General features: G+C 36.2%; 4 protein-coding genes across 4 annotated transcripts; 1 reads left to right on the top strand and 3 right to left on the bottom strand.

Annotated features, from left to right (window-relative positions):
• Positions 1–8644: 8644 nt before the first annotated feature.
• LOC136230553 (oleoyl-acyl carrier protein thioesterase 2, chloroplastic) lies at positions 8645–12984 on the top strand. Its single transcript, XM_066019657.1, has 7 exons — positions 8645–9070; positions 9622–9755; positions 9849–9962; positions 10375–10470; positions 12068–12155; positions 12264–12332; positions 12411–12984. The coding sequence occupies exons 1-7, from the start codon at positions 8732–8734 to the stop codon at positions 12687–12689; spliced, it is 1119 nt and encodes a 372-aa protein (XP_065875729.1). The 5' UTR covers positions 8645–8731; the 3' UTR covers positions 12690–12984.
• Positions 12985–33941: 20957 nt separating this feature from the next.
• On the bottom strand, positions 33942–36613 carry LOC136231286 (uncharacterized). The gene is made up of 6 exons (XM_066020620.1): positions 36411–36613; positions 35514–35799; positions 35347–35434; positions 34898–35013; positions 34261–34520; positions 33942–34112 (listed from the first exon to the last, which is right to left on the bottom strand). The coding sequence occupies exons 2-5, from the start codon at positions 35754–35756 to the stop codon at positions 34278–34280; spliced, it is 690 nt and encodes a 229-aa protein (XP_065876692.1). The 5' UTR covers positions 35757–35799; positions 36411–36613; the 3' UTR covers positions 33942–34112; positions 34261–34277.
• A 2881-nt stretch (positions 36614–39494) lies between these two features.
• On the bottom strand, positions 39495–42003 carry LOC136228853 (uncharacterized). The gene has a single exon (XM_066017342.1). It carries the CDS (start codon positions 41453–41455, stop codon positions 39668–39670), a length of 1788 nt encoding a protein of 595 aa, XP_065873414.1. The 5' UTR covers positions 41456–42003; the 3' UTR covers positions 39495–39667.
• A 4646-nt stretch (positions 42004–46649) lies between these two features.
• LOC136228935 (RPM1-interacting protein 4) lies at positions 46650–52283 on the bottom strand. The gene is made up of 4 exons (XM_066017440.1): positions 51879–52283; positions 47827–48405; positions 47306–47497; positions 46650–47144 (listed from the first exon to the last, which is right to left on the bottom strand). Exons 1-4 carry the CDS (start codon positions 51882–51884, stop codon positions 47115–47117), a joined length of 807 nt encoding a protein of 268 aa, XP_065873512.1. The 5' UTR covers positions 51885–52283; the 3' UTR covers positions 46650–47114.
• Between the last annotated feature and the right edge of the window lie 19806 nt (positions 52284–72089).

The raw sequence follows: 72089 nt of genomic DNA, 5'->3' as shown, positions 1-72089 counted from the left end.
AAATATATATATATGTGCTTGTGTTGATTGTTATATTTACTCAGCATATAAACTGTTAGAAGCTGACACTGAGTAAATTGGAGTGCTGAGTTGGAAACTGACCATGCGACTGTCAATTCCCAACTCTCAAGTAAAACAGTCTTAGTCAGTATCTGACTAAAGCTGTCTTACGCTAAGTCCAGCCAAGCTGACCAAAGCTGAGTTAATCAACTTATTGAAATAATTAAGTCAGCAAGATTAATTAGCAAAAAAGTTATATTAGTTCCTAACCCCCCCTTTGGAACTAATCACACAGGACTTCTCCTAACAGCTTTTCTACCCTTTAGCAGATCAACCAGTTCCCAAACATGGTTGGATTTCATAGAATCTAGTTCCTCTTGCATTGCTATAGTCCATTTGTCTTTTTCCGGAGAAGTGAAAGCTTCTTTAGCATTTCTAGGTTCCGCGTCATCATTTGGAGTTACTAAAAGAGATGTGCCTTTGATATCAAATCGTCGATTATCAACTCTTTGCCTTTTAGTACGGCGCGGTTCCGAGTTTTGATAAACTTCTCTCATGTATTCATCATAACCCGAAATCCTATCTCTTAGACTTTGTCCCAAATTCTCACAAGAATCAGGAATCAAACTCCCACTTAAATAAGGACCTGTCACATTCGAAACGTTTTGAGGTTCGAAACTTTGACTTTGTTCTTGTTCCTGGTAGTGATCGGTATCATTATCTTGATCCTCAAAATTCCTCCCACTCGAATGGAGAGGTCCGTTTGAATCTATTTCCTCAAACAGAGTGAGATCAGTGTCAACTTCTCCTAGCTTAGGAAACTAATTCTCTAAGAAGATGATGTCTCGTGATTCGAATTCTGTCACTCGGCCTTCACTATTTTCTCCCACTAGGATATATCCCTTTGATACGTCAGGGTATCTTATAAAGACACACTTTCCACCTCTTGGGCCTAATTTCCCAAATGTGCTAGAGGTATTATGGGCAAAAACAGTACAACCCCAAGGTCTGAGCATACTCAAATCAGGTTTTCTACTAGTCCACAGCTCATAAAGAGTGGAAGTGACAGTCTTGGAGGGCACTCAATTTAGAACATATGTAGATGTTAGCAAAGCATCTCCCCAATAGGAAATAGGCAAGTTTGCTTCAGCCATCATAGATCGAACCATATCAAGGAGAGTTCTATTTCTCCTCTCGGCAACACCATTTTGCTACGGAGTGTATGGGATAGACAACTGATGTTCTATCCCTTTCTCATCACATAAAGCTTTGAATTCATCTGAAAGATATTCTCGACCTTGGTCAGTTCTCAAGACTTTGATCTTCTTATCTAATTGATTTTCAACAAGGTTCATAAACTTTCTGAAACAACTCAAAGCTTCAGACTTGTGAGACATCAAGTAGATGTGACCATACCTTGTATAGTCATCTATGAAGGTGATGAAGTAGTAGTCCCCATGCCTAGCCCTCACATTCATTGGACCACAGACATCAGAATGAATTAATTGCAGAGGAAATTCTGCCCTAGTACCCTTCCCGAATGGTTTTCTATGCATTTTTCCTTTAAGACATGGTTCGCATGGAGGTAATTCAACTTTTCTTAAACTACCTAGTAAGCCCTCTTTGGCTAAACGATTCATGCGATCTTGGCCAATGTGATTTAACCTAGCATGCCATAAACTAACATCTTTATCCACAAAAGAAGAAGTAGTAACAGAAAAATTATTGGAGTCATATAATTCAACATCCAAAATAGTCAAATCATTCAGTACATATCATGAACCATAGAATTCATTATCCAAACTTAAATGCAAACTATCATTAGAAAAAAGAAAGGCAAATCCAATTCTTAACAAAGAGTTCACAGAAATACGGTTTCTCCGAATATTCGGAGCATAGAGAACATCTTGTAGGAGGAGAGTTTGACCGCCATGTAGACTCAATCTACATGTGCCAATCCCTTCGACTGCAACTCTCGAGTTGTCTCCCATATAGATCCATCTTGAACCGACTGGAATTCGTCGGAACTCGACAAAGGTCTCTCTTTCCTTCGTCACATGGTCCATTGCACCTGAATCAACAACCCACAAAAGATCATGTTCAGCTATGAGAACAGTGCTAGATACATTTCACTCACACATGAGTTAGTGTAGTGTACCTTAGGAACTTTGAAATCATTTGCATAGTGTCCTTTTTCTTGGCAGTTGAAACATTTCACACGTGAAAGCTTCGGTTTCTTTCTGTTCTTTGTTCTCTTTCCCTTTCTATTTTCTGTATTCATAGGCTCTTTGGCTTGCTCTTTGCCCTGGCCATAGAAGCGCTTACGCTTTTACCTTGGAGGATTGGAACGCCTCCCACTTAAGTGGGCTCCCACATAATGGGCTTCAGCATTAATCTTAATCGATGCCAGGCAATCCTCCTCTAGCTCAAGGTGGTGACAAACAGCATCAAAGGTTTGAATTGCTTCGGTGTGGGTTAGGTGCACCTTCATGTGCTCCCAACTGTTTGGCAAAGAGCGGATAACAGCTTGCTCTTTCTGCTCATTGGTCAACTGATGACCTGCTTCATTCAGCTCACTGATTATGTTGGACATTTCTCTTAAATGCTTTTTCATTGTATGATCAGGCCTCTTCTTGTAAGTGTCAAACTTAATTGTCAATGAGCGGAGCCTAGTCAGAGACACACCTCCGAATTTCTCCTTCAAGGCATCCCATAGGCCCTTGGCTGACACAATCTTACAGAATTGCCTAGTGAACTCATCATCCATGGCACTCAGCATGATGATGCGGGCAGTGGAATCCTTTTTCTTCCATGCCGTATAATCTCGGCGAAGCTGAGCAGTTGCACCATCCTCAGGTTCGGTCATAACCGTATCCAATTGAGCAAGCACATCTTGCTCTTCAAGCACATACTTTATTTTTATTGACCAAACCTCATAGTTATCCCCATTTAATTTCAGGTCTTTGTTGAGTTCAACAACTATAGATTTTCTAGCTGCTGCCATTGATGACTGATCTACAATGGTATTGCACGACTTAGTAAGAAGTTATTAAAGGTTCAATACACACATTAATTCTCTAGACAACTTATATCTAATCAATCAAATTTTCATTCTAAATTTTGATTCGAAAATGAGACCGAAGTGGCTCAAATTACCCTTTACACTTTAGTATTAGATCCAACAAATTAGATACATTAATGCTTAGAGAATTTTGTTACTCACAAGTAACGATTTTGCAACTTATTACAAAAATATAGTTGTTATAAAGACTTAAGATGAATTTTGATTTATTATTTCGATCTTAATGTTGACTAATCTTAACTACTAAGGTCGAAGATAATCATTAAATCAATAATAACTAATCACTGATTTAATAAATCGCAATTAAATGCTCACATAAAATTATTCAAGCTCATCAATTCCAATCCAACATACCAAAAATTATCCAATCAAAATCGAATAATAATTAAATTAGGATCCCAATAGTTATCCAAACATATTTGAATAATCACACCATAAATAAAAAATTATCCAAACATATTTGAATTTTTTTTAAATCCATTAAAAACAAAGATTCCAATAGAAATCCTAACAAAAATTATAACACTGGAATAAGAAAACCCCAAAGAAAAAATTTGTTCTAAAAATTAAATCCACAACCACACCAAAAACAAAAATGGTTCATTTAACCAACATAAAAATCTTCCATCTCTTCCATGTAGGAAATTTCTCTTACACGGAACGGGCGAGGGAAGGAACGAAGCACAGATCTCCTTAAATCTGATTTAAAATCATTTATAACACAAACAATTTTATAAAATATTTTTAGAGAGTTTATAAAACATTTATAACACAGTAAAAACATTTAATATACCCTAATTAAAAGAGATTTTATAAACTGCTCATCCAAATTTTTTGAAAAAATACCCAAAAAATCAGAAAAATTCAGAAACGCGTTTCTGTAAAAAACGGGAAAAAAATTGGTCACTAGAAGAGGCCTCACGCGCCCACACGCACCTGGCGTGTGTGGAGGGGCCTCTGCCATGTGGCGCGCGCTGGTTGGTCCAGCTGGCACCAGTGCAGCACTGGCTGGCCAACCAGCGCCTGCCGCGTGGCGGGCGGGGGGGAGACATGCGTTTTCTCCCCCCTAGGTGGCGTGTGAAGGCCACACGCCGCCTTCCTGGTCGATTCCGGCGACGAAAAATATATAAAACCTAGGGTTTTCGGGGTCTCTGGACTCGATGGTGTGGTCGGTTTTTCGATTTGACGAGCGAAACGAAAAATCAGAAGGTAACATAAACCTAAAACGGGTTTAATTGTGTAAAAAACATTTAAATCGAACCCTAATTCAATTTAATCACGCAATCAATCAATTACAGTGTATAATCATAAAAAAAATAATAACAATGAATTATTTTTAATCTTTCAAAAAAGATTCAAACGCAAACGGATTCGCGGTAAAGACGGAATACTAGATCCAATGGCTCTGATACCAATGTTGGGATAAGCATATATTCACAACATATATATTTATCCGAATAAGTAAACGGGTTTACGGGTTACCTCTTGTAGCGCGGATCTCGTTCTTGATTTGCAGCGGAATGATTCAGATCAATCACCCGATCTAGTATCACCGGTCAAGCCTTCAACCACGCCAATAGAATTGGGAGAGGAAGACAATTGGTTCACGAACTAAAGCGACGACGAATCCCAAAGAGAGAGAGGGGGCGGCGGCCAAAAGGAGGAAGCAGGAGAGAAAAATTCTCTACTTTGTGTTTTTGAGATACTGTATCTCTAAAACCTAATTTATTATTCTCTTAGAATTAGTATTGGTTAGAGTTTCTATTTTCTGAATAAATAGATAACCTAACCCTAATTCTTATTGGGTTTGGGCCCATTCCATTTCGGGCGGGCCTAATTGGATCCATATCCAATTAATTCCAACATCTAACAAAAAGGTATATTTAATAACATTTAAAATATATGAAAATTCAACTAAAAAACAAAGGTTTTTTTTTTGTAAAAGAAATTTAAATGATTTTCTATTAAAAACAGTTATTTTGAATTCTTTTTAAATACTTTTTGTTTGCTGTTTAGAATTAAAAAGCAAAAAATAATTCTGAAAAATGGAAACAAACAAATATTTAGATAGAATTATTCAATTTACGACGTAAAAGGATGGATGGTAAATAGGCAAATGTATATATGAAAATATATTTTTCTTCAAATAGGAGTTTCCAAAATTTAAAAAAGTGATCTTAAATGAATATATATAGATATATTTTCTTAAATTGTGAAGATAGAATTACTTTGATAAATCATCCTCTCTTATTAATCACATGCATTTATGAAATACGTTTACGGTTAGACAAGTGGAGCTAATTGTGACTTGTTGTGTGTGAGTATCTTAATAAGAATATTTTTGATACGTAATTCATAAATTTTTATAAAATGGAGGTATTATGCAATTTAATTTCTCACTAAAAATATTATGGTAAATGTTATGTTTACTTTGTTTTTAACAAAGTAAACATTACTTTGTGTGTTTTCACCATTGGATTAATTTTCTAATCCATCATCCAATGATGAAAACACACCAAGTAATGGTACTTTGTCAAAAACAAAGTAACCATAGAAGGCACCAAAATATTATACCTTCTATTCATATTAATTATTTTCTAACAAAAAAATATTCATTTCTAATTTATGTGATTTCAAAACAGTGGTGTATTATTTTATTTATAGGAATATTTTAGCAAGTATAACACTATAATTATAATATCATAATTATTTTTTTTCTTCAAAAATATCATAATGATATTTTATTCATGTATTATAATTTTAAAAATATCTATTGTGAAATTGAAGAAATTGTTTTTACCATATTTTAATTTTTGTATTTGGCGCGGGTTATTCATGTTGAGTTAATGAGTTTTAGGTTAAGATTTAATGAGAAAGGTATATTGATAAGTGATATATACACTAAAAAGTTAGTTTAGAAAGGAAAGAATAAACAAGTGATACACACAATTTTAATTGAAACTAACCTATTAATAATTATAAATAATAGGTTAATTATCTTAGAGATGATTATGAGGTAATTATCTCGCAAGATGATGGTAGGATTGAACAGTGAGTCATATGCGAAACTGTTGAACTTAGCGCTAGCCAGATGCTTGGTGGGAACATTTGTCACTTAATCATCTGTAGGAATAAACTGCACATTGAGGAATCCTACAGCCACCCGTTCCCTAACAAAGTGATAATCTAGTTCTATGTGTTTTGTCTGGGCACGAAAAACATGATTAACAGTGAGGTAAATAACACTAATATTATCACACCATAGCTAAACTGGACGTGGGATAGAGAAACCAAAATCACGTAGGAGTGACTAAAGCTATAACAACTCAACCGTTGTAGTTGCAACAACCTTATACTCGCTCTTTATGGATGATCGAGCAAGGGTCGGTTGTTTACAAGTATGCCAAGATATCATATTACTCCCAAGATACACACAGAAGGCACCAGTTGATCTCCGATCATCCGGACATCCACCCAAATCACTATTAGGGGGCGTTTGGTTTAAATTCCAGAATCGGAAACAGAATCGGAATGTAATGGAATCGGAATAGGAATGACTATATTATTTTATTTGGTTCAGTCTGGAAATGGAATCAGATTTCATTAATGTCCTTTGGTTCTATAATAATTGGAATCAAAATCAATACTAAACTTATTAAATATATTTTTTAATGATATTAAAAAAATTTAACACAAAACTAATTATTTATTATCAATATTTGAATTATCAAATTGAAATTTGCATGGAAATATAAAAATTTGGATTCATATGTAATTTTGAATTTAAATTGTAATATAGCATTGCAAATTATATCTGTTTAGATAATTCAACCAATAATCCTATAGTTAATTCATTACCTTTTTTTTCTGAAGAATATAGTTAATTCATTACTAACATTTTTTTTCAGTTTAGAAATTATGTTTACAATTATGTAGGAAAGATGAAACGTGTAAAAATGAATTAGTAAAAATAATAGTTCATGGGGGTTTGAGGGGAATCAATATTGATTAATGGGGGGAGAGGTGGGAATAATGATTCCCAAAAGTAAGGGAATGTGATTCCCATTTAACGTTATTTTTTATTAAGGTATGCAATCTTTCCATTCCTCACTCTCTTGATTGGGATGTGGAGCTCCTAGATGAATTATTCGTGCAAAGGGATGTTACTGAAACATCAAAGCTTCTAGCTCGGTATAGTAAAAAGGCGAATATGGTGATTTGGCAAGTGAACCCTACATGATCTTACTTGCTAAATAGTGCATACAAGCTTGGTGTTTCCTTTGATGCAACTGGTCAATTCCATGTGTTTGGCGATTGAATGTTAATTTGGAAAGCATAGGTCCCTTACAAGGTACCGATACTTCTCATGGAATCTGGTGCGGAATTGTCTCCCTACTCGGATGAATTTAATCAATTAAGGAATGGAGGGCCCTAGTCACTGTGTGTATTGCGGGGAAGACATTAAAGACTGATGGCATTTATTTATAGAATTCCCAATGACAAAATAAGCGTGAAGAATCACTGGGCTTTTAGACGGGGTAGCGGTTGCAGCAGCTAACACCACAAGTTTCAGCCAATTCTTCTTATCCATTCGATCCAGATTGAATAGAGTGCAGATTAGCAAATTCCTTATGACAACATGGAGCATCTCGCGGTCCAGGAACGAAAAGCTTTGGTAGCGCATTATCACACCCCGAGCACATATATTTTTTTATGGTGCTGGATACGTTGTGCTCTTGGGCCCGAGCTAAACAGATGAAAAATGCAGTAGCTCTTCAGCAAAATCCTACAACCTTCATGTTATGGCATCCACCACTTGTCGAAATCGAAATAGGAGCAGTGATACGAGATGCCACTTTCTTCCATTCCCCTCCCAGAATCGAAATAGGAGCAATGATACGAGATGCGAATGGAAGCTTCCTAAGCTCGGGGACCTCGGTACTGTAGCTTCCATTGCGAGTTAAGGAGAGTGAGATCCTTGCAATTATCCAGGGTATGGAATGGCGCGACAAATCAAAGGTTGCAATATGTAATCTTTGAAACTGACAGTAAAGTAGTGGTAGATGCAATCTATTCGAAGCTTGAAGCTTTTATAGAATTCGATGACATAGTCAGACGATGCCGAGCCTTATTACAACAACATGATTTTTACCCAGTCAATTTTTTTGATCGGTTGGCCAACGAGATAGCTCATGCTTTAGTCAACTCTTGTCGTGGTTATTCTTGTGCCATGTTTCTTACTATTCTATTAGTTTGATTTAGATTGACTCAATTTTAGATCGGATTAGAATTTGATTAAATGGCTAATGAAGAAATATTTACACAAAAACACACACGTGGTTTGGTTGGCGCCCTTTGTTCCCCACTTGTCCTCAACAATTGTGTCCCTCCCTCTCCCTTTTCTACTGCAATGCAAGTTGCAACAACTGCTTTGAGAGCTCTCGCACAGTCACAGTGTCACACGCGACACTGGCAATTTCGTTATTTCTGTCAAAATCAATGTCTTTTTTATTCACTCCCGATTTCCTCGGTCCCATCGCCAATCTTCTATAAATCCACTGAACCCCATTAGAGAGAGAAAGAGATAGAAACTGAAAGCTCAAGAATTTACTGCTCTTGAGCTTTTAATCAGACGACGAGGTCAAAGAGATGTTGAAGATACCCTTTAATGCTACCGATCAATTCCAATCCCTAGCTGTCCAATGCAGATTCCTATCACATCCCCTTAATCACCCGCATTTTACTACCCGACATTCCAAAGCCCTCGTTTTCTCTTCCCCTGTTGCTAAGAATTCTTCCCTTCACTCTCTTGTTTCCGATGGTGGCGCCACTCGTCTTGATTCTCCCTCTGAAAGCTTAGCCGATCGTCTCCGCTTGGGCTGTTTGGCGGAGGATGGTTTTTCTTATAAGGAGAAATTCATTGTTAGGAGCTATGAGGTTGGGATTAATAAAACTGCCACCGTTGAGACCATTGCTAATTTTTTGCAGGTATACTTCAATTTCATCTTTCACTTCCTTCGCTGTTTATCTGGTCTTTTGGGAAATTGGGAATCTTCTAGCTTTAGCATTGAGCATTCATGTATTATTCCGATTGAATTATGGAATTTGGGGAAAGTTTTAGATCTTTGGACTCTGGTATCTTTGTTCAAATTAATTGCATAATTTTGAGTACTGTGTTGTTGCATATGCTTAACAGTCTCCTTTGATTCAGAAATTGTTGTTTTCTATGTCTTTCTGCATATTTATTCGATTCCACACCCATTGTGAATCAGCCTCTTTCTCTGCTTTCATGTAAATTTACTTATTCTGCTAGAGGAGGAACACTACAGAATTGAAAATTCTGATGTATGCAGATTTTGCACGAATTAAGGGTCTTTCCATTTTCTATAGTATGTTTTGATGATGGATTGCAATTGATTGTGTTTCCATATCATTGCTGCTTAATTTGTGCTATTAATAGAATCATGCTAGACCTGAGTAATTGCGGTTCAAAGTTTCAATTGTTTTCTCCACTTAATTTTGTTTTCTATGTTCTGCAGGAGGTTGGGTGTAATCATGCTCAGAGTGTTGGATTTTCAACTGATGGATTTGCTACAACAACCACCATGAGGAAAATGCATCTCATTTGGGTAACTAATCGTATGCACATCGAGATATACAAGTATCCTGCTTGGTGGGTTTTTAATTTCTATTCATAAATGATGTTAATTAAAGTTCTGGTTGTTATAATTTTGCTTAGTGGTTGAAATGTGGTGTTGTGGAGCAGGAGTGATGTAGTGGAAGTAGAAACATGGTGTCAAAGTGAAGGAAGAATTGGAACTAGACGTGATTGGATTCTCAAGGATTATGCCACTGGTCAAGTTATAGGGAGAGCTACAAGGTGCAACTTTTTAATATTCTTAAATTTTCATGGCTGGAGATTGAGTTTGTTCGATGACTTGACTTCTCCCATGTTTCAAGCTACATGTTTTATATTTTAATTTTTCACTATATAAGCTGCAATTCAAATAAAAATTCAGTTATGTATACCCTTTAGATTTCTGTTAAGTGTTAACAGGATTTATTTTTTTCTTTGTATGATAAGATTATCTGGTCCAGCGTAAAACTTAGCCACATCTTATGACATGAACCATAATATAAATATTGTTGTTGTTGTTGTTGTATGATAAGATTATCTGGTTTGGTTGCCCGAAAATATGCCTCGACGCTTCTCCTCTCTAGCTTTGTATATTTTGTTTCAGGAAGTCTTTGTATCAAGATGTGTTGTGTTTAACTTAATTGTATGATTTCAGCAAGTGGGTGATGATGAACCAAGACACTAGGCGGCTTCAGAAAGTGACTGATGAGGTTCGAGATGAGTACTTAGTTTTCTGCCCCCCTGAACTCAGGTGACTTTTCATTCTTTGTCACCCAAGGCTTGGTTATAACTGACATATATAAGTTAATTTTACTTAACTAGCTACCTTGCTGAATTTGATTCCTTGTATTGTTAGATAGCCTAGAAAGTCCTGTAGATATCCAGAAAATATGTATTCTTTTATCTGCATGTGAATGTATTGAATTAGAAAATTGTGGCGACTGTTGCGTTTTTTATGCTTTGTTTGGAATTACACTGGCATCTCCCCTTGTCTAATTTTTGCTGATTACAAATCAATGATGACCTTTTACAAAATCACATTGAGAATGGCACAGACACGATCATCAATACAAACTTTTTCTGTGGGAATTTTTATCTTATTTTACACACTCAAATCAACATGTTGTTTTAGGTTCCAATAGTACACCTAAAATCATATTAAGGGTGAAAGGCCGTGAAGAAGTATGAAAATTAAGAAATGTTCATAACACGGGTTACTTAGTTTTAACCCAGCAATGTTTGCTGGGAAACTTTGCACCTAAGGCTGTGTAAGATCACTTGTCATCATAGTTCTGATATACCATAGAATGAAGCTTCAACTTCTTCCCTGCCACACTTTGTTTTCCCCATCTTACAAGATCCACTATAACCTATTTAGTGATGTTATAGTCATAGTTGTTAGTGGCACACACGTAAGGCTTAAGGCGCACAAGGCACTAAGCCGAGCGCTGTAACACCCCAAAGGCAGGCACTGTCACACAGGAGACCGCCAAGGCACGCCTTTCTGCGCCTAGCCATGGTTATAAGAGGCACGCCTATTTGTCACATGGGTTTTTTAGGGTTTTAAAAGAGTTAGATACATGTCTATTCTCCACTGTTAGATTTAGGCTCATTACAATCATATGGCTCAGATTTACACATTCTAAATCTAACGGTGACTAGCCAAATTCACTTGGTCAGTCACTGACCAGGTGAAAACCACCATGTCCAAAATAAACAACAAAAAAAGAAAGAAGAGAGACTATGAAGAAACGCACACTACAATGGGAAAAATAAAGAGAGAAGCCGATAACGGGAGAAAAAAGAGAAAGGACAACGTCAGAAGAACTTGAATTTGAAGCTATTAGTCAAGTTAGGATTTACTATTTAGTTAAACACTTGGACTTCAGAATATGGGGGTTATCACATGTTAGAATTTATGATTAAGAATATTGTCATGTATTTATTGAATTTTGATTTTAGAATTTATCATTTCTTATATTTTACATATTATCATTTGTGGTTTTATATATTTTTATTGTTTTTATTGAGCCTTGCGCCTTCAATAACTGTAGTTTTAGTTTATTTCAACTGAAAAGAAAAGAAGAAAGTTCTGAAATATAAATCCTCAAGGGCAGTGGAGCAAGTACAATATGAACTGGGTGCTTCTTCTTTCTTAAGAATTTTATTTTGCCTGGTTCATGTCTTATTTTGAGATGTGAGAGATATGGCGGATCTCAGTGATTCATCTTTTTTTTTTCTTCTTCTTCTGGCCATCTTCATTTTATTTGCTAATGTCACATTTTAGATGATGATAATCTTCAAAGCTTATAGCATCTGCCTATTTCTTATATTGCTGTAATTTACAGATTGGCATTCCCAGAGGAGAACAGTCTTAGCTTGAAGAGGATAACAAAGCTGGAAGATCCCGGTCATTATTCCAAACTAGGACTTGTGGTAATTCATCTTAATTCGTCAACTCTATCCCTCCCAACATATGCGTACAAGTTTGTTTCAATTCTTTTAATTTTATTCGGTTGAGTAAGTTTGCTTTCAAATCTGCAGCCAAGAAGAGCAGATCTAGACATGAATCAACATGTTAATAACGTCACCTATATTGGATGGGTTCTCGAGGTATGCCAAGGCAACTGAAAATATATCCAATTTTTTCCAGCCATCATTACTTAAAACTCGTATCTCTCTTAATGACAGAGCATACCTCAAGAAATCATCGATACCCACGAACTTCAAACAATCACCTTAGATTACAGGAGAGAATGCCAACATGATGATGTTGTTGATTCACTCACAAGTGTAGAACCTAGTGAGGATACAGAAGCTATTTCCCTGCTTCAAAGAACAAATGGGTCTCCTTATACAACTGCCGGAAACCACCATGATAACCGAAACTTTCTACATCTGCTTAGATTATCAGGTGGGCTTGAAATAAACCGTGGCCGAACCGAGTGGAGAAAGAAACCCACCAGATGAATGGAAGTTGGAAATGAATTGATTTGGATTTTATTATCTACTTGTTTGCATCTATGAGAGTTTTACCAAAGAAAAAAAAATAGGCTGTTCCTGGTTTCTGCTGGTTTTTTGTGCTTGTTTTTCCCCACTTACCCAGGAATGGTGTTCTAGTTTTGTTGTGTTAGGTTACAGATTGTGTTAGGGAGTGTGAATGGAAACTCTTTTGTAATTGTTACAACCACCTCACCAGCTCAATGGTTCTATTGTTGTACTTTATTAAGATGACTCCTGGATTATAGGAAGTTGAGCCACTCAATACTTGGCTTTGTTTTCATCAAAAGCTTCAACCTTTATTCACTCAAAATCGAATATGAAATTTCCATAATCTCCAGGTGGACCAATGAATGCTGTGAAACCTCTGATTGGCCCCTTTACATGAGCAAAAAGAGGGGTTCCTTTCAAGTACGGCTGAAGATTAAAAATCAAATTATGTTCTCTCATTATTGAGATATGATATGAGCAGTGGTTGAGATATTGTCGCATGTTTCTTGGAGATTGAAACCTGAAAAACACCTTTATTTCATATAATTAGTACCAAAACCCAATTATTTACTTGGGATAAGGTTTAAATTTACTACTAACGTTTTCGGAGAAAAATGGGTGAAATTTTGATCTTTAACATTTTTAATTTGGAAAAAATAATTGGGCTCTGAAAAGTATCTGGAGTGGTGACAAATGTGAGTATTTAGAACTCGGTCTCCAATATGGAGATTCGGTTTATCTGGCCACTATCGGATGTTTGGTTCGTCTTTCTAGAAGTGTGATTCTTGTGATTCTTTCTGACTAGAGAAACTCAATCATATTCTAATTAGGAGTCTATGGGATGCGCAATTATCTTCTGAATTCACGGAATCTGTTTGTTTCCATTCTGAACATGACTTTCCATTCCTATTATAAAGTGTCTTACTCCTAGAAAAGATACAGTTTTATTTTGATTGCAATATGACTTTTGATATTGATATTTTACTCTTAAGATATCACTAACTTGAGCATCAGAGAGTATATTGCTAAGATCTGATCAATCTATAGTTTGTCTAGCAAGAACATCAAAGGAATGTAGAATCGAATCTTCTAAGGAGCTATTCGGATCCACATAAGGAAATTTTCTCAAATGTTATAATTGGTGAGGTGAACATGGACCTACAAAATCATTATGAGTTCATCAAGTCTTTTTTTCAAAGAAGGACATTATCATTCCAGAGAGTTAGAGAATGATCTTCTCGTCATTGGTAAGGTGAAGGATGGGGTAGAGCAGAATCAAGTTCATATCACTTTTGAATCCCAGCACCCAACTAAGAGAGCTAGATTGTCAAGGGTACAAAAATTATTCAAGAACAATATGATTCTCTAAACCATCCTTTTTCATCTTGTAATCACATGATAGAATTACATGCAAATCTTTTGGCCATCAAAGAAAGGATGGAAGGATATCTTGCCGAGAGAATCTTGGTGGACACAAACAACTTAGCCAAATTGATTATCAAGAATGTCATTCGAAAGATGAAAATGGAACCTAGCATGATAGATACTCTATGAATACTTGTGGTGGGTTTAGGCGAACCGAGAGTGCATGTAAAAGGTCGTGTTAACCTAATATGTGAATTTGGCGATGGAGATCATAAGTGGGGCGCAAATTGCTAGTTCATTGTAGCGGGCGTGGCCCCGATTTATAATGTTATAATGAGTAGACCATTCTTATTAGGTCATTGTCTCAATGCGACATCTGACCTTAAAAATCTCAGTAGAGGGAGGGGCGGCGGTGTCCATAGGGGATTAATAGCTGATCCTAGAGCCTGATGCACTGGTCACACATATGGAAGGTAAAAAGGTAGAGGAAGAAGAGCCCCCAACTCTGAACCTGTGGGTGAGATTGAAATTGTTGCTGTGGGAGAAGAATGAGTTCTCCAAGTAGTCGAAAACTTATAGAAAATTGTGAAAGGAAAAATCATTGAGCTCTTGAGAAATGAATTCACCTGGAAGATGGAGGATATAAAAGGGGTGGATCCTAAGATCAGTATCACAAACTTAACATAGATCCCTCTATTAAGCGGTGGTATAGAAGAAAAGAAACCAAGCTCCAAATCGACAACATGTGTTAGAGAAAAAGGTGGTAGAGTTGTTTGAAGAAAACTCCATTCGTAGTACATTATCTAGAGTGGCTGGAAAATATGGTCTTGGTAAAAAAACACAATGGATTATACCAGATGTGTGTTAACTTCACCGATCTGAAGAGAGCCTATCACAAAGATTAGTACTCGCTCCCTAATATCGACCAATTGGTAAACTCCATTGCAACACATGAAGCATATTCCTATATGTATGAAAAACTCGAATACCACCAGATCCTAATGGAGCCTTCATATGGATAAAAAAACAACCTTCATCATAACAAAGCCACATGTTGCTATCGGGTGATGCTTTTGGTCTGAAAAATGCAGGTGAAATATATCAAATGCTTATGAACACCATCTTTAAAGACCAAATTTGGAAGAATTTGGTGGTTTAAACTTAAATTCAATCGTGAAGAATGTACATTCAGATTAAGGAAGTTCCTAGGTTTTATGATCTCCTAAAGGAGAATCGAAGCAAATCCAAAAAAGATCTAGGCGGCGTTAGACATAACATCTCTAAAGAGTCTCAATAAGGTTTAAAATCTCAATGGAAAGATCAATGTAATGGGAGATTTGTATCCTGCTTATCCAGGAGATGTCTTCCTTTCTACAAGGCCATAAAAACAAAGCATTCAAGTGTACGAAGGAATTCCAAAGGTCCTTCGAGGAGATCAAAATGTTATTGTCATCACCTCCTATGTTCAGCCAACTTAAGAAAGGAACAACATTATACTTCTACTTGGAAGCAATTGATGAAACAGTATGCTCTATCATGGTACGAGAAATGGAGGGCCAACAACACCCGGTCTATTATACTAGTAATGTGTTGAAGGATGTGAAATTAAGATGCCCTAAGATCAAGAAGATGTCTTTGGTGGTGTTATCAAGTTCGGCACCTCTAAGATCGTATTTTTAGACTTACACCACAGTGATTAGAAAAACCTTTCCTCATTGGAAGGTATTATTGAGATTCGAGACATATGGCAGACTGGTTGAGTGGGATGTCAGACTAGGAGGGTTCGATATCACATATGAATCGAGGACAACTCTGAAAATTCAAGTTTTAGTTGACTTTGTGGTAGAAATTTCATAAAAAGTGGGGAGATTCCCTAAACAAATGAGGGATGAGAGATGTACATAGATGGAGCCTCCTCATCGGAAGGAACCAGGGTAGGAATCTAGATTAATGGTTTGGACAAAATAATAATTTCCTACACCATCAAGCTATATTTCCAAACAATGAACAACGCAGTTGAGTACGAGGCCCTTATCTAGGGAACATAGATCCTCGAAGAGATAACACCAGAAAGGTACAAATCCTTAGTACTCTAGGTGCATCTTGAACTAGATAAATAAAAGATGTCTCTATGATTCAATAAATTTTTTATTGGGGTTGGAGGGTGTAAGATATTAATATGAATTGGATCTTTAACTATCAACTTAAGCCTTTAGTTCAATTGGTTCCATGACATGGTATGAGAGTCTCTTTGACCAAGTGATCAAGGGTTTGATTCTTGGCAACCTTATTTATTGATTAAATTGTTGGATATGGTAATACGGGCATGTGTTATGCATGCTTCAAGCCTAGTGGGATTCGCGTGCGGGGGTGTGTTAGATATTAATATGAATTGGACTTTTAACTATCGACTTAAGCTTTTAGTTAAGTTGGTTCCATGACAGAGGGAAAAGGCACCAATTGGCATATTATGAAACTTGCTAGAGATTATAATATGGAAGTAGACAATTTAGACTAGTTGGCATCCAGTAAACATGGATGGAAACATTTATTATTTCCGTTTGAGGTCTAAAAGGAACCAACATCGAGAAGCATTAGTGTCCGAACATATGGAAGATGACTAGAGAGTTCCTATATTCAGGAATATCCAGTCAAGTGTACCTTACCTAAAGATATGGTAGAAGCAGGTCAAATGGCGAGGAAAGCAGGCAAATATTCGGTTTTGGGAGGCTAGATTTGTAAGAGATTTTTTAGTCACCCTTAGCTAAACTGTATCACCTTAGAAGAATGAACCTATGTCTTGATGGTGTTGGGGTTTAGTGTCCTATAGACAATTGTTCCAGGATATAAACCTAATGTAAATGAATTGTTCTTTATATCATTTGTTTTAATAAGATATGGTTTCATAACTGTATAAAGGCAACCTCCTTTAAAGAACTAAATAAGTCTAATAAAAGGAAATCCCTGAGTTTATTTAAAGTGATTATAAAGTGTTCATACAAGCATGAAGTGAGACGAAACATTATAATAAACTAATAAACTTAAAAGCACCCCAAGCCAAGTGATATGTTTTGAATAGGGATTGACATAACACTGTTGAGACTTGCATGTAACAATGTTTTCTGTCGAGACAGAGAGCTGATCTCACAAGCTTCAGATATGCAGATATCTGGACAATTACATGGATCCAATGAATGGAGTTCATTAGGATTGGGGACCCGACTTGAGATAACAGGATGGGTAGATTTATCCTTGTCACATGTTCATCTCATTGGTATTAATAAGTATAAGTAATCCTAAGACTCAAAGGAATGTTAATTAGTGATTCTGGATTATGGAATGTGATACTTTGATCCTGTTGTAACACGATCCATAACAGGGATGACTCTGGGGTGTGTATGGAAGACGTTGGGTATCACAGGAAGTAATTGCAGGATAGTTATACATTGGATTGAGCATTTGTTACTCCTGATAAATGGGAGACACGTCCAAGGATCGCTTGTGGAAGACTTAACTCTAAATCCTTACAAGGTGATAGCTTAAGACTTGAAATGCAGATTTCACTTAACCTATCTAACTGGAGTTAACTCGGCCTGTACAAGTAAAATGAACGTCTCACTATATATGACTTGACATTGCCCATAGTCATAAGATTCAGTTCAAGGATGTATTTGACAAAGGATCGAATTATACTGTAACTAATACGGAAAGGTCAAACGACAGAATCAACCTGTCTTCTTATAGCTCTGGGGGAATGTTTCGGATCTGCCAAGCACAGTTCGCATACTCATTCCGTTATGCAAAGATTAAATATAATTCTGAGAAAATTAATTTAATAGTTGCATATGGCTAGAAGCAATAAGAACCTAATGGGTCACACATAAGACTTGGAACCCAAAAGAGAAACAGATGTTAATTAATTAACGGAAGCCCAACTGAGTCCACCAAGGCCCAGTAGTATAGGGGGGGGGGGGGCGAATTGTGTATTAAAATACACAAAGGAATTAATTCAATTTAACAATTATAATTAGATTATGATTATGAATTAAATTAATTATAGGATAAATAAGTTAGGAGGTTTAATGAGATTAAATTGCTCCTATTATTATCCTATCAATAGGTTATTATTATCTTTGTAATTAAATATAATTATGGATAATAACAATAAGAATTTTATTCCGAATTAAATTCTTATTCAGTAACCTAATTCTATCTGACTAGAGTTTAGATGGAAGAGGATATATATATACCCCCCCCCCCCCCTCATAAGAATTTCGGCCAAGCATAGTAATCCCGGGAGAGAGAAAATTCGGCCCCCTACCGTAGAGGATCGATTCTTCACCGCTTGCTTCCGTTCAATCAATTTTTCATCTCTTTCTCTTTATCCTTGATTTTGTGTTGATTTATTAGAGGCAATCTGTTTTGGTTGCTTTTCATACGGTTGAGTTCTAATCATCTTTTGAATTGTGTTTTTATTTTGTGCTCGGGAACTCGGAGTAAGAGTTGTGGGCACTACGATTGCAACAGTGGATAGAACTTCGAAAGGTATTTCCTTCTATCCCTCTTTATATGAAATAACGATTAACGGATCTTGGTTAAAGGAAAAAAGTTAAAATTTTATATTTCCGCTGCCAAACGTTTGCCTATTTTCCTTCAGATGGAACTATATAAGGGAATTTTTGGATCTCGTGAAGGAGCACAAGTGTTGGTGCAAAAATCTAGACTCACCAAATATTTCTGGGCAAACATGAAGCAAGATGCTAAAGAATGGTTCAGTAATGCCACAACTTCCACTTTTATGCCAGTGTGTCGCACCTACCAACGTCCAACCAAAAGCCCATCCTCACCAGATGATCTTTCTCCACATGGAGAATAGACTTGGTAGGACCTTTTCCTAAAGCAATAAGATAACAGAAGTTCCTGATAGTGGTAGTCGGTCATTTCACCAAGTGGGTGAAGCTGAACCCTAAACAAAAGAACACCATAGAAGATCATAGATTTCGTGAATAACAATATCATAACTAGATTCATTGTGCCCTAGGACATAATGTTTAATAACGACACACAACTTAACTACGAGAAATTCAAGAATTATAGTGCCAATTTTCATTTCACCAATCGGCTCTCTACAGTTTCCAACATCTAGAAGAATGGTATGACATAAGTCACCAATCACAATATAGTGGTCGGATTGAAAATGAGATTGAAGAAGGGTTTGTCCCTAATAAGGCGAAATAGTTCTAAGAGGGGGGGGGGGGTTGAATAGAACTATTGAATAATTTTAGGCCTTTAAAACTTTTTACTTAAGTCAATATAGCACAGAGGGTAATTTCAGTATCAGAGGCAATTTCAGTCTACTGAGGTTTTTAGAAATTCAGTTTACTAAGCTTTTTAGCAATTCAGTCTACTAAGGTTGTTCAACTTCTTATAGTTCCCAATTCAGAGGATGACTCTTTATCGGAGGTTCTGAAGAATGTAAAGCAAGTGATATGTAAAATATGCACAGTTTCAAGAATATTCAGAGTGTTCAAACGTGAGATAATGTTCATAGCATATATAATTCAGTGGAAGTAGAAGGAAATAATAGAGAAACAGATTTATATTGATTCAGCATCTCTCCTACGTCCAGTCCTTAAGATACCTTCTTTTGAGCTTTAATCCACTAACGATCTCTTTCACAGGTAGAGAACAAACCTTTTACAGCAAAGCCTAAGCTTGAATGAAGTACCGCCCTTCATTCAACACTCACACTATTTCACACTTTGCTACTTATAACCAAAGTAACAAACGTCTACTGGGAATGATGGAAAGAAAACAACTTTTCAGATAGAAAATGAATTGAACTAATCTCTCTCTCAAATTGTTACACAGATATGAAGTTTGATTGTGTTTAGCAATTTGCTCTATTTCGCACTTTTCAAAATATATCTGTTATATATCTATTGGCGCTTAAAAATGTCTTGGTTAAACTTGAGCTGGAGCTTGCTTTATATACGCAACAATTCAAACTAGTTGTTTGAATGTAGAAGATGTTCGTTGAGAAGATTTGGATTTTGTTCTTCTCTGGGATTCTGATCTTTCTAGCGTATTGCTATAACTGGAAACTAGCCGTTGACTCGGAGGACCGTTGAGAAGTTTCATCCAATGTTCTTCTCTGAAATTCTGGTCAGGCTAGAGTGTTTCTATTATTGTGTACGCATAGAGAGATGGGTTGATACGGATCGGTTTCGGGACGTGTTAGTTTTAATCGTAAACTAACAAAGATGTTCTTCTCTAGCTAAACTAGAAGGAGTGAATCCCGGGTTTCATGGACTAAATCCATAGGAATAGTGAAATCCTCATTGTTGAAGGTAAAAACCTTAACAAAGCTTCAATGAAGAAGATGATTAATTTTGTATTGATAAAAGTTAAAGATTACAATAGAAAGAGATGTATTTATATCATCTCAAAAACCTAATTGCCAAATTACATAAAAGGGCAAATTACATAACTAATTAACATATAAAGATAAAGGGTAAATTGGGTTAGTGGTAAAGGGGTGGCATGATTGTAAATAGGGAGTGGTCCATAGCATGAAGAACTTGGGGAGGAAGTATTCTTCGGATGAGGCACGCCCCACGTATATCTTCTCACGCTCCGCATGAGTGCATCTCTGGACTTGAAGGTTCTTGAAGGTGATCTTCACGCTTCGCGCCCTTGGAAGTACGCCCCGCGTATATGCCCTCCTGGAAATGGTTCTCCCTGAAGGTTCGATCCACGCTCCGCATGAAATGCCCTAGTGATCCCCCTTCCACGTGGTTTTCGTCCTTTCTCTCGGCTCCGGATTCACGCTCCGCGTGTTCTATCTTACGCCCCGCGTCTGAGTGCAAGATGCCCTCATCATACTCCTCTTCTTCAAAAGAGTTGGTCCCGAACTCAACTATAGAACAAGAATGGTGCTTGGTAGGTGCTATCCACTCCACATGTTGTTGGTTTCTCCTTCTCTTTATGAACTCTTCCCACACCTCAACTTGTGTCTTGCCCCCGGTGCTCATCCCCCGTAATGCTCACCTCAATATCCGACCGACATCGAATGGAATATCTCGACGAAGTTGATCAAACCAATCCTCCATAATGTCTTGGAAGCTCCCCCACACTCCCACGACATGTTGAACCGACCAACCTCGGACCTCCTTGATCTCCACTTCATGAACATAGACATTGGTCACAACGTCATTCCGTTCATAGCCGACATCAAATGGGATGTCCCGACGACACTTGTCAACCCACTTCGTAGTGATCCCAAGAACACTTGTATCAACTCCTTCTTTGTCTTGGGTTAACAATCTCGTGGCTTCTTGAGTCGCCTCTTCACTAACTTGGCCACTATCCCACCATTCTTGAGTTTTGCCCATTTTCTCTACATCACCCGGACGACCATTCCCATTCACCAAATACTCTATGAAGCTCACTCTCTCCACCATAAAATCACCCCTCATTGACTCCTCATAGGATTGATGTCCCCTCAACAAACAACACAACATATATCCCAACATATACATCTCAATCAAGAACAAAATAACAAGTTCCGAATTTACCAAGTGGGAGACTCGATTCATTCCTAATGTGCATGTGCTAGGAATCTCATTTCCTCCTAGAGGCGTCACAAAGTACTCCTTATCCGTTTCCTTGAAGCTTAAGAGACTATGAGGAAGACATAGCATACGACCTCCCGGATCCCATACAATGTCACGTGGTATCTTCCCCAAAGGTAGAATGCCCCGTGGTTGTCCTTTGAAGAACACATACTTCCCATCTTTGGATGTTGGTCCCACATCACCACTTTCCTCAATTCCCTTCCAGAACTCTCGCTCATAATAGTCAAGTTCATCATCGTTAACTAGCTCAATGTCGAAGTTCCCTTCCCTATCAATCCCCTCTCATAGCTCATCTTCTTCTTCTTGACCATTTGCCATTTCGCTTCCCTCTTCGTCCTCAATCCGTTCTCTTCCATGACCTATCGTTCCTATTGGCTTCTCTCCATAGTTCAAACCGGCTAAACCTTTTGACAAGTTATCCGACTCGAAAGACACACTATACCCCAACATGGTAGAACCACCAACATCTCTCCCATCCCCATAGCCATCAATCTCCACACATAATGGAATTTCATCATTCTTCCCAAAGAGATTAATAAGCCCAAGGTCATTCTCCCCTTCCTCAAGAGTAATACCCCCACTTTCCTCTCACACACAAGTAATGCTTAAGGGGTATTTTATCAAACACATGGGGAGCATCCTTTGCAACATGGGTTTCCCCAACATCCTCACCTACAAGAACTCCATCCTCCTCATCCACACATGAATCCACATTCTCATTCACAACATCATTATCAAATAACCCACAATGAGAATCTAAATCCACTTCAACACTACAAACATCCAATCTCTTCCTAGTAATAGGACTATCCACAACTTCAATATAAGAATTTGAAAGTTTAGGATTTACCTCTTTAATGTGTAAAGGAGAAAAGATTTGTGATGGATCTTTAGGAGGAACTTCTATGGTGGGTTGGGAATCATTTCGGTATCCTTGCTTGCGACTCTCCGAAGATGCCACAAACTTCCTCGTTAACTCATTTATCACCCAAAAATCCTCCTTGCAACTCGCGTGATACCTTCTCACGATGGCTTCGAGATTTTCCAACGCCTTGTTGAAGGTGTCTTCGGATCTATGAGACGGATTTGGTTGAACCATAGTCGAAAGAAGTCTCCGTTAAGGAAAATAGTCGGCTCTGATACCAACTGATACGGATCGGTTTCGGGACGTGTTAGTTTTAATCGTAAACTAACAAAGATGTTCTTCTTTAGCTAAACTAGAAGGAGTGAATCCCGGGTTTCATGGACTAAATCCATAGGAATAGTGAAATCCCCATTGTTAAAGGTAAAAACCTTAACAAAGCTTCAATGAAGAAGATGATTAATTTTGTATTGATAAAAGTTAAAGATTACAATAGAAATAGATGTATTTATATCATCTCAAAAACCTAATTGCCAAATTACATAAAAGGGCAAATTACATAACTAATTAACATATAAAGATAAAGGGTAAATTGGGTTAGTGGTAAAGGGGTGGCATGATTGTAAATAGGGAGTGGTCCATAGCATGAAGAACTTGGGGAGGAAGTATTCTTCGCATGAGGCACACCCCGCGTATATCTTCTCACGCTCCGCGTGAGTGCATCTCTGGACTTGAAGGTTCTCGAAGGTGATCTTCACGCTCCGCGCCCTTGGAAGTACGCCCCATGTATATGCCCTCCTGGAACTGGTTCTCCCCGAAGGTTTGATCCACGCTCCGCGTACTAGAAAATACGCTCCGCGTGGAATGCCCTAGTGATCCCCCTTCCGCGTGGTTTTCGTCCTTTCTCTCGGCTCCGGATTCACGCTCCGCGTGTTCTATCTTACGCCCCACGTATGATCGCAAGATGCCCTCATCATGGGTTGTTTGCAAAGATGAATGTCTTCTGCGAAGAACCAGATATGGCAAACTTTGGGGGAAACAACACAATTGTCTCTTCTGAATGCGAACTTGGGCTTATCTTCTGTCTAGGCCTTTATTTGTAAAAGGCCTTTTGCTTCTAAGATAGAGGCAACCTATTGCTTTAAATAATATCATTTGATAGTTAACAAACTTGTTAGTACATAAAGCAATTAATTAATTCTGAATTTTAATCTATAGAGGGATCTTATTCCTTTAATGTTATTTTTGTCATAATCAAATCTTAATCAAAATTGAATTAAAAAAAAGCACAAGACATGACAGGTTAATGAGTTATATAATGTGTTATGGGCTTACCAAACCACCCCTAGAACAACAACTGGAGGAATTTCCTTTGCACTAGCCTATTATAATACCTGTAGAGATTATAACAGCACTCGATATGGTGGTTTATTATAGTAAAGCATAAAATGAGATTAATATGTAGGAAAATCAACTGGTACGAGTTTCATGGGCACCTAATACTATCTAACCCTAATGGGACTATCCAAACGCTATTTAAAAGGGTTTGGGACGGGGTGATATTTAAAAAAAATATACTCGTGATGTGTATGGGACGGGAATGAGAATACCCCTAGGATACATGTTTCCTGCCATATATTTGCTAATTTGTATTTACTCTCTTGAAGGTTAATGGATGTGTACTAAAAAAAATGAAGGGAACAAATGGATGTTGGCCAATATAACTATATAAATGCTAGAGGGGGTGAATAATATTTATTTCCCTTTTAAAATTATATCTTTTGCTTATTAAAAAATATGCTCAATAGTATTAACTTGCACCTTTATGAACATATTTACAGGATTAAATGACTGTGCAAATTAAGTACTTTTTAATAAAAGATATTAGTTATTGTCTTTTTCAAAAGTGTTTTCAAGCAAATATAACATATATTATCACAAAGATATATTTGCATAAAAAGTAAAGACAATAAATAAAAGAGTAGGGATAAAAAAATTTAGCCACACGATTTATATAGGTTTGGCAACTACGGTCTACGTCTTGTCCCTAGGATCACCTCTCGAGGTTTTCTACTGTGATTCTTTTAACGGACAAGAATCAAGTCTGAGATCGTTTTACAACCCAAAAGCTACACAAGTCATCTTTCTGATATCTACTTCTCTCAAAACTTCTCAAGTGTTTGAGAAACCCACTCGTCAATTTTTCTCGAGCTTAATTGAGAAACTCTTACAACCTTAAGCTTATGGGTGCTTAAGAACCTACACTTTTCTAGGAGCTAGTGAGAGCCTAAAAGATCAAACTGCACACTTGATCTTTCTTACAAAAAATGGTAGAATGATAAATATAAATCTAACCACTCACTTCTCTTTTATCTCACTAGGAAGAAAAGAAGAATTGAAGAAATGAAAAATGAAGAACACAAATAAAGTTTTCCACAACAATGGAGGATTATTTCTTCAATACAATTTTAGCTCTTTTTCCTTAATCTTTCAAATGAGAATGCATAAAAAGGATTTTGAGTGTTCTCACATAACAAAGTGTCCTCACCTAAAAAATGGTTCTCACAAGAGCCCTCTCCTATATATATATATATATGAAAGAAATAACATAACTCTTTTAATAATAAAACTATGTGTATGATTATTTTTTAGTGAAGAATACTTTAAACTTTGTTTGTAGACTCAAAAATAATTTATTTATAATAAGTCTTTTAGTTGTATATATTTGTGGAACAATATTATCTAATGATTAATTTGATTAACTAAAATGTAACTGCCTGTCTGAAAATATGATCGTCTAATTATCAAAACCGGGTATTTAACATTCTCACCTTTTTTTATGATTAGCAAAATTTACAAGTTTCTATATTCTGATTAATCAAATACATAAAGCATAAGCTCCCCCTGCAACTGTTTTTCAGAAATAGTTTTTGAATGTATACTTTTAAGTACATTTGGAAAATAGTTAAGTAAGCTCCCCCTGAACTGATCATTATTTTCAAAACATTTAAAATAAATATTTTTGCACATTTTGAAAGATATTTGCATATGCTCCCCTTGAATTGTAGCATAGTTTCAAATTTGGTTTGGGGAAACCATTTTTCACAGAACATTGATAATCTGAATACGAGAGATGATATTTTACTTGTTTTGAGCAATTCAGATTTTTGTAAATACAGAGGGATTAAAAAGAATCTTTGCATAATGTTGCAAAAGAAATTTGTATTTCTAAAAACTTGTTAAAATGCCACAAAACTAGAAATGCATTTTTTTTTATCAACAGTTCTCATTAACACAAGTTTGATCCTCCCAATTTGAAAACAACAGATTATCCATATCAGAGAAATGCATTTTACATTTTTGTTTTTTATCAACCAATTTTTCATCATTTTTTAAAAAACAAGAGAAGCATCTGATAAACACTTGTATAAACATAAGTTTGTTCATTTTGGAGGTAACTGACTTAAGCGTGCATCAATTGCATTTGCTATAAGTCTGGCAAACATTAGGCTTTATTTTAGCATAGTTATATACCTTAAGCACATCATAGTTATATACCTTAAGCACATCAGTAAATCATTTTAGCTACTATAGATATGTTTTGAAATGTTATTGACCAAACTCAAGACACAACTTATGACATTTTAGCTACATCAGTCCAATATCAGAGCTATAACTGATACTTGAAGTAATATTGATCTTAACTTCTAAATTTTTTGCTTGCTTAGCTAAAAGGTCCATTGTGAGTATTCTTAAACAACATTTCCTAAATATTCAATGCAGTAACCAATACAACCTTGATATCTTCTAAAGTAGTGTTAGGATCACAAAATATTTGCCAGAATCCTGGATGAAGATTAGAGGTCAAAAACCGACGTAAGAGAATAGCTAAAGACTCAAAAAAGACTATTCTCGCAGAATGGTTAATACAGTTGATGTCTATCTAACAAAATATATAAAGTGCAACTATCAACTCCTTTAGGTGTAAGTAAGCAAATATATATATAACATACCAGTTTTATCAAGGTCTAGAGATAGAAACAAGGAAGAGCGAATGTCGATGCATCTTCAACCGTCTGAAAACTATTTTTTAATAGAATTTTCACCCTTATCTTTATTGCATAGTGTTAATTGCATTCTACCAAATGAAGCATATTGTATCTTTTTTTTTCCCAGCTCAAATCAAAATAACAACATTTTAACTTGGATAAGAAAGACGAAGAGTCTGTTTAGCTTACCTATTGTTTATTATTACTATTTACTATTATGGTTTAGCGTTGGAAAAGCAGGATTCACTGTTATTGAAAAAAATTATTTTTCATGTATACAATGACAACAATAATTCAATAACCAAATACCTAAAACTCTCATTTTTCATATGAAAAGGCAAAAAAATAGAATAAACAAACATCCACTAAATTCACTACTGATTCAAATCTTAATAATATAATCAAATATTTTTTAATTTATTAGAGGTATTCATGTATAAAAAAAAAAAGAGCATTAAACCCATATTCCATTCATTTTTACCTTTTTTTTTTTTTTTTGGAGAAAAAATAGACTTTATTAAAGATCAATGTTGTCGTTACATAGCACTAACTGTAAATAATTAGGAATAAAAGAATCACTAAAATAATTAACATTGGAACGAGCTTGTCGTGCCATGGCATGAGCTGCGCCGTTCGCTTATCTAGAGACAAAAGCCACGGAAAAATCCTGACGTATAGAAAGAAAAAGTCGGATATCCTCAATAACTCCTCCAATTTCCGATCGGTTGGCAACTTCATTTTTATCAAATCTGTGACACTCTTCGCATCCGATTCGATTATTACCCTTTGAAGCGCCAAGCTTTCACACCACTATAGTGCCTCCCATATTGCTACAGCTTCCGCCAGTTGCACAGTTGGGGCTCCTTACCTAAAACAGCTGAAACATCTCACAAATCCACCTGAGATGTTCCATATCACATCCCATACACTAAATTCTGCAGTTTCAGCGAAAAATGATGCATCCACGTTGCACTTAAGTCTGCCGCTGGGTGGTAGCTTCCATCTGCTTTCCATAACCTCAGTAGCAGCCGCCTATGTGGTTTTCAGTACCAAATTTGTAGCTTTCCATTCCGTTACATACTGAGTTGCTCGATCTACTACCACATTTGTCGTATCCTCAGACCCCGTCCATAGCCTAGCATTTCGATGAGTCCATATTGCCCACAAGACCACCACCTTCCGGCTAGCCATCTCAATCGAATCAGTCTCCAACATATGCATAACCCAATCTTCGATCTGATCCCACTCCTCGCCCGGGGCAATAAAATCTGCTTTTTGCCAACACAATGCTGCAAAATGACACCTAGAAAATAAATGCCAGCTGTGTTCCGCGTCCGTCCCATATACTACGCACGTAATAGGCATTGATATTCTTCTTTGCATCAACCGAATCCGCAATGGCAGCAACTTTGCACATAACCTCCAAGCAAACATTTTAATTTTCTGAGGAATATCAAGCAGCCATATTTGAAGCCACCCTTTGCCCGTGTTACATCCATTCCTCAGGTCCTCCAAACGCCTGTATCCTGACTTGACAATATATTCACCCGATTTTGAGTAATGCCACAGTAAAGCGTCATTCCTATTTGACCATGTCACTACCATCTTACGGATAGTCTCGCCTTCCTCCTGGGAAAACCATCTCTCGATTTTTTTCCCCAATCCCATAGGCGTGTTCCTGTGATAAACAGATCCGACACCACTGCCTTTTCGATTTTCGTCCGTGCAAGCCGAGGTTACATAACAATTCGCATCTTTTATCCCCACAACCAATTCTCCATCGTATTCCTTTACTGAGAACCTGAATCGAACTCCAAACACTCCTCCAAATGAAGCTAGGATTGGAACCTAGTTTAGAGGAAAGGAAAGTGCCTTGTGCGAAATATTTTGCTTTGAACATACGACTAACCAAAGTGTTCGGGTTAACGATGAATTTCCACCCTAGTTTTCCCAGTAAGGCAAAATTAAACTCATGGAGATTTCAAAATCCCAATCTTCCATATTCTTTGCATGCATTTAAGCTCTCCCAACCACACTAGTGAATGCGTCGCTCCCCGTTTTCCTTCGTACCCCACCAGAACGAGTTCATCATTTTTTGGAGTTCATCACAAATAGATTTGGGGAGAAGAAATGTACTCATACAGAAAGTGGGTAGTGCCTAAGCAACTGGTTTTAATAGTACTTCCTTTCCCGCACTCGAGAGAAAACAATAGGTCCAACTTCTAAACCTTTTCATAAGCCTTTCCTTGAGGAAACCAAAAATTTCCTTCTTAGACCTTCCAATCAGTGATGGTAACCCCAGGTATCTGCGCGTGTTGAGATTTTCATAGACTCCAAGTAGGTTTTTGATTTCAGTTCTGGCCTCTTCATTGACATTTGCGCTGAAATAAATACCAGATTTAGCATAGTTCACCGCCTGCCCTGCCATTCTTTCATAATCTTGTAAAATAAGTCGAACCTGTCTGCTTTCAGCTTCTGAGGCTCCGAAGAACAAGAAACTATTGTCTGCAAAGAACAAGTGGGACACACTAGGGGACCTCGTGCATATCTTACATCCTATTATCAACCCATCAGATTCGGCTTTAGAAATAAGTCGGGATAGGACCTCTACGCATATGATAAATAGGTACGGTGAGAGGGGATCCCTTTACCTGAGATCCCTTCTAGGAACCACTGGCACCATAAGATTAGCATTCACATTAACCTTATATCTTACAGTTGTCACACATAGCATCATCCATTCCACCCATTCACCAGCGAATCCTATTTGGTGTAAGACTACCTTCAGAAAACCCCAGTCAACTCTATCATAGGCTTTGCTGATATCAATTTTTAACGTAACTTCACCTCTCCCTCCTCTCTGCTTTCTTTTCATATGATGCAAGGATTCAAATGCAATTTGAACAATATCAATTAATGATCTACCCGGCACGAAGGCTGATTGACTCTCAGAGATGATGTTAGGCAGAATATTCTTCAATCTATCAGCCAAAACTTTAGCAATTAACTTGTAAAGAACATTGCATAAAGATATAGGCCTGAGATCAGTCATGTGCACTGGATTATCTTTTTTGGGTGTTAACGTGATTATGGTATTATTGAGCTGTGCCGGGAATTCTTTGCGTTGTAGCCAATTTGAACTTGCCAGAAAAATGTCTTGTCCAAAAGTGTTGATAGAAAGTTGGATTGAACCCGTCAGGGCCTGGTGACTTATCTAGGTGCATTTGAAATAAAGCAGATGTAAATTCTTTCAGCCTTAAGGGTTCAGTTAACATACCATTCATCTCTGCAGATACAAGTCGAGGGACGCCCTGAGTTCCAGCGTAGTCGGGCATAGGAGCCTCTGTAAACAGGTGTTGAAAATATTCGAGTGCGATCCTATGCTTATCTGGTTCCGATTTTGTGCATCACGCCCCCTTCATCAGTAAGCTGGTTTATAAAATTTGTCTTTCGTTTTGCTATGACACACGAGTGAAAATAACCCATATTCTTGTCGCCATCCCGAAGCCAAAATGCTTTAGCTCTTTGTCTCCAATAAACTTACTTTTGTTCCAGCGCTAAGATTAGTTTATCTCTAAACCGAACATAGTTCTGAACTGATTCCATGTCCGTCTTGTCTCTCAACTTCTCCATCATCAGCTTGCATCACCTAATTTAGTCGCAAATTTGTTTTTGAAATTCCACCCCCATCTCGCCATGACCATGCTATATACAGCGAGTCTGTTTGTTACTGAAGCGGGAGAATTGCCTTGCCAGCAACTTTTAACTAATTCGTTGAATCCCTCCTCCAACGTCCACACTGCTTCGTATTTAAAATTTTGCTTCTGTCCTTGGATGACCACATGTTCAAGTTCCAGTATTAATACCGCATGATCAGAGTAAGAGGCAATAATATTGGACACTAGATGATTCGGAAATCTCGCCATCCATCCACCGGATCCAAAGGCTCTGTCCAAACATTCGCCAACCCAATTGTCTGTTTCTCGCCCCCGATCCCATGTGAATGGGCTACCCGTCATACAAAGCTCATGTAAGTCATTAGACCTGACAGTTTCCACAAACTGTTGAATTAAGTGTGGGGGGGGTTCTGTCCGCGAAGCCGTAGATCCAATTAGTCTCCAATCCCCTTCCCCAGGGTCCTGAACTGCCACTTCTATATGGTGATCTGAGTAGCTGCTTATCTCAAACTTTCCTTCCTCTTTCCACAACATAGCCAAACCTCCGCTATGCCCTCGAGCATTAACCGTAAAGCATCTCGTGAACTGAAATTTTCTCTTCAAGCCTTCAATTCTGCTATTATCAACAAAAGTCTCCATTAAGAAGACTAACTTCAGTTTGTGAACTTTTAAAAGATCACCCAGAACCGAACTGCCCGGGGGTTACCGAAACCCCGACGGTTCCAACTTAAGCATATCATTGCCCTCGACGGGTCTGATCCCCAGACCTCGCCATGTTAGTTGTCATAGAAGCAGTAGAATCCTGATTGGGTAAAGAAACCAGCTGCTTTGAATGCTTTTCTGTCATTGATAGGGACGTTTTCCCCCTATCTTTTAACGTGATTTACGATTTATTTTGAGCTAATAATTAAATTTAATTACAAAAATAAGTATGTTTTCGAATAAATAATAAAATAAATATAAAACTTGTACTTTTAATAAATTTTCTTTACTTTTGACTAATTTCAGAAAAATAAAACATCGAGTAACTTCGATGTTCATAGTCGTATTTTGCAGGTACGGGATTATCTCACGAACAAAGGAAGAATTGGAAATCCAAGCACGCGGGGCGTAGAACACCTCACGCGTGGCGTGCCACGTAATTGTACAATTCTCACTAATTCACGGCAGTCAACCTGTTCATTCCCACAAGGTCAACAAAGTCCACGCGGGGCGTAACTCAAAGCACGCGGGGCGTGCAAGGTGTGAAACAGTTGACAAAGTTCCAGAGACTTAGCCACGCGGGGCGTACCATGGTCTACGCGTGGCGTGGCTGAGTCAACTCTTCTACATCCAGTCCACGCGCAAGAGAAATCTTCAACGGGATAGGGAATTGCCAGACACGCAGGGCGTACCCTCTAGCACGCGGGGCGTGCCATGTGAAACCTGCATTTACAATGTGAAATCCTACAAGTGACTTGTGTATTTACGATTTTACCCCCGAACTTGATGTGTATAAATAAGAGTGATTAGCACTCATTTCATTCATTCAGATTTTGTATACTAAAACTCTACCACCTTGAGCGCTTATACATTTATTCCGTCACTCTATCGAAGTTCTGTTCTATCCTCTTCCACTAAGCTCGAGAGTTCCACCTCCAAGTCCTACGAGACGACTTTGAGTTCGGTTAGCTAGTTCCAAGGGTCGATTCTTCTTCCCTTCCTACTTGCTAATTAGCTTGCACTCTTCCTATGTACTAAGCTTGGTTGTATTCCACATTTACGCGTTCCACATTTATAATATATGATTTGCAATTTCCGTTTCTTTATGCGTGTTGATATTTACTGCTTGTTTTGATATTCGTAATTGATTATTGTGTAGGGAGATGTGAATCCCGAAATCTTTTGGGAGCCATATAGGAGTTGCCTTACCGGAATCGACAACCCGAAAATCGTAGGAATTGACAAGCCACGGAACTTACGGGCCCTAATTTCTGATCCCTCGCATTAGATACGCCTTTAGGAGGAACCACGTAATCTAAGCACTTCACGGGTCGATCGGTCCACACATAGTCGTCTTTGGAAGAGTAAATTATCATTCGTATATATGTTCAGAATTATTGTTTCTTATATATTATACCTTATCATCACCCGTATCACTTCTTTATAGTTTGAGTTATATAAATCTGTTTCGCCTTAGTTTAGGAGTAGTTTGTAGTTGTCAAACAAACCAAACTAAAGTATCCATCACTTAGATAACGAATAGAACCGAGTAGTTTAATACTTGTAGATATAAATCTCGCGGATTCGATACCTGGACTTAAACCATATTTATTACTTGATGCGACGGGGTAAACTTACCCCCTACATAGCGTCTAGTAGAGTTAAAGCACGTAAAAAGACCTTAATCGTAACACACACAATAGCTATTTACCGCTCTACTAGATCCACTCATCAGTCATCGTGTTTGGATTGCTTTCGCGTATTGTTACTGAATTCCCGTTGTTAGCCTCCCCTTCCCGCTTGCGTTTCCGCACTTCCTGTAATTCTAGCTCCTCCTCTTCTCCTATCTCCCAGTTACCATCCCCTCTACCTGCATTATTATTCCTTCCCTAAGTGTTAGCTCTCGAGTTCTGACCAATTGGGAGAGCTGCTCCCGTAGCAACTCACCATGAGCCTTCATCAACCATGCTTGGTTCCCGCAACCATCGAGATACAGGGGGTGTGTACCCCCTGCGTGTCGACGCAACAAGCCATGCTCCCCATTCTCTTTTAAACTCTCTTATATCTTCAATAGACAGGTTGTCGCAGAAGCGTTCTGCGTGCCCCAAGAAGCCACATAAATAACAAAAGTTGCACATCCTTTCATATTTGAATTGTAAAAAGAAACATCAGCTTCAGATCTTTTAATGCGCTTGCATCGTTTTAATGTTTTCCGAATCTTTTAATGCGCTTGCATCGTTTTAATGTTTTCCGAATGTCCACCAGGACTCTAATCCTCAGATATTCCAACCTACACAAGTTGCACTAGAGAACTCGAAAGGTACATCTTCCTCATCTAGCGTCAATCGATTAAAAACAAGTTACATGCTTCCAGACATAATTACATGAATCCTATCTCCATAGTTAGGAGCTCATAACTTGACTCCCACGTAACAATAATAAATTTTCAAAATTAGCGTAGCCTCCCAATCAGATGTCGAGAGCCTAATGTGTGTTATCAGCGTTAGACACACGACTTAGAGTTACCACAAAACAAAAACGGAGAAAAAACGACAAACCCTAGCTCCCACGAGAAGGAGAAAAAAACCCTAGATACTTCTATAACCTAATTTACAGATTCTAAACTCCAATTCATAAAATTCTAAAGCCTAATATATTAAAGCTTAAACTAATAATTTTCTTGATTTTACATAATTAAAATTATTATTTGACATTTTAAAGTGTTACAACCTAACACTGGATTCCAAGTAACTTCTAAATCATGCTTACCTATATACCTAAGCATTGTCATATATATTTGACCCAAAGTTCAAATAAGGCAGTTGCAAGTGATCAAGATTACTTAATTTCAAGAACTGTTATAATACCTAATTAATTACCATTTATGATATACTTAAAAAGAGTCAACAATAAACTCAAGAGACTATCAATCCAGCCAGTCAACCATTTAACTGTAGTTTCATCCAAAAAAAGCACCACTATTGCCCTACAGGCACATCAATTTGAACTACGCATGTTAAATTTGCATTCCAAATTTCGGGTTACAAGAAAGAATACAGCAACATTTTACATCCAATACTATCATCTCCATCCCTCTTTCAATGTTGCTCCTGTTGCAAATATGGATGAAACAAACTTAAGAGTGAGAACCGCACGTCACTTAACATTCATTACATGTAAATCCACCATTGCACAAATTCTTAAACTACAAGCTAATAAAATATTTGGACAACAATAGAGCACGCAGGAAGAACTTACCAATTGATTTATGGACATCATAATGAACTGGTTGCTGGAAGGAACACCCTAATAAGTTCTTTTGCAGTCACTTTTTTCCTACATGTTGGACATTTGGGCTGTACTTTTATTGCAGACTTGATGCAATTCTTACAGAAAATGTGTCCACATTTAGTCGATGTTTCCTCAGTGAAGGGACTCATGCAAATTGGACAGTTGAAGGTTGGCTCTTTTGGAGGTGGAGGTGGTGGAGGTGGCAGCGGTGCCCGTACCTCATCTCTCTGTCAATAAGTGATAAAAGTAAGCCAGGCGTAGCTCACATATTACATCTCAATCATTAAAGTCATCGTCTATTTATTTAAAATAGAAACGTATTTTCAGCTTAGTTAAAACAACCAAAACATAAAGGAACAACAACAAAAAAATCATCATGTGTATAACTAGTTTGGTTAGCCCAAACAAATCCACCTTGCAGCATTAAACCTATACCTTAAAACCTCTATAAATGAATATCCTTGGGACTTATAAACATCACATCACCATGCTGATATAAAATCTCACAATTAAGAAGAGAATAAAAATAATAGGACAGAGATAGAAAAGAAACAAAGGAAAGGAAAGGAAAGGCATAAAGGGAGTAAAGGGTTTCTGCTACTACCGTAGAGCTGCTACTGCTTTCCAAATTTACATATTGATCACAATTGATAACTGTTTGGTTTGATGAAATTCTTCTACGCTTGTTTTGGTTATTATAAGCTAACCTAGTTGTTCGCCCTGCAATGCACAATATGGACAATTCAGTAGCCAAAGAAAGTGAAACAATAGTACTGCTAATCAATGTCATAAGATCTCAACACAATAACATTTTTTAATGTGCACCAGATGTAACCTCTTTGAGGCAATTCTGCTCAAGGCTAGTCACAATTATGGTTCCTCAACCTATGGATATGTTTAGTGGGGATTGAAACCAAGAGCTCTTTCCACAAACTCAGTTTGAGTTGCCAACTGAGCCACAACCCATAGCCCACAGGTATCTAAATGCAAAGTGTGATATGCATACTAGGACTTGATCAGAATTTAAAAGATGTTAAGGAAACATTAAACTACCTGAATCAACATCAACTACAACAGAACTCCCCTGAGCTCTCTGAACGTGATTCCTTTGCCCATTGTTTCTTCGAGCATTGCTCTTAGCCTAGAATGAAACTAAACAAAATCAAGAATTTTCATTTGAAATAAGGACTATATTAAAGCATGAGAGAAAGAGAGCATACTTCAGCAAAAGCCCTTGGCGATGATTCAATAACATCATCATCATCAAAAGCTTCAACATCAATCATCGGTGGTGGTACAGACTGTCCTAGTTGGCTAGGTTGCATACCCGGAGGCACATTCGGAGCAGAACTTCCTTCCTGATCTCTAGTTTCACTTGGTGGCACATTTAAGTCTAGCATTGTCTTCCTCCTCCTATATCCCCTCAAAGGAGGGCTCCTCACACCCTGAGTCTGAGTACTCATGCTCTACTTACTTTTATCTTTTACAGTTGCTGCGTAAATCAACCTGAAATACAGAAATCATGATTCAGTAATTAAAACTTAGGACACTGCATTACCAGAAATAAAAAAAATAAAATAAAACATAAATCTCTGACTGATACTATAAAACAGAACACTAACGAGTAACAGAGTGTCTCAATTAACATATCAATCCTAGTGCCTCTATCACGCATTTCACTGACATTCAAAGAGACATCACTTGTTCGATGAAAAAAATAGCAATTAAAAAAAGGTGAAAATTAAACAAAAAAAAGGATAAGTACCAAAATAGCACAAATATAGGCCTATTTTAGTAGCTTTATCTCAAAAAAAAATTAAGCGCAGAAGTCAAGCACTAAGCCTTTAGCGCTTTATACTTCCAGAATGCACAAAATTCCACCATCGGCCAACAAAAAATTATAAATGACAATCGAAAATTCCCAAATCGAGCGATTGATCCGCTGTAAGCCCTAAAAACATAATTTTTCGAAACTAGAACAAAATCAAGCCTAAATACAATCATCATCACCAAAAACTGGAATTTATAAATGAAAAAACGATCAAATCGGAAAGCCGATAAGAGTATGAACTGAATTATGTGAAAATTCGAAAATGAAGCAAGAGGAAAAAACAAACCTTCAATAGGGCAACCTGGAAATCGAATGAAAACTAAAACATGGAGGAATTCGACGATCAGAGAGATAAAATCGAAATGTGATGAAATTCTAGGGTTTAAAAAGGAGAAGGGAATTGGAAGAGTAAACAGGGAGACAAGGAGAAGACTGGCAAAGGATAGAAAAGGAAAAGAAAGAAAAACCGCTAGTTTGGGCTTTTGGGGGATGTCTCTCCGACACGTAGTTCAGTGCGCATTATCGCCGTCCACTTGGCACGTTATATAAGGCGTTACATACCCCTCTATATACACCACGTGCCTCGCACGAGGACTGCTGGGATCCATACCCGGAACTCGATTAATTTTGTGGGTCGAATATATGTTTTCATGGCCCTGGTCGGTCCAGGTTAGACCTGGCAATTATCGTGTTCGAGTCGTGTTCGTGTCGTGTCATTTCGGGTTCGTGTCAAAAAGAGTAAACCCAAACCCAACCCAAAAACTTTCGTGTCAAAGTCGTGTTAACCTGTTCGGGTTAGTGTCGATTTCGTGTCGTGTTTTCAGGTTACATGTAATTTTTTTATGCATATATATTAATAATAACTCTTAAAAATATAAGAAGATATGATACTGTTTTTAAACATTTTATATCATTTTTAGATTAGTATGTAAACAATAATTATCGAAAAGTTCGATAATATCATATTAGAAGGTCATGTAATGTGTTTATAACAATTTAGGAAATTCAAATTAATATTTGCAATTAATAATTATAATTTTATTATCTTTATTAATAAAGTGACATAAAAAACATGAGAGAATATAACAATAATTTTCAATATCCGTGTCATTTCGTGTCATTTTCGGGTTCACATATCAACACTAACCCAACCCAAAAATTAGCGTGTCAGTTTCGTGTCAACCCAAAAATGACCCATTACCTATTAAGCTCAACACTAACACTAAAAATCCGTGTCGTGTTCGTGTCGTGTAATCGGGTCGTGTGTCATTTTGCCACCTCTAGTCCAGGTTCAGCCTAACCATTATAAAATTTTAGGAAATTATATGAAAGATTAGGTAATTAGTATTGGCGGTGATTAAAGATGGACAATATCTTACAAGATTAGAAAATTTTAATTTGTCTTTATCTCAATAAAATCACTTTACACGTTTTTCGATTGCTGACGTGGTATTTCAACTGTATATCTACGCCATCTGACATATTCAAAAATTATAATTACACATTTTAATTAACAATAGATATATTACGTGGGTTAATTAGTAGTTAAAGTTTTAATTAGCAATCCTTATTTAAATTACTTAATTTATGGTTAATTTTTTTATTATATCACATGGCATTGAGACACGTGATTAAATGTCACGTAATCAATTTCAATGAAAAAATAATCAGAAAACGTTGAAAGTGATTTTATTAGGACAAAAATAAAATAAGTAATTTTATTAAGATAAATTAAACTTGTGTAAGATTTTAAAGACGGTATTCAAACTTTTATGACTACCGGTACTAATTTATCCCGTTTATTGAAGTGGTATATATTTTATCAATTAATTATTTTTTTTTATAAAGTTAATTAATTTCTTTTACTAGTTATATCAAAACCAACTTTATATTTTATTTTTGTCAAATTTTTAGAGTTAAGAGGATGAATTAAATAGTTTAAAAGAATTATTATTTTTTAAAATTATTAAATTCATATTTCCACTATTTTTTTTCCTTGTGTGTTAAACAAAATGTGGAAATATGTAATTAGGAAATCACTTTATTATTAGGGTCCTGATATTCACCGCTCTAAGGATTGTACATAAAAATCTACAAATTCTTATTATTAGTGTTAATTTAGTTTTTAATATATAAAATTTGTTGATCCTTAAATATTTATAATACTAAAATGCATTTGTCATAATATATTATTATATTTTCAATAAAAATAAATGTTTATTTTAAAATTAAAATTTTAATTTTTATTAAAAATATAAAAAAAAAAACATATAAATAATTAATATTTATTTACAATCCTTGAAGTTGTATATATCCTTTGCTGATAGGTTTTTTTGAGTTATTATAACGGTTAATTATCAATATTTATCCAACATTGAAAATTGATAAATCACACTAACATTTATAAAATAAAACATTATTTATAAAATAAAATTAATGTTTTTGATATATTAAGGATTGAATTGTTGGACAATAAAATTATATAATTAATTTAAATACCAACAAACACCTCATTTCTTGAATAGCCGTATTCGTTTGTGAACAGTCGTGTCCGTTGTGAACAGTTGTGTTCGTTCGTCAATGCTCGTGTCTATCCATGAACAATCGTGTTCATTCGTGAACATACGTATCCTTTTGAGTTCTATTTATACATAATGAAATTGTCAAATTCACAGACTGTTGTTTAAAAAATTATTCTCTGAATAATTTCTATTTTCTGTATGTTATGTTGTCTGTTTTCTTACTCCAATGAGAATGAATCTACACACGGTAAGAATCCGCTTGCATAATCTGTTGTATCATGTGAGACGATCGTCAATGGCCACGAAATCTGTCTTAAAGAGACTAATAATACAGCCCTCAGATTTGTCTAATGAATGAAGGTTCTTCAGATTGAACCACTGACCCTGGTGGCGTGAAATTGAATATGGAATAGCAGCATGAACGAACTGTGTTGATCGAATATTTTTGTGTAATCCTTACTTCTAGTGTGCAAGCAAAATTATCTTTTGGACATGGATTACAAAGTAAGCTTTATTTTGTTTTTCCTACTATTGGATGAACTTTCTTTGTCAAAATTCATCACCATCCAATGATGGAAAAAACAAAGTAATGCTTACTTTGTTAGCATCGCCTAACCTGGCAAAATGATTACCATTTCTGTATTTTGTTTCATAGTAATCAGGAGAAAGAAATAAAAAGTAAGAACACACCATGGGACCTGCACATTTAAATCAAAATCATCAAATTTCTCACATTTATCTACTAGGATCATTAGCTGCACCAAGTGTATCTGGCAACTGAACTAATAAAAGTACCCTGTCAGATTTTAATGCATAAAAAGAAAGTCTTAAGAGAATTTATTCAAATTTGGTTTTGCATTAACGAAATTATTCAAACATGCTAAGAACAATGAAAACACATACAGATGCTCTTCATTGAGAACAACAGAACTAATTCCGTAAGAAAATGAAAGGAAATTTAAAATCTATAAGCAACAATAAAAGAGTTATATCTAGAGAACAAACAAAGTTGTGTTGTGTGTCATAGCTTCTCAGTTAATCTGATCATAAAATTATTAACTGCACCTTTGTCTAAAACAATCCATGAAGATTCAAACAGCTCATGAAAGAAGTCAGCTCCAATCTCCTCAGCAGCATTTCTGAAAGCAATTCCAAAGGCATTTCCTTGAGGTGCTCCAAACCTTGGCTTTCCACAAACCCCAACAATCAACACCTTATCTGGCTCTTGTGACAAGCATGCACAAAGCAAGGGTTTTGCTCTGGCTCCTTTCTCTCTCAAGGCATCCATTACAAAATAGCAGAATTTGGTCAATGCCTGTGGGTATCCCAGAAACACTGTGTCCACCGAATCCTCAATCTTTACCCATCTGAATTTTCTTCCACTTCTGATAGAACCACTCTTTGTAATTGCTGTACTTCCTTGTCTAAGAATTGCTCGTTGGACCTTGATAGCTTGTTGCATTCCTTCTTTTAACTTGTCAAGATTATTCAAGGACAGTGCATCATATGCTAACCCAAACTGCTTAGAAGCACAAGAGCCATCAGAGGTCACAAATGACTCAAGTAAAGCAGTAACACCATAGACTACATCTGCTGCAGAAACCCTGGAGCTATACCCATGCAATCTCAAGAAGCTTCGATAGTAGAAATCAGTAAGTCCATACTCAGGTAAAAACCGTTGAAATTCATCTTTCATCTTTCTCTTCACTTCGAGATTCATGTACTGAAACTTCTGTTGGCAATCCACAAGTGCAAAACCCATTCTAGCAAGCAGAAGCTTTAGCTTCTTCATTCCATTGTCGCTCCATGTCTTCAACTTTGTGGCAATGTATGAAGAACACAGCATGGAATCAAACAAATTCCATTCTCTTAACAACATTAGTCTTGGTTCATCTTCATACGCAATCCTTGATGACTCAGGAGCTCGTATCTTTGTCCCATCTTTGAGAGTCACCATAGTGACAGCCTCCAAAGTCCCTGAACTGTTGATATGCTGCTCAAGCTCCATAACTCCATCATGATACCTCTCATCTGTTAACCTCTCATGAACAAACTGATCAGTAAGTGAAACACAAGCCAACCAAAGCAACTCAGTTGTGTTCTTCCTCAGAGAATGCGACAGCTCATACATCAAACAACCTGAGGGTTTTCCATGGAAAGTACCCATGTGATAATATTCCCTTTTCAATTTCCGAAAAAGCTGAACCGGGTCATTTTTGTCTTCTTTTGAAACCCGTCTTCGCTTTCTTGACCCACCACTTGCATCTTCTTCTACCTCGCTTTCACTGTCATCTTCCTCTTCACTCTCTGAACTATCATCACCCTCATCATCACTATTCAACTCGCCCGCATTAGCCAAAGCCGAAACATCAAAATCATAAGTTAAATCAGCTTGATTCTCATCATCAAGCGAGTAAAGCACAATCACGCTATCATTTTTCTCGCTCAGGTTATGCAAATGGATGGGGCGGTGACTATCAATGACGAAAACACGAGCCCTGGAACCTAAATTGAGTAAGCGTCGTAAATCACGCTGGCAACCCCAATTTATTAAGAGGATAGAAATGGGTTCACTTGAAGATGAACTCAGATCAGGACCTGCATATTTATGAATTTCTTGAAAGGAGGACACGGGATAGCAGGAGTAGCGAACAGAATCAGATTCGAGGATGTGGAAAATGATTTTAAGGGTACATAGTGAATCTACATCAGAGGTTGAAGGGAATATAAGTAGAGGAGATAGAGATGAAGCGGTAACTGATTCACGAAGGCGGGAATAGAAATTCCCTACCTTTTGCTCTCTCACCATACTTGCCCAAGCGACGCCACAAACACAGTGTGCAGAGATACAGAAGCAACAATTGAACTGATCTCAAACTTGCATACTATTCAAGAGAGCTAATACCAGCAATGGTAGCTCTCAAATTACTCCCTCTTCTCAAAACCCATGCTTATTTTTATCAATTAACCATATGTATACTCCAGCGAGAATTGAATTGGACAATAAGAACAAAATTATGAGATTGTATATGGTACAAGAGAGTGACCTAAATTGAGAACGACTGATTCAAAAGGTTAATCTCCCAATTTCATGAAGGTTCCTAGAAAGCTAAGATTAGCGAACTCTACCGACAGCTTAGCTGAATCAATTAAGAAGAACCTCAACAAAGAAAGTAAGAACTATAGGCAGAGATTGGTATTCGTCAAAGTACTAGAGTGAAGAGGAAGAACCGGAGTACCTGAGATTTGATGAGAAGATAAGTGTCCTGCTTTCAATGGAAACATCCAGAACCAGATCTCAGAAGTGAGAAAGAGAGAAAGAGAGAGAAGGAAAGGAAAAAGAGAGGGACTTTTGAAGGTTTTGGGAATTTCTGGATTTGAATTCGCCGTTATGTTTAATTTATGAAATTTTAAAATTTTCAACTGACCGCCAAATTTTGGCGCTGGCTTTATGTCGTGCTCAGATTGAAATAAGTATCCTGTGTACTCGGTCTCAGTGTAACTGCATGAGGTCTCCTTTTAGGTGTGAATCTGTAATTATCGTGATCCAATGGACGACTAGGATGTCTTGTGTAATTTAAATTTTAAAATGAGACTTTTCTTTTAAAAAGACTTAATGAGACTAAAGAATTCTGATAGTTAAGTCTCATTAAGTCTAAGTAGACATCCCAACCGCAGAAACCCGAGCCAAAGAATACAAAGGAAGAAAGAAAAAAAAATTCCAATAACTCTAAGTAGATAAACTAAGTAAATCGGTATAATATTCGATGTTAAGATTATCAAAATAGAAGTAGGAATAGAAAAAAAGATGTGTGTCCCACCAGAGTTGATCCGAGCTAATCCGACCGAAGTTGGCAAGAGCATCCACCACCTGGTTCCCTTTCTTGAAGATGTGAGAAACCACAACGTTCATGCTGGTAAGGCGATTTAGACAAATCCGTCAATCCTCTCGCATAACTCAAAGGACGTCCTTAGCATGATACTGAAGCAGGTGAACCACATAAGTGGAATCACTTTCCATCCATAAATTAGAGTAGCCCATTCCAGAACCTTTGATGATCGCAAAAATGGCCGCCTTCAACTCGACGATGAAAGCGAACGAGCAACTCATAGGAAAAGCAAATGAATCTGTCGAGCACCCTGCAAAATTCCAAAAAATACCTCCACAACCGGCCTGGCCTGTCATGGATAGGACAGAGGCATCCGTATTCACTTTCCACCACCACTGAGGTGGAGGCATCCACCGAACGTTTATCAGTCTAAGAGCCCGGTGTAGACGAGGTTGCAGATCAAGCGACTGGAGAATTTTATTTTCAACCAATGAATTCCAAACAACCCCAAATTCAGAAATATAAGTCTTTCTAATTTGAGCCCGTAATAACAGTAAACAGTGGTGGATATTTGGAACAATGTCGCGGAAGATTCAATGGTTTATGGCGGACCAAATCACCCAAATCGAGTTGACAAAAGCACTACTCCACAAAGCATAAATCTACGAGCTGAAGCGATAGGACATAGCGTGCAGTAATAAATCCGCAAAAGTGTCACCATCAATGCGATGGCCAAATAACAAAGAAACACTTCTCCAAATTTGACGGGAGTAAGTACAAGAAACCAGAACATGATCCAGTGATTCATAATCTCTAAGACAAAGGCAACATTACGAGACGTCCAAAGCTAGGAAGATTGTAGATCATATGTAATTGATATCATCTGAATAATATTAGGTTACACGTGTCCTCATCTTAGGCCAATGGGGACGTCCGGATCTAGGAAGATTGTTGGATCAAACTAAACAATAAATAAATATCCCTCAAGACAAGTGGACCAATGAAATACACTTTGTCTAAATTCTCTTTGGATCAGAACCCTTAATTCAAGTCTAAGATTAAGAAACTCAAATATGGTATATTACCAGCTACTAGACCTATTCATGGGCTGGATCGGGTTGGGCTTGGGCCGGACCTAACCAGGCTTGTCACATAATTACAATATTGTCCAAGGTCAACCAAGCCCACACTATATTTATATTGGGCTCGGGCCGGACTGGACCAAGCTAAAAGAACTAATTTCCAAGCCCAACCCAACTAATATCTTTGTATTTTTTAAAAATTAAAATTAAACTAAAAAATTATACTATAAATATAAGTAATAAAATATAATAAACTAAAGTTTAGAGGATTATTTCAATAAAAATCAATTAACGCAATCCTAAATAATAATAAAAAAATACTTTTTTGATAGTAATAAATTAAATAGTAACAAAAATATGTACATATTCACCAATTCTAAAAAATATATAGTTTGGAAATTTTTATATTGAAGAAATTTAAATTTTTTATTTTTGGAATATAAAGTTTATTAAACTATAAAAGTTATTAAATTAAAATTATTATTAAAATTTCGGACTGGGCTGGGTTGGGTCTGAGTTTTGAGACAAATCCCAAGCCCAACCTACTCTATATGCGGGCCTAAGTGGGCTTGGACCGGACCGGATTTATTACGAAACATATACGTCCAAGCCGAGTCTTTGAAGAGCGTGCTTGGACGGGCCAGTGGGCTTTTGAACATGTCTACCAGCTACCTAAAAATGTCCACCAGTCGAAAGCTAGCACATTTTCTCCAAGGAATCTAAAATAAATATCTACGCTAACTACCGATTTTACTCTTGCCTCCCAATAAATAGAATGTGGTTTCATAGTCAAAAGACGTACACACATCAATTGCAATTTACTCTCAATTGTTTAATGTTGTTATCCTTAACTCTAAGGTGTCGTTTGGTTCGCGGAATGGAATAAAATGGAATAGAATGATTATTCCAAAGGAATAGAATAGCAAAGAAAGAAATAGAAATTTCTTTAGGAATAACTATCCTATATTTGATTGGTGGAATAATATAGAATAGAATAGATAAATTTTTTATTCAAAAGACAACATTATCCTCAAAATGTAATATTTTATTTCTTTTAAAATTTTAATTATTACTATAAACTATTCAAATATTTAAATATATTATTCTACAAAATATATACAAAAAGAAAAAAGGGAAACATGAAAGACGGAAAAAACATGAAAAACGGAAAAACAATAAAGAGATGAAAAACGGAAAATTTTAAAAAAGCGAAAAACGTGAAAAAAAGCGAAAAACACCAAAACGTGAAAAAACACAAAAATGTGAAAAATGCGTTTATTACATTTTTTTTTATATATTTTCATGTTTTTTTGCATTTTTTTTACATTTTTACATTTTTACGTTTTTCCTGTTTTGCAAGTTTTCTTATTTTACGTGTTTGTTCACATTTTCATTTTTCGCGTTTTGTCACATTTTTGTGCTATTCACGTAATTTTATTTTTTCGTTTTTTCCTTTTTCTTTTTTCCGCATTTTTGTATTTTTAGCATTTTGTTACTTTTTCGTGTTATTCACGTTTTTTCATGTTTTTTTTTGTATTTTTTCACGTTTTCGTGTTTTTTACGTTTTTGTGTTTTGTTTGCGTTTTTCGCATTTTCATGTTTATCGCGTTTTTCACGTATTGTCATGTTTTTGTGTTTTAGCATTTTTTGTGTTTTTGTATTTTTTCACATTTTTGTGTTTTTCGTATTTTTCACGTTTTCGTACATTTCGTGTTTTGTCACTTTTTCGCATTATTTATGTTTTGTGTTTTTTTTTGTGTATTTGTTTTTTTTCGCATTTGTTCAAGTTTTCATGTTTTTCACGTTTTTTTTTTTGCATATTCTCGTGTTTGTGACGTTTTTACGTTTGTTCAAGTTTTCATGTTTTTCATGTTTTTCACGTTTTCCGTGTTTCATATTTTTACATTTTTTTAACGTTGTCCTTATTTTTCCTTTTTTCACGCTTTTTTATAATATAAATTATGGATTCGCCAAAATATATAGGGTTTGAGAAATTGGCTAGAGAGAAATTAATGATTTAATGGAGGGTAATTTTGTAAATTACAAGAACACGATATTAGGAATAGGCTATTCATTGGATAAATTGAAAAATAACTATTCCATGAAAACAAGGAATAGAGATTTCATGGAATAGTTATTCCATCATAAACCTTGAACCAAAGGTGAGTATAGCTATTCTTTAGGAATAGCTATTCTATTCCCCTTCTATTCTGCGAACCAAACGAACCCTAATAACTTAAGCATCAGAATGGAGTCGTTAGTTACCGGCATCGTCTTGATCATTTTTCTATCTTACTTCAAGCACAAAAGAAGTTCTCAACCGCGTCAGCACAATATTTATAGATTCAATCAAATCAGTAACACACTACGAATTCTGAATTTTTTGTCAGCACCTATAGTTACCGGACATTTCTGAGTTCGGTAAGATTATCCAAGATTGCTGGAATCTACTAAAGTCTAGACCGGATTTCTATATGCCTTTTGTTCTAAGGTTAACGAACAGAGTTGCGCATGTCATTGCCCGCCAAGCTCTTTCCAGTGCTATATGTTTCGTTTTTACTTGGTTAGAGAGTGATTCATGTGAGGATTCTATTCTTTCTTTGTTTCTAAAAAACAATAAATTAGTACTTTAAAATTTTATTAAATAAACTTTTAAGTTAAACTTGGATTCTTCGGTGCAGATAATGACAGGAAAATGTTCAGTTACCAATTCAGTCCTTAAACTTCACATTGTTTGACAATTTTCCTTTACGGTACATTGTTTGACAAATTATTCATATGACATGTTTTCTGAGTTGTACAATTAATTTACCCCAAAATAAACTTCACTTATCAATTTAACTTGACATTCATTACAAAGTTAATTTAATATGTCAATATGTAACAACCATTAATTATATATACTTATATTTGTCACTATTAAACTAATTTGATCAAATTTATGAGAAATTCATCCTGTCATCCAAGTTAACCCTTAAATTGTTACATTATATGCCAATTGGTAAAAAAAACATTTTCAAAAGGCAAACTATATTGGATAATATTAACATGAGAAAAGAGAGAGAGTAAAAAAAAATGGAAAGAGGAAAAGTAAAACACAAAGTGATAGATTAGAATGAAAGAATGCGTGAGGTAGGCCTTTTTCAGCCATATATAAATTGACAAAGCTAATTAACAGTATTTTCAACTGCAATTCAAAACAATATGAAGATTAAAAAGAAACACTATGCTTAACATCAACAAAGAAAGCCACACAAATTAAATAAAAAACAGAACTTACTCCGCTTAAACCATTCGGAGCCCCCTAAAGTTGCCAACTTAGAGGCCAACCCATTAGCAACTCAAACTCCCTGAAAGTGACATAAAGCAACTTATGCCACTTTCAGAGAATTGGAGTAGCTAATGAGTTGTCCCTGAAGTTCAGGGGACAAAGTGACTGGACAACTTTAGGAGCTCCGTATGATTTAGGCCAAATTTACTCCAAAGAAGTTACTCTACGCAAAGAGAGACTTCCAAGTATTTACAAGTTCCATACACCTCTCAATAACTTCCAACATCATTTTCTACCCCATGGAAAGCAGCACATCTGGCAAAATCACCAATGCAAATCATAAGATTATCTTCAATCACAGTTAAAGCTTTCAAAACAGCGTAAATGTTTGAAGTATATTCTAAATGTGTCAAAAATGAAGTAGAAGAGCCAAAATGACAAATTCTACCAACTGCAGGAGCTTAGTGATAGCATACCTTAGAGCTTTTGCCGGGGGAATGCCTACGACCACCGGGATATGATGACTCGGACGACATGCCAGGTACTTTTCCTGCCCCGATTTGTCTTTCCTCCCTCACTTTGTTGAAAATATGAGTATAACCATCGGCAGATGAAGGGTTGTTCTCATCCCACTCACCGAATTTTGGAACAGCAGCACCCTTATCTGGCTGCCATACCACAAACAGACAGGAAACTATGTCATTTGAAGGATCGAGATAACGAAATAAAGAGGTTTATTGAATCAAAAAAATTCATGTCGGGTCAACTTCTAATGCTAAACACACATCATTTTCGACTAATTGGATAAGAAATGCCAAGTTGAATAACCAAATTGATACCAGAAGTCATTCTGGAAAAAATTGACCCCCGGCCAAAGACCCTTTGGTCAAAATGATAAAAAGTTCATACTATCAGAGCAACACATGCAATGGAACAAATGATCAGATAAAAGATAACTGAAAAAAGTAAAAACATTTATCATAAGAGAGACATTTACACTTTCATCGCCTTTTGGTTTCAACCGGGATCTTCCAGGAGTACCATGGCTGCTTTCGTATGAACCTTTTCCTCCTTCCCAAGATGGAGAGGGCGCCCCACCAGTGCCCCTCCCCGAGATTCTGGCCTTTGTATGGAGTGGTGACTGTTCTATGCTGTTATCAGAACCAATGCTTTGAACACCTTGTCTCCCAGTTCTTTTCTGGGCTTCACCATAGCCAACTCCACGGCCTGCATACCGCGGAGGCACCGATTCAGTGCCACCTCTTCGGTTCATATTCTCATGTCGTGCTGGAGAGTCAGCAAACTGTCTAAGGTCACCGTCTTCCCTGCTCCTTTGACGCTCATGTGCTGTTTTAGCAGCTTTCCTCCCTGTTTGTTCGTCTGAGACAGGCCTGCCTCCAGAACGAGGAGCTTGACCTGAATCTGAACCATCAGAGACTAAATCAGGATTCTCCTCAGGATCATTTGGATTGATCATCTTACCGCCTCGGCCCTTCCGAGCCTTTTCAAAATAGGCTGTGTAAGGAACATTCTCTTCACCATCCCAGTTGCCAAACTTTGGCACACTTGAACGTTGCTGCCACAATAACAAGAGGTAAATATACACCATGGCACAATTCAAAAAGACAACAAATTTTCCATTCATAAAATCAAGACAGCTTATCTATAGGACCCTTTAGTGATATTCATTACGTAAAAGGATGTCATTATGTGAGGTATGCAAATGGGAATAATTTCAGGATCCAAAAACTCTCTGTCAATTCGAATAATCATGACAACCATACTATTCCTAGAATGTAGGAAATGAGGAAATATACAACAATGATTAAGTACCGTCGTATTCAGTTTGTGCTAACGATTTAAAGCCCATTGCTTTGCAAGAATTCAACTTCAAACAAGGAAGACAAAACAAAGAGGAAAGCATGATTAAACTTAACTGTGTCATGTTTTCACAGAAAATGGTGAATGCATTAATTGATGTTTGATGTATATCACAACTACAAAAGTATATTTGAACCAAGATAATACAATAAATAAATATATAGATCAATTTGTACATGCGCCTTTAGACATCTCATGTCTGTGTTTCTATAATGCATATTGGAGCTGATGAAAATTCCATGCATATATTGAGCTGATATTTTTTTCTCCCATGTCAATTGAAAAGATTCACAGGGAAGGAAGAAGAAGAAAGTGCTGACAAGGAGAAGCAACATGCAATTTAAGAACTAGACAAGAGAAGAAGAAATCAATAATTTCCATATGCAATCAATGTGAAAGTACTAATTATCTACTCCGCTCGGGTACAAAGTTAGGGCTATTAACTATTAACTAGAGTTGCATGAACATAACCAAAGTGAGAAATTCATATGTAATATAGGACATTTGGGAAATTGGGGGTTGAGTCAGAGAACTAGCCTCATCTGCAAAACAAGAATGCTAATGCACTACACAGTATGGGTAGTCTATTCAATTACCGAGAGATAAGTGATCCATGAATGCTATATACCCATTTCAGGAGTAGCAAATGAGACAAAAATGGATAATATCCGCCTATATGGATTCTGGTTCATTATTCTCTCTTCCTCTACTTGCACTTAAGCATGCTTAATCAATCATTTCATCCAACATGCTGGTCCACGTGTACATTTAAATTCTAGCTAATTTCTTCTTGCCGTTTTTCGTATTTTGCTGATTGTTGTCGTTTCGTAACCTAGTACTAGTACACATTCTTTGCATCAGACTAGTTTTTCTAATTTGATTTAGGTGAATCAAAAGCACACACTCAAAATTATTACAAAGAAGAGAAGCTATTGCTCCCAACTCCCTTCCCTTAGTGAGATAGGAAATAAGTACAAGCAAATTAACAATGTCTGGAAAAAAAAAAAAAAAAAAACAGGGGAAAAGGAACTTGTTCAAGTGATCTGAAACTTCAAATCAACCTTTGAGTACATCTCCTAGCATTCTTTGTTATAGTTTTGTACCTTTTGCTCAGACCAAATGAATATTCATCCTTCTTTAGAAGTTAACAGCATAATTCTTATCTTCTTAAGACATACAAGAATCTTTTTGAGAAGATTTCAAACAATACATACGGGAAAGAAAGTAACTCTTCGAATATCCATAGACCGAGCCATTTTAAAGATTCATATGTATAATTCTAAAACAGATTAACATGACATGGGATAAGAAAGAAACAGTGTGTACAGAAGGCTAACTGTTTCCATTGGACAAAACAGCACGCAAGCGTAAAATTTGAAGTAGTTACCAAAAATATTGCCTGACAACAAGAAGGGGAGGGCTTATCTTATGAAAATGACTAAATGGACTGTTGTGAACACACAGTTGAAAGACTTGACACTGCTAAAAAATGGGAAATGACAAAATCGAAAGACAACTACACAAATCACAAAAAACTAAGACACTCTTACAATTTAAAGATTACCAAGAGAGGGTCATTGCATAAGGATCAGTTACCATGAAATAATAGTGAAACTCACGTTTACTGGAGTATTTCTGATTAGCTGATTAATGAAACATAAGAGCAACTGAATTATCCATACTTCCTCAACTAAAGTTCAAAAATAAGAAAGCAATTGAGCAAGCAGTAACCCAAAGTTCCAATAATGTAACCATCATTCTGTTTTAAAACTAAGATTCATTCAATAAATAAAACGTAAAGGTAATTTCAGGTTAACCTTTTATGTTCAACGCCGAGCCCTTTCGCCAGACAAAAAGTCTCATTGAATTGATAAATTCTCTGTCATCCTAAACGCATTGAGAGGACAAAAAGTCTCATTCTTTAGTGGAACACTTTTATGGATTCTCGTTTTTCCTTTCGTTTTAACATTTTTTAGAGAAACACTCTTGTTTATAATTTGAATTATGACAATATAAAATCCAAAAGGCACAAAAAACAAAAACATGCTACTTGTGTTAAAAGAGACATGTGACAAGTTGTCATGCTACTTGCTTTGTACAAGAGCATGTTACAATACAAGCTTGGGATGAGTTAGATTGTATTAATAATAAGCAATAAACACAAACATTTTGTATCCAAGCACCAAAGAGATTTAATGCTCGTGAACATCAAATTTCCTAATTCCATTTCAGCAAAAATTAGAAACAGCCAGCATAATAAAAGTGTACACCGAGATTAAATAGAAAGAAAATTGAAATGCTGAATTAGATAATCCCAATGCCTAAAAGCATAGAACTTTAACCCCTCATAGACAACTATAAAGAAAGAACAAAGTAAGGCACGTTCAGTTTTTCTGGCACAAATCTTCAAAATAAGATTTCTGAAACAAGGAACTGAGCCTGAAGCCGGAAGAACAGCCAGGTATCAAATTTCAACTCTAGTTGGTCTTATCCAACAAGGTTTCAACAGGAATTTCAACTTGAAAATTATGCAAACCATTTATCTAATCAATCAACAAGCAATATCTCTAGTCTAAAACCTTAGTCCAAAGAAGAAAGAACAGATAAGCAACCCATTACAGTAAATCCAAGATGATGTAAAAGACAATATAAGTAGTGCATTTCATTAATTAGCCATCTAAATCTTTCTAGAATAGGAATGTTATCCAGCAAAGCAAGCACTTGAGTTGGCAACTAGAGTCACCAACCATTTGCTACTGATGTTGATATTCACCTAATTACAATAAAATCATTTTCTCAATTTATATCTCACACTATATCTGTCCCCTAAATAGTAATCCATCAAGCAAACAAAACCAAACTCTGACACGCAAACTGCCAAGATCCTTGTTTTCTTCCACAGCCATAAGAAGAATCATCAATTTTTTTAATTTTCCACACTGAATTCAATTATAATCCACATAATTCAGATTCATAAAACCCAATTCAAGAACACAAAAGCTAAAACAAAAGCACCAAACATAGCCAATCAAAGCAACACAAAATCACAAAGATTAGAAATGCTAACTTAATCTTGGGTCCTTAAAAACCAAAGCGGACATTTCAATTTCCCTTCTGCAGACTACTAACCAAGAACAATTGGAAAATAAAGGGGTTAAAAAAACTTACTGTCATTTCTCTCCCACCAAGACAATAAGGGGAAAAACCCGGAAACCAAAGAAAGAAGAATCCTTGAAGCAAAAAGACTGAATTTTTTTTTGTCTGACAAAAGAAGTTGAAAGCTCCAAATGCGTTGTCTGAGAAAAGAAGCTGAAAGGTGGAGTATTTATATATAACCCTTGAAGGACCTAGCAAGCAGAACACGGAGAGAGAAGAAGAAGAGAATTATAGAGAGGGAGAGAGGAAGATGAAAGAGTCTAGAGAGAGTTATAGAGGGAGAATCTGAATGAGCGTGTTTAGAGAGAGAGGTTTATCAACCATTGACGGGAGCCACCGGTAAAGTTTGACCATTCTATTTCTCTTTCTTGTTCCGTCATTCTCTCTCGCTGTAAAAAGGAAAAGTCTTCTTGAGTTTCTTCCCATTTTTTAGTGTGTGTGTCAAAGAGAAGACAGCGTAGGTATGTCTCCGTATATACGATATTCATTCTTCTTTTCTTTGTCATGTTTCTAATTTTTCCCTTTTGCCAGACTCTCTAATTATTGCTTCCACACCAACTTCTGCTTCACTTACTTTACTCATCTAATTAATAATACCTTCATCACAACTTGGTTTTATTATCTACTTATTAACTCCACTAACTATGAGTGTGTGTAACACTTATATACTCCATATATATGATAATCAAACAATTGGGTGTTGCGTCTCATTTGAATTCGATCTTCGTTATCGTTGTTGGAGTTTCTATAAGTGGAACGATATATAAGCTTTTCATAAACCTCTTTGGTTGGCTTGGATGACGTAAGTAGCCAATTGGATGATCTTGCTTGGTAACAAAGCGCCGAAATCAAGTTGATGAATAAGATTAGAGCATTGTGATCACCTTAAAAGGTAATGATAGAGTGTGGACATCAAATGTCTTATAAGAGCATGTAGTGTTGGAAGGAACACATGAGTGTGGGGTAGTTGGTGATGTGCGTGATTTAACCTGAAAAGTCAGCTTTTTGCAACGGTAATATTTATAAGAATAATAATAATAAGAAAGTAAAATTGAAAAGCATTAATTCATCAAACATTTTTGTTTGGAAAGAAAATTCATCAAACATATATATTAATAAAGACACTAATACATTAATATTTGGATCTTTCAACAAGGGATAGAGTTTGCTTAAAAAAACGAAAATATTCAATATAAATGGCTATATTTTTTTAATCAACATAAACCTCTCTGATTGGCACCTCAATTTTAGTTCGATTCTCGTTGTTGTTGAAGTTCCTATGATTGTAGCGATATGTAAACCTCACATAAACCCCTACGATTAGCTTGTATGGGGCAAGTAGCCCAATTGAACGAACTTGATTGGTAACAAAGCGTGGAGATCAAGTCGACGGATAAGATTGGAGCATGGTGATCACAACAAAGGACAATCATGGAGCGTAGACATCAAATGCCTTGTAGGAGCGCGGAGAGTTGAAAAGAACACATAAATATAGGTTCGTTGGTGATGCATGTGATTTAGATTGAAAAGTCTGCCTTTTGCAACAGTAATATTCATGAGAATCACAGTAAAAAATAAAAAGTCAAATTGATGAGCATTAATTCATCAAATAGATATATTAACAAAGATACTAATAATACATTAATATTTAGGTCTCTTAATAACGGATATGTTTTGCTTCAGGAAAAACAACAACGGATATATTTAGAGCAAACGGCTATATTTTTTATATCAACGATATATTTGCACTATATATATATATAACAGTAACAAACAAAATCAATTCAACAACATTTTCTTAAAACCAAAAGTAACGAAAGTAACTCTTACAAAAATTACTCTTACAAAAATCAATTGATCAAATATTTCTCACGGTAATATTCTCTCACAATTTTTTAGCAATGATAAAATTACACGCAATCCGATTACACAACACGAAATCAACATGTAATTTAGTGTTTACTTTAACTTAGTAAGTTATGTGCCATACAAAAATTCCTCGCCTTAGGAAAGTTCTGCATAATTGTTTAGATGTAAACAATATCCACTTTAGCATTTATTAAGTTCAACCTACTAAATTTCATAATAAATTTTAGCTTGTGTGAGAGAATAATCATAAATGCTCTCTCTTTTATACTATAAATAACAATTATTTTCTTACCATTTTTACACATTCACATTTTTCTTTCCTTTTACTGTCTTTTTTTATATAATTTCTGCTCTTTAAATTAGCTCTTTTAGAGAAACAATGTAATTTGGAAATTGTTTTAATTTATTACTTTTGAAACTTTTTTCTTTGTTACATTCTCTTATTTCAAGTTTTATGGGTCCTTTCTTTTTATTATTATGTTTGTTCTTTTTTATTATTATTACATGAATTCTTGCAGATAGTTTTATTGGAATTAAGAAGAAGAAAAATACTTAGGTCTTCACATTAGACTGGAATAGAAAGAATGATGACTTCTAATTAAGTATTTAAATGTAAACAATGTTAACTCTAGCATTTATTAAGTTCAATCTACTAAATTTTATAACAAACTTTAGCTTATGCGAAATGATAATCACAAATAATTTCTCTTTTATACTATAAATAACAATTCTTACTTATCATTTTTATACATTCATCTTTTTCTTTCCTTTTGTTATCCCTTTTTTATAATTATGCTCTTTAAATCAGTTCTTTTGGTGAAACAAGGTTATTTGAAGATTGTTTTAATTTATCTATTTTAGAATGGTTTTGTATATTACATTCTCTTATTTCAAGTTTTATAGGTGCCTTATTTTTTATTTATTTTTTTATTCTTATTATTATTTTGTTATTAAAGTATTATTTTCTATGTTTGCATATATTCTTTATTCCGTTAAATATGGATTCTGTGTTAGCGAACATCCTGTTTCGTTTATGCAAAGGGCCTCATACAAAGAAATAGTCAATGATTTTATGATTGACCCTTATCATACTACTTTTACATGTTCTAGCCAACATGGAATTGTGGTTGGTCGTCACTTTGTTGGCCACAACAACAGCAATTGTGGGAAGACTCTGCATTGGAAGCACTTCAATTTTTAAAGGTCGTTTATGATTTTTGAGATTATCAATTTCAACTACAAAGAATTAACTAAGTTAAAGGCCTTTCTTTTGGCGAAACAAGATAATTTGGAGATTGTTTTAATTGATATCTTTTGGAACTGTTTTCTTTGTTATATTTCCCTTATTTCAAGTTTTATAGGTCCTTTATTTTTTATTTTTTTTATTCTTATTATTATTTTGTTATTAACATATTATGTTTTATGTTTACAGATGTCATTTGTTCCGTTAAATATGGATTATGTGTTAGCAGACATCCTATTTCGCCTATGCATAAGGCCTTATACAAAAAAAAAAAGTCAATGATTCCAATATCGTACTACTTTTACATGTCATGACACATATGAACGTCAGTTTGTTGGTCACAACAGCAACAATTATGGGCAGACTATTTCTAATGCTGCATTGGAAGCACTTCAATTTCTGAAAGTCGTTTATCATTTTGGGATTATCAATTTTCAACTATAAAGAATTAACTAAGTTAAAAGCCCTTCAGAATGTGCTTAATATGCCTACAGTGCAAGACATGTCACCAAATTCTGAGGTTACACAAAATGTTGTTGTTCTAATAATGAAAAGAACAATGACTTTTATGACAAACTCTTATGATAAACTTGAAGGCAAATATGAACGTTGGAGAACCATGTATTTTTCATTGAAGTAAAAGCATATTCAGCTAGTAAATAACAACAAACGGTTTCACAAATCGCAAGGCTAAATTAATCAAATAAATGTGAAGTGACCTTCTTTCTTATTTATTAATTTTAATCATCTATTTAGTAAATGCTATGTACATTAAATATTTTAAAATTTTAACCAATTAAGGTTGGATTAAGTGGTTAAGGGCTTCAAGTCGTTTGAGCTAGATCTCGAGTTCAAGTCCTAGCGTACGCAGAAAACTTTAATTGAAAGAGGATCCATCTAAAGGTGAGATCGGATAAACTATTAAAAAATATTTTAAATTTTATAAATTTCTTTTCCTATTATGTATTAATAAAATAATTAGACTCTTAGTATAAATTTCTATATCATATCAGTTTTCTATATCATTAAATAATTAAACATGAAACTTTATTCTTGGTTTTACCGTTAAATTGTGTGCTAATTATATCATCTATTGGATGAGTTTTTTTTTGTGTGTGAAAACCACCGTTGACGAATGCTTTATTCCAGCACTTTTTGCGGACTCCACTGTATTCTTTTTGTCTATGTGATGGTTTACGTCATGCTAGCAAGTTCTTGTCAGCATCAATGGATGATGAATGAACCTTAAAAAATTAATGTAAAATGTAATAGGATTTATTGTGCATTTAGTTGTACTGAAGATATGATAGGGTCTATTGAATCTGTAATTGTACTAAACATTATAGTATTTAATAATATGTGGTTTAAAATTTCATTTTCATCTCTTATATTCTTTTTTTTATATATATTATTTGAAACCAACACCATAAAAAAGGAGGTGCATTCGTTACTAGGCTTTTTTTTTATATATATATATATAATAAATCACCTTACATTAATTAAGAAATATCTAAATTGATACAAAGAGAAAGAAAAGGAGGACAACCATCCACTAGGATTTGAGGAGAAGGTAAACTAAGACCCCATCTAGCAAGTTCGTGAGCAGCAGAGTTGTGAGCTCGACCTTTAAAGATAAAACTCGAGACAATGAAAGAGATGGCTACCTCACGAATATTTATCGTCAGTAGACTTACATATGAAATAAAATAATAAATTCTACTATCAAATCAAGACCATGTACCACTCATACATTTAAGTCTTATATATTAAATATTACATCCCACTTACCTAACTTCACTTATACTTTTAAGAAGTGATTTCATGAGTTTGGAAAAAAAAAAAAAAAAAAAAAAAGTCTAGATTTTAACATGAAATAATGGCAGAAATTACTTTTTGTAGTTGTTAAAAATATATTAATAATGTAAATTAGACTTATACTCATTGAACTTCCCTCTTATTAATGCTTATTAATGTTATGATCATAGACTTAAAGAGGGATATATCATTTTGTTTTTCAAAACAAAAAAAGTTATCCAAATTTAATTTTTACTAGTATTATAGCATCTTATTAAAATAAATGAAAATTCACAACAAGTTCATCTAAATCGAGTGTTAGAATGAAACTTGAGTTTCCAACTAATGATAGTGAATATTCAAGCACAATAGAATTTAAATGTATTGGTACTGCGGAAGAAATCATTCCTTCATCTCCCAAAAAAAAAAAATGCAAGTCTGAAATAATTGCATGAACTATTATATTAAATTGTTGTTATCATTTCAACTAAACTTTTATATTTCGTATGAATAATTAAGATAATTGTTTTATGCTTTTAAAAGTTTATTAAGTACATGAATAAAGGTAAATTGCAGTCCTCACTAATGACATTATCAATATTTGTCAACAGACTTCATTCTATTGGTGGATCATATTGGATGAGTATCACGTTTTTGAAACAGTAAAGTTTTTGTCTGAAAGAATTGGACATGTTCACGGGTTTAGATACATGTCTGGTCCGTGTCTTTTGGGCCGGGCGGACACAAAAATATTATCTCTAGGTTCAGATCTGTTAAAGTCCGTCTACATTTTGGACGAGTTTGAGATTTATAAAAAAAAATATTGATTAATAAATTTACATATTTATATACTAATATTTATTTTTAAGTACATATTTTATTTTTTATTAGTAAAAATTATACAGATACATTTTGGAGGACTTATATGGGTTGGCTTGAGATTTGATATTTGAGCCCAAGCCCGTCTAAATTAACAGTGGGTTGGACAAAACCTAGGATGAACATTTTTAGATAAAAGCTCGTCAGATCCGGCCCGAGCCATGTTCAGCCCAATCCATGAACATATTTAAAAAGAATAAACAATTTATTAAACTAGCATTTTATTACCCCGTCGTGTTATCTTATCTTAATTTACATTTGTAATAACTTTGTTTTTCAATGGGTTAAATGCACCATTGGTCATTAAACTTACATGGTTATCTCAAAATGGTCACTCAACTTCAATTTGTCTCAATAAAATCACTCAATTTTGAGTTTTGTCTCAATTAGGTCACTATGACGATTTCAGTAATTAAAAAACATCAGAATGATGACATAAGTGATACGTCAATATGAAACAACTCATATTTCTAACTGAAATGACACATGACATCCACATATCCGCCACCTGGCTATCACGTGTCGATTATTTTTATGAAAAAAAACTAAAATTTAGTTTTTTTTTCATAAAAATATGCGACATGTGGCTGTTACATTTCGTTTCTGTCATAGATTTGAGTTAACTCATGTTAATGTGTCACTCATGTCATTATTTCGTTGCGTTTTTACCACTAAAATCGACGGAGTGACCTAATTGAAACAAAACTCAATGTTAAGTGATTTTATTGAGACAAATTGAAATTAAGTGATCATTTTGAGACAACTATGTAAGTTTAGAAACCAATAATGTATTTAACCCGTTTTTCAATATAGTAATAAACATATATTGTTTTGGTTTTACGGATCTAATATTAAAAAATTAAATGGCCTAAGAGCGAAGCGATGGTTTTATCCCTCGTGTCAAAAATTTCAGATTTCAAATTAAACTAAACAAAAATAATGAAGTAATTAAGTAGTAGGAATTTTGATTCTTAAAATAATGAGGATATGAGGATACTTGTTGGCTCCTTTTTTAACTGTTTGAGTTTGTTTGATATTGTGATGACAACGTGCAGAGCATGAAAATGGAGTGGAAATAGCAAAGATTGAGAAGTTTAGTTTGTCCGTTAGATATTAAAGTTAAGTAACGGTGTGACTGTGAATGGCGGCTGACCATCTTAATATTGAGTGGTCAATACTATTTTCTTAAATTTGTCTCGTTCTGTTGAAACATTTCTTCTGGCTCACCTTTCCCTTTCTTTATTTATGTTTCCCCCAAATTAAATTAATAACTCTATCTACAATAACTCTCAAATCATTCGAGCTTAGTTAGATCAAAATTTTGATCAAAACTCCGTTAAAATGGCTCGATTTGAACATGGAATTGGCTCGAGAAATTAACAACTCGAGTTATAGCTTTTTAAAACTCGATCAAAAGTCTTTTTTTTTTTTTTTTTTTTGATAAAAACAAGGATCAAAAGTTTATTTATGAATATGTTTGATTATTTTTAATAATTATATTACATTAATTTTTCTTTTATAGAAACGCTTAAATTTTTAATAGATAAACAAGTAAAATTCTACTGTAATATTCATTTAAAACTTTAGATTTTTGATCATGTAATATTCATTTAAAACTTTAGATCTTTGATAAATCTGAAAATTAAGAATTCAAAGTTAAAATATAAAATCTAAAGATTAATATGGTTATCCCTTTCTAAACTCGCTCTCTCTATTTTGTTATTCACATCATTAGTATTAGCATTTACTATCTATACGCGACTACATCGATAATAAAGTAATCTGCAATTTATGATTGTGTATTCTCTAGCCACTAGTAATAGCTACTATTTTTGGAGTTCCAACATTACATAATTTTTTTTTAATTTTTGAAGCTCGTGTGAAGTTTTTTTTTTTTATATCTTATGACACTATTATATGTATATATGATTAATTTGGTTAACGCTTGAGACCTTAACAAGCCAATATCAAGCCTATCCAAGCTCGGTCTCAGTTCGGCTCGAGACCTTAACAAGCCAATATCAAGCCTATCCAAATTCGGTCTCAGTTCGACTTGTTAATTTATCCTCATGTCTCTAACTATAACACCCTAATTTTTTAAAGTTATTAGTTGGGATCAGTTATAAATTTAGTCTTATAGTAATGGAGAAAGAGTGAATTTAGTTTTCACGCATAAAATAATATAATTTTTATGTCCAACGTTTACCAAAGAGTGCAACTTTAAATTTCATTAAAAGAATGTGACTTTTTTCCTCAAAAAAAAAAAAAAAAGAATGTGAATTTTTTTTCATTAACAGAAGATGTTTAAGTTCAAACCTTATGATGTGTGTGGAATGTTAGAGGTTGTAGACTGGTCAACACACATGTAAAAAAACCAATCTTTTGTTAATGAGATTTGAAATTACACTATTCAGTAATTAAGATTAAAATACATTAAAAAGATACTTTCTTTGAATGAAAATGAGAAAATACTAAGCAAGAATGTCTTGCTATTGATGAGGAGTGTAGGTTTTTTTTATCCTTTTCAACCGTAACCAGTCGCCAATTACTATCGCCAAAATCGTACATCCCATGGATGCCATATCAGAACAAATCGCAAGGATTACACTCGACGTGGAAAATACCATGAGCATGATTATGCAAACCGACGAGACTAAGGGTCAGGGACGCCAACAATCGTGGAGTCTTCTCAGTCGATTCTTAACTAACAAACATATTAAAATTCCAATTATGAAGAATAACATGGTGGAGATATGGAGACCGTTAAAGGGGTTGTTTTATCAAGGTATTAGGTCCGAAACTGTTCCATTTTGACTTCTATCATCCATTGAACATGATAAGTTGCTACAAGGTGGTCCGTGGACCTTTGAGCAAAATATGTTGATAGCAAAGAGCTTTGAGGATTGTCCTATGGGGATTGATGAAATCCTTTTTATGGCAGAATTTTGGATTCAAGTACATGATCTCCCTTTGGGGTATATGTTTGAGCATTGGGAATTTTTTTGGGACCTTTCTAGAGTCTGACGCGAATAACTTCCTGGGGGATAGTCGTGTGTGTTGAAACACCTTTCCACAAGATTTTGATTTGACAAAATCATCCATGATTAAGGGATAACTAAATTAGGTGCTTTGATTTTATTATACTAATTTGTTTGTTCAATATTGAGTACAAATATATATATAAAGATAATCACAGGACAAAGTCAGCATGAGATGAACAGAATAAGCTAAGTGAAATGAAGGTCAGCATGGAAGCCTAAAATATCAAGCTGAGTGTATCTTCAGGACAGCATGAAAGAGTCGTTTGCTAAAGGACAAATGATTACCGCCCCTCTACACCAATAATTGAAATCTTGGGAATACACAGAAGACAGATTTCGAGATGTATGGGTCAATGGATTATTGGTAAAAGACAACTGGCACAAAAAGACAAGTCTGACGAATGAAGATAATGCCTGACATCTGAAGAAAACTGAGGAAGGGAATGTCCTGAACAGTCTGAAGCTGACCAGAAGATGTTCCCTAAAAGAACCGTTTTGGTGTTAACGGCTAAAACAATTCAAATGATCCATCTGCAGATTTCCATCTATAAAAGGACAATCAAGAACCTTGGATCATTGCCGATTTAACAAAAAGAAAAACACAAGAGAGAAAGAAACAATTTCAAAGCACTCAAATACAAGAAAGATCTTACACCAAACTTTCTATTCCCTGTGTAAATGCTAGAGTGATTCTTTGTAATCTTCTAAAGTGTTCTTTACTGAAAAAAGAACAAGTGTTTATCAATTGTAATATTGAGAGTGTCGTGCTGAGTGCTTGGTTGTAAGCATTCAGTGGTAGAGAAATCTAGGTGCTGGGTTGTAGCACTTAGTAGGAGTTGAGTAGACGAATAGAGGAAGGTACTCTTGCATATTCAACTGCCTTGTAATCGGTTTGTGCTCTACCGTTAAAGAGCTCAGTATTGGATTCAAAAAGCCCGGAGGAGTCTAGGGACTGGACGTAGGCAGAGAGGCCGAACCAGGATAAGTGATACTGAGTAATCTCTAAACTCTCTCTTAATATATATATATATATATATATATATATATATATATATATATATATAAATTGCATGTGTTGTTTGTTTTATTTACTCAGCATATAAATTGCCTATGCTGACCCTGAGTAAATAAGTGGTGCTGAGTTAGAAGCTGACCTCCAAGAGTGTCAATTCCTAACTTACAAGAAAACAACCTTAGTCAACATCTGACTAAAGCTGTCTTGAAACATATCTCACCAAGCTGACCAAAAGCTGAGTTCACCAACTCATAAAAAATTTATAAGTCAGCTTATCAAATTAAACACAGAAAAAGTTATATTAGTTCCTAACCCCCCCTTGGAACTAATCACACGGGACCAACAAGTGGTATCAGAGCATAAGCTCACTACTCAAAGATCTAACAATCTTGAGCTGATCCCGAAAAATGGGTGAGAATAGCACTCGTTTCCTTCCCGAGAACCAAACAACACAGATACTCCCTGAGGGATTATCAATCACTAGACCTCCCCTATTCTTTGGGTCAAATTATACATTCTGGAAGAATAGGATGAAGAACTTTATTCAAGCCACAAACATGAGTGCATGGCTTGCAATTGTTCAAGGTCCACATGTTCCATCCAAAACTGTTAACAATGAGAAAATTGTTAAAAGTGAAGCTGAGTGGACAGAGGATGACCTCAGAAAATTACAAAATAATGCTTCGGCTATAAATATGCTTCACTGTGCTCTAGATGCTGCAGAATAAAATAAGATTTCAGGTTGTGAGTCAGCTCAGGATATTTGGAAGAAGCTTGAAGTAACCTATGAAGGCACAAGCAAAGTTAAGGAGTCTAAAGTCAATCAGCATATGAGACTCTACGAGCTGTTTGAGATGAATGAGAATGAAGACATCTCAGAAATGAACGCAAGATTCACAAACATTATAAACGAGCTCAAAAGGCTTGGAAAGAACTTCACTGAAGAGGAACAGGTGAAGAAAATCCTGAGAAGTCTGCCTAAGAGCTGGCAAGCAAAGAAAACAGCTGTAGAAGAAGCTCAAGACTTGACTACCTACAAATATGATGAGTTGATCGGATCCCTGCTGACCCATGAAATTTCTATGAAAAACTTTGAAGCTAAAGAGAAAGAAAAGTCAGAAGACAAGAAACAAAAGTCACTTGTCATGAAAGCTGACTCGACTGAAGCTGAGTCAACTGATGATGAGGAAATGGCTATGTTCACTAGAAAGATGAAAAAGCTGTTCAGAAGAAATGACAGAAACGGCAAAAGGTCATTCAGAAGAAGTGACAAATACAAAGCTGAGTCGAGTGACAAATACAAGAAGGACAGCTCCAAGTCTGTCACATGTTTTGAGTGCCATCAAACTGGGCACATCAAGTCAAGCTGTCCCAACCTTAAGAAGGAGAAGAAGGGAAGCAAAAAGGCTATGGTAGCAATATGGAGCGATAGTGATGAGTCAACCTCATCTGAAGCTGATGCAAATGAAACAGCCAACATATGCTTCATGGCTGACGATGCTGACCATTCTCAATCTGAGCATAATGACCTCTCTGATGAAACTGACCAGGAGGTACACATTAATGAGGTAACACCCTTACTTTTGTTTAGAAATGAGATGGTAAATGCCCTGAGTGATTTATATAAGCTAACTAAAAAATGCAATAACAAAATAAAATCACTCAGCAGGCGATGTGACGAGATTGAAGAGGTCAAGCTGAGTGACCTCTGATATCTCCTCCAGGACAACTCAGATTTACATACCAACATGCAAATCATGCATAAGTTTGTCACAGAGGTCCAATCTGAGTCAAAGAAACTTAAAAAGGATGTCACAACCTTACAGAGTCAAGTGAAAGGCTCAAGTAGAAATAAACCCCATGCTGAGTACGCAAGTACTAGTCAGCATAAGCAATTCACTTAATGTGAGTGTTGTGGAAAAAGGGGGCACACAAAAGATGTGTGTTGGCATAACAAGCGGATTGTCCAATGTGACTTCTGCGGAAGAAAAGGGCATTCCACAAAAGTATGCTGGCATGCTCAACACAACAATGCTGACCATACTCAGTACAACCCTCAAAGGGTACCTTTTTGTGACTTCTGTGGTAAGCCTGGCCACACTATAAAAGTATGTCGTCATAAGTTGAAATATGACTTTGCACCTGTTTAGACTAACAAGAAAGGACCCAAAAAGAATTGGGTACCTAAAAACGAATAGTTTAAAATGCAGGTCAGCTTGACATGCGTGGAGAAATCAAAACTTTGGTACATAGACAGCGCATGCTCAAGGCACATGACAGGTGATGAAATACAGTTCATCACACTAGAACTCAAACGAGGTGGAAGTGTAAGCTTTGGAGACAACAAGAAGGGTAAGATAGTCAGCTCAGGCACTATCGGAGGTAACCCAACCATTGAGTCAGTCTCCTTAGTTAAAGGTCTCAAATACAATCTACTAAGTGTAGCTCAGCTCTGCAAGAGCGGTAGAAAGGTTGTATTTGATGATACTAAGTGTCAAATACTCGAGGGGAACACAAATGAATTGGTTTTAACTGCCCCTCGTGTAGAAAATGTATACATGCTAAATTTAGAAAAATAGTTTTCCAAAAATATATGCTTAGTGTCTAAAGAGGATAACTCCTGGCTATGGCATAGAAGACTTGGGCATGTCAGCATGGACCTTCTCACCAAAATAGCTAGAAAGCAATTAGTTGAGGGATTACCCAAATTAAAATTTGAAAAAGATCAATTGTGTAAAGCTTGTCAGCAAGGCAAACAAACTAAAAAGTCATTTCAGAGCAAAAATATTGTCTCAACCAAGAGACCATTGGAATTACTACACTTGGATCTTTTCGGACCTATCCAGCCACTCAGCTTGGGAGGTAAGAAATTTTCCTTGGTCATTGTAGATGATTTCTCTCGGTATACTTGGATCATCCTGCTGAGTAGCAAAGATGAAACATTTGAGATGTTTACCACATTGATTGAAAAAGCTTGAAAATGACAAAGACCTAAGAGTAGCTCACATTAGAAGCGACAATGGTGGAGAATTCAAAAACCAACAATTTGATGAATTTTGTGAAACCTATGGTATTGACCACAATTTCTCTGCTCCTAGAACACCTCAACAAAATGGGGTTGTTGAAAGGAAAAATAAAACTATTGTCGAAATAGCTAGGACAATGTTGAGTGAAAATAGGCTTCCAAAGTACTTCTGGAGAGAAGCTGTTCACACAGCATGTTACATACTGAATAGGGCTCTAGTTAGACCTATACTTAAGAAAACCCCATATGAGCTTTGGAAAGGACGAAAGCCCAACATTGGATACTTTCGTGCCTTTGGGTGTAAATGCTTTATACTCAATACAAAAGACAATCTTGGTAAATTTGATGCTAAAGCTGACGAAACGATCTTTTTGGGGTACTCAACAAACAGTAAAGCATATAGAGTATTTAATAAAAGAACTCAGGTTGTAGAAGAGTCTGCACATGTTGAGTTCGATGAAATTGACCCTACAGGTAAGTCAGCTCATCTCGAAGAAGATGAACCAAGCTCAGCTTCCGCTGATCAACCAAAAGCCTCTGTGTCATCTATACAAGGGCTGACCCAAGGTAAGCAAGAAAATGAAATATCATTTGCTGACCAATCTATTCCTGTAGAGATTGTAGAAACACCTCTTCCAAACAACTCAACATTGCCCAAGGAAATAAAGATTCCAATAGGACACATAGAAAAGTTCATCCTTGATGCTGCTAACAACAAGTTGATGACCAGAGATCAGCTTAGGAAATACCTCGGCAATGTTGCCTTCGTCTCAATGCATGAACCAAAGAACTTTGCTGATGCTGAGCAAGATGAGTATTGGATCAATGCCATGCAAGAAGAACTTGACCAATTCAGCAGAAATGAGGTATGGGATCTAGTACCTAAACCTAGGAATCAAAAGCCCATAGGAACCAAGTGGGTCTTTAGAAATAAACTAGATGAGCATGGAAATGTAATTAGAAACAAAGCTCGACTTGTAGCCCAAGGCTATAGTCAGCAAGAGGGTATAGACTATGGAGAAACGTTTGCACCAGTTGCTAGGCTAGAAGCTATACGTATATTGTGTGCCTATGCTAGTTTTATGAATTTTAAATTATACCAAATGGATGTAAAAAGTGCATTTCTTAATGGTTTCATAAACGAGGAGGTATATGTTAATCAACCTCCTGGGTTTGAAGATTCAAAGTTTCCAAACCACGTTTATAAACTCAAAAAGGCCCTGTACGGCCTAAAGCAAGCTCCAAGAGCTTGGTATGAGAGGTTGACCAATTTCCTGCTGACCAGGAACTATATCAGGGGAAAAGCTGACACAGCCTTGTTTATTAAGAAAAAGGGTAAACATACCCTACTTGCACAGATATATGTAGATGATATAATATTTGGTGCCACTGACGAATCTTTGTGCAAAGAATTTAGCCAACAGATGCAAACTGAGTTTGAAATGTCGATGATGGGTGAACTCAACTTCTTCCTTGGACTTCAAATTAAGCAAGGTAAGAATGACATCTTTATAAGTCAGTCTACGTACACCAAAGAAATGTTAAAGAAATTCAGCATGGTAGATTGCAAACCCATATCAACCCCCATGGGCACTGATATTGTCCTATGCAAAGATGAGAAGAGTAATTCAATTGATAGTAAACTCTATCGAGGTATGATAGGTTCCTTACTTTATCTCACAGCTAGTAGACCTGATATTCAGTACTCAGTATGTTATTGTGTTAGATATCAAGCTGACCCTATGGAATCTCATCTAACTGATGTAAAAAGAATTTTTAGATACTTGCAGAGCTCAGTTGATGCAAGTCTATGGTATCCAACTTCAAATGACTTCACACTTAATGGATATACTGATGCTGACTATGGACGAGATAAGCTAGAACGAAAGAGTACTTCGGGAGGATGTCATTTCCTCGGAAGCTGTCTAGTATCTTGGTTCAGCAAGAAGCAATCATCCGTAGCCCTGTCTACAACCGAAGCTGAGTACGTGGCTGCTGGAAGCTGTGTTGCACAAGTACTATGGATAAAGCAACAGCTTGAGGATTATGGAGTTAAAACAAAGACAATAGAGATAAGATATGACAGAGTGCCATTGATCTATCTAAGAATCCAGTCCAACACAGTAGGATGAAATATGTTAGCATAAGACATCACTTCATCAGAGATCACGTACTAAAAGATGAGATCAAGCTGACCTATGTGCCAACAAATGAACAGCTTGCAGATATCTTCACTAAACCCTTGGCACGAGAACAATTCAACATACTAAGGGAAGCCATCGGTATGTCAAATCCACTCTAGATAAATCTATATGAAAAATTGAATGTTGAATGATTGCCATGTTGAGTGGAAATTTGAATGATTGTGCAAATGCCATGCTGAGTAAATTAACAATAAGCAACTACTACTTACTAAGCTTGAAATGTAGAAAAATCACCCTATGCTGAGTTGACATACATATTGAGTGATTATACTGAGTAAGTACATATACTGAGTTACCTAGAGATAGGAAAATCATATTCACAAAAACTAGGTACTCAATATCACGAATGCTTCGAATTCTAGCAAAACCGAGTAGAAACCCACTTGCATCAAATAAATGTCTACACGTGTAACAACTAGCACATTGGAAAGATACACATTAATGGCTAAATCCATGCGCCGAAGGTGTCATAAATGACAGAATCTCTGTCTGTTGAACGTCCCTAGGTAAAACGGCTACTTAAATGAATAGGGCCGCCATAAATCTCTATAAATAGTGGAAGATTTCCCACTTAGTCCTCTTTACTCTTAAATCCTTTGATATTCGAATTCTTCTCTCTCAAAATTTCAAAATCCCTAAAATCTCTGAGAATGTCGAACTCTCAAAATATCTCCGGTGGTGATTCCGGCAAGCGTCACACCGATGAAAACCCAAAATCTCCGGCTCCTAACAAAACCCAAGCTGACCCAGCGAGCTCCTCTAAGAAGAACAAGCATGCGAAAGACAAGCAACCAATGGTCAGGCCCATGATCAAGGTTCACAAAAACGTAAACAACCTTGAGGTTCTCAAGTGCAGATGGTTCTCTCCAAGCTTCATCACCACTGAGAAACCATTCTGTGAATGGATTGAAAAGAACCAGTGGGCAGGTTTCTTTTCTCTATCTGGAAAAACCTACCCCAGGTTAGTACGGGAATTTTACTCGAATTTATATGTTGATGAAGATGATGCTGACTACCTGGAGACTCATGTCAAAGGCCACAAGATAATCATAACCCCATCTTATCTAGCAACTTTACTCACCCTACCAGAAGAAGGAATTGAGTTTAGGACAACAAAGGAAAAAGTATCAAAGGAAAAGCTGGACCAGATAAAGGGATTCTGCAAACCCAAAAATCACAAGGGAGAAATACCCAGCACGTGTATGAGGAAAAACCAGAAGATGGCACACTACATATTGACCAACTTCATCTTCTCCAAACTCAACTCAGCCTCATCTGCCTCCAACTTTGAGCAGTGCTTCATATGGCACATGCTGACCTACACCCCTCTCAACCTTCCGGTATTTCTGGTTGGTGCACTCCAGCGAGGAGGTAAGAAACTTCGGTTAGGTTTTTTAATCACTAAGATCCTCGCGGATAAACAGATCGAAACCGTAAATGAAACTGATACCTTGGGAAGTGAGATCACAGTAGCTCTGCTGGTTGGATTATTATACAATCAACCATTGAAAGGATATGAAGAAGTTGAAGATATTGAGGAAAATGATGAAGCTGAACAGGAAGTTGTGCCTGAGGATGAGCCTGAGAAAGAAGTGGAGGCTCCTACTGAGTCCCCTAAGGACAAGAAGAAGAGAAAAGCGCTGGCAACATGTGCAAAAGATATTGACGTAGTGCCCAGAAAGAAGCGGGCTATGAACAGAGCTAAGAATGTTGATGCTGACCAACCTCAAAGTACACCTAGGTCAGCAGAGAAAAGGAAAGGGCAAGCTGAGCCCGAAGAAGAAAATGAGGAATCTCTAGAACTGCCTCTAAGGAAGAAGAGTCGAAGTTCTGGTTTAAAAATTGTTGAAGCTGATCCCCTTGACAAGGTCGTCACCCCTCAGTCTCACCTCGCCAAAAGCCGTGGGATTGACCTTGAAAAATCACCCCGTATGCAAGAAGAGCAAACACAAAGAAAGGATATAACTCAGGTTGAGTCTGAGGAAGTAGAAGAGGTTGATCAAACTAATGCAGAAGCAGAATAAGGACATGATGTTACTCAGCTTAACATTGAGGAAGAAGATTATGCTGAGCTTCATGATGCTAAGCAAGTTGAGAACACTAATGCTGACCATGGGGAGCACTCATCTTCAGATTCCAGTGAAGGTATTCAAGCTGACCCTTCATCCCCAAAAGCTCCGACATGATGGAGACTCAAGAAGAAGGCACAAAAGCAAATTGATCTTCTGGATGATTCCCCTCCTCAAGATATTGATACTGAACTCTCCAAAATTCAGTTCAAATATTTCTCCCATAATACTGAGCCTGAGTCTCCTCCAACGGATCTTGTGCAAAACCAAGCCTCTGTTACTCATATTGAGGAACAAGCCAAGACTCCGGAGAATCCAAAAACTGCCGAGCAAGAGCTCGAAGTCGCAGCTACTCAACAAGGCGAGCAAGCTATTAAACATCCAACTCCACCTCCTCAGGTCCATACTTCTGTAAGTCCATCTCTCCAAACTCAGTTTCCACAGAGTCATGAGAACTCAGCTCCTAGTACTGAGATCCCTAAAGGACCCACTCCTGACCACTCAACTCAAGCTGACAAGCAGCCAACTCCACCACCATCCAGCTCAACTCACATCCCTACCTCTGAGCCAAATCAAGATGGTCAGTTTGCCTATCTAAGTGCAACTCAGTCTGGTCGTCGCATCGTGGAAACTGCACAATCTCTTCTCCAGGAGTTCACTACTTCTGATGCTGCTGGGTCTGCTAATCCTGAGTCACCCAATGTCTCTGCCATTACTCAACTTCTGAATGAAATCAAAGGGCTCAAGGACCTTATGAGTGTTATGACATCAGTTCAAACACAGCAACCCAAGCAAGACCAAGTTGCCAAAATGACTGAGTTGCTGCTTCTGATGGTAAACCATATGAACTCCCTTGAAGGCAAGATCAATAATCTCTCTGCTCCAAATCTAGGCTATGCAACTTCTGCTGAGTTAGATCAGCATTTCGCCAAACTGAGATCAGAACTGCCCAATCTTGGCGCATCGGTTAATACTGAGTATGCCACATCTGCTGAACTCCAAGAATGCTTTACCAAGCTCAATGCTGAGCTGACTTGTACGCGTGAGTTAGTCTCCTCCTCCTCTCAGTGTACAATTGACCAACTGAGTGAAGCAGTAAGTCTACTCAACGTCAACAAAGCACAAATGGATGTTGACCCAGTCTCCAATGGTCAACTCTTGAGCTTTTCCCAAGCAATTATGAAGGCAATGCGCATCAACAATGCTCAGCGCATGTTTTATGACTCTGCCATGCTGAAGATGTACCACCAATCTTTTGCTCAGCTCACCAGCTCGCTCACCTGGCTTAGCAAATCACATGAATGCCTACTCATCATGATTAGCAGCTCTCTCCGGGTTCCTCGCCATGTCCAAGATGACAGTGTACCTGTAATTGATGGCTTGCGTGAAAGCACAAAGAAGCTCCAACGTTACTCAAATGTCCTCTCCACTACTGCTAGCAACGATACCTTCCTTTATAAACCCGATGATGGCAAAACGGGGGAGAAAAGCCAAGAAGGAACTCAGCTTCTAGGTGGTGCATCCGGGAGTAAGGATAAAGGCAAAGGAGTATATAAAGCTGACCATCAAGCACAAGTCAACTTGAAGAAGAAGAAGTAGACTATAGACTAGTCTAGAACTTAGCTCATACCTCATTCTATGCTTAATATTTATAGTTTTTGCTGAGCAAATTTATGATAAGCATTACTTTATCCACTTCATCTTCATATCATGCTTAGTAGTATATATTATATATTGAACTGTCCAAATTTGAACAAACAAACCATAACGAAACTGAAGTAATAAAATGTTTCATAAATTGACCATTTCAGAAAGCTGACCTGAACTCTAATAAACTTGATCTTAAAAGGTCTAGAAGTAATTTTAGTCAGTACAAGTCTTTTTAATTTATCTCAATTAAATCTTGGAAGGTTTAGAGTTAAATTAATAGATGCAACCCTTACGGGGGAGCAACTTCAGAAATATGAAAAATGATTCAATCATGGGGAATTTCAAAACTGAGTTCCATAATTATGTATTTTGCCAACATTAAAATGGGGGAGTTTGTTGAAACACCTTTCCACAAGATTTTGATTTGATAAAATCATCCATGATTAAGGGATAACTAAATTTAAGTGCTTTGATTTTATTATACTAATCTGTTTATTCAATATTGAGTACAAATATATATATAAAGATAAGGATAGGACAAAGTCAGCATGAGATGAACAGAATAAGCTAAGTGAAATGAAGGTCAGCATGGAAGCCTAAAATATCAAGCTGAGTGTATCTTCAGGACAGCATGAAAGAGTCGTTTGCTAAAGGACAAATGATTACCGCCCCTTTGCACCAATAATTGAAATCTTGGAAATACACAGAAGACAGATTCCGAGATGTATGGGTCAATGGATTATTGGTAAAAGACAACTGGCATAAAAAGACAAGTCTGACGCAAGAAGACAAAGCCTGACGCCTGAAGAAAACAGAGGAAGGGAATGGCCTGAACAGTCTGAAGCTGACCAGAAGATGTTCCCTAAAAGAGCCATTTTGGTGTTAACGGCTAAAACAATTCAAATGATCCATCTGCAAATTTCCATCTATAAAAGGACAATCAAGAACCTTGGATCATTGCCGATTTAACAAAAAGAAAAACACAAAAGAGAAAGAAACAATTTCAAAGCACTCAAATACAAGAAAGATCTTACACCAAACTTTCTATTCCCTGTGTAAATGCTAGAGTGATTCTTTGTAATCTTCTAAAGTGTTCTTTACTGAAAAAAGAACAAGTGTTTATCAATTGTAATATTGAGAGTGTCGTGCTGAGTGCTTGGTTGTAAGCATTCAGTGGTAGAGAAATCTAGGTGCTGGGTTGTAGCACTTAGTAGGAGTTGAGTAGACGAATAGAGGAAGGTACTCTTGCATATTCAACTGCCTTGTAATCGGTTTGTGCTCTACCGTTAAAGAGCTCAGTATTGGATTCAAAAAGCCCGGAGGACTCTAGGGACTGGACGTAGGCAGAGAGGCCGAACCAGGATAAGTGATACTGAGTAATCTCTAAACTCTCTCTTAATATATATATATATAAATTGCATGTGTTGTTTGTTT

This window comes from Euphorbia lathyris, chromosome 5, assembly GCF_963576675.1.
Source record: "Euphorbia lathyris chromosome 5, ddEupLath1.1, whole genome shotgun sequence".
NCBI lineage: Eukaryota > Viridiplantae > Streptophyta > Magnoliopsida > Malpighiales > Euphorbiaceae > Euphorbia > Euphorbia lathyris.
The sequence above is the reverse complement of the archived record's forward strand: the minus strand, read 5'-3'. Positions and strand labels throughout refer to the sequence as shown.

Coding starts and splice junctions, on each gene's coding strand:
- LOC136230553 (XM_066019657.1), top strand. CDS start 8,732: ATGTTGAAGATACCCTTTAATGCTACCGATCAATTCCAATCCCTAGCT. Junction 9,756..9,848: donor ATATACAAGTATCCTGCTTG/GTGGGTTTTTAA, acceptor GTTGTGGAGCAG/GAGTGATGTAGTGGAAGTAG. Junction 12,156..12,263: donor ATTCCAAACTAGGACTTGTG/GTAATTCATCTT, acceptor TCAAATCTGCAG/CCAAGAAGAGCAGATCTAGA.
- LOC136231286 (XM_066020620.1), bottom strand. CDS start 35,756: ATGAGTACTCAGACTCAGGGTGTGAGGAGCCCTCCTTTGAGGGGATAT. Junction 35,435..35,513: donor CGCCAAGGGCTTTTGCTGAA/GTATGCTCTCTT, acceptor GTTTCATTCTAG/GCTAAGAGCAATGCTCGAAG. Junction 34,521..34,897: donor AAAGCAGTAGCAGCTCTACG/GTAGTAGCAGAA, acceptor ACTTATTGACAG/AGAGATGAGGTACGGGCACC.
- LOC136228853 (XM_066017342.1), bottom strand. CDS start 41,455: ATGGTGAGAGAGCAAAAGGTAGGGAATTTCTATTCCCGCCTTCGTGAA.
- LOC136228935 (XM_066017440.1), bottom strand. Junction 47,498..47,826: donor AACCAAAAGGCGATGAAAGT/GTAAATGTCTCT, acceptor GTGGTATGGCAG/CCAGATAAGGGTGCTGCTGT. Junction 47,145..47,305: donor CCCCCGGCAAAAGCTCTAAG/GTATGCTATCAC, acceptor TGATTTTGCCAG/ATGTGCTGCTTTCCATGGGG.